Source organism: Myotis yumanensis, unplaced genomic scaffold (assembly GCF_028538775.1).
Source record: "Myotis yumanensis isolate MYYU_CA2020_CCGP unplaced genomic scaffold, mMyoYum1.0.hap1 SCAF_11, whole genome shotgun sequence".
Classification (NCBI taxonomy): domain Eukaryota; kingdom Metazoa; phylum Chordata; class Mammalia; order Chiroptera; family Vespertilionidae; genus Myotis; species Myotis yumanensis.
Genome location: NW_027223762.1, coordinates 54,722,917 through 54,792,634, shown reverse-complemented (window position 1 = coordinate 54,792,634; position 69,718 = coordinate 54,722,917). Strand labels below are relative to the sequence as shown.

Genomic DNA, 69,718 nt, shown 5'->3' with positions numbered 1-69,718 from the left:
CAGCAATAGATGACTAATACACAGGGAAGAGAAGTAAACTCATTTATTTTACTGTGATTGCTATTTTCTCCAATATTTTCATTTTCCTTCTCAAAGTGAATGTTGGCCCCTTTACTTCCTTAAACGTTCTATTTAAAAGTTGATCATATTAAATTTGCCAAATATTCTGTTTCTGCAAGTTTTAGTTCTTCCTTGAATACCTTTGTACCTCCAGCCACGCGTGCCAGGACTGTGACCCCAGTGTTCCCACCTAAACCCTGGGGATGAGAGCAGAGGCCAGGGAGGGGTTCAAATCTGAGCCAGGTGTTGCACCTGCTCCTCACCTGTCTGACCAGCATGGTTTCACTGAGGACTAACAAGGGGTGACCAGGCCAGAGGGTCTGCCTCCTAGACCTTCAGCCACAGCCTCCCAGGCCTCAGTGCTGAGAACATGGCTCCAGGCACCAGGCTATTTCTGTGGATCCAGTTCACATTCTGTGCCCACAGGCCCAGCCATGGTCCCTAACTGTCACCTTTTCTGAGGAGCTTCTGCTGAATTGAGATCCCTGGTCATCTGTTCTGACATTGTCTTACGTGTACCTCTATGTGACCTTCCCCTCATTGTAGTAAGTTGACTTGGGGTCTCTGGTCCCTAATTTGACCTCAAAGTCAAGGCTGCATCAGCTTGTTTCCAAGTACCTTGCATAATCGTTGGCAATTGGAATCCAGTGAGTGGGATGTTGGAAGCCATTTCTTACTCTGGAACATTCTCTTTCCTCCTCCATCTAAATTTCAGCTGCTCCACCCTCAGGGAGCAGCTAAAATTCCTTCATTCCTGAAGCTTCTCCAGCCTGAAATGGCTCTTCTTCATTTGTAGGATGATAAAATTCAAAAGGGATTTAGCAGGGATGAGCATGTAGCAGGGGAATTGCAACCATCCCACCATTCTTTTGACATTGTTTCTGTAAATGCTGACTCTAGTATGTTGCTTGTAGATAAACAGCATGTTTGTATAAGAATCCTAGGAACTAACTTTAGAAGATACAGACTCCAACCTTCAGTTATCCCTGACCTTCAACTGTAAAACCAGGATGCTGCGAAACCAGGTCAGACCATCACTTGAACAAGATCCTTATTGGAATGGACTGTGCTGATCTGCATGTAGAGGACTTTTCAACACCATTTCCTTAATCTCTTTGTTCTCCTTTCCCTCTCCCTCCTTATACAAATGCTGCCTGCCCTGAGATGTTGGGATGGGCTATGGACAAGAGTCCCCCATCTTCTCAGGTGACTAGCACTTGAATAAGCCTCTTTCCTTTTTCACCAGCATCTGTCTCACGAGTTTGGCTTTTGTGGCACCAAATAACCAAACCTTGGTTTTGGTTACAAGCTGACATGTTGATTGAAAAGGAAAGAATGTAAAATGCTAAGTATATGAACCAGGGGCCCTGGCATCATGACATTCAAATGAAACAGGTCTCATGGTTTTAGATTTCTTCCATTTCAGCACAAGCCCCCAGCCTCGGCCAGTATTTACAGCCGTATATACCCATGACATATGTAGTCTGTGCCAGTTGTCATGATTGAGGACAATAGTGTGTCCTGAAGAGCAGAGAGGGTCCCAGACCATGTCTCAGGGAAGCAGCGGAGGTGCTGAGGGCTCATATCCTGAAGAAGCTGTACAGGAAGAGCCCTCCTCAAGCACTCCAAGACCTGTCAGGAGGAGAACACACTCATTCTATGTGATTCCAGAACACACAAGCAGGACCAGTGAGTGGATAGAGCTGTTTTGCCTGTGTGACTTGAAAATTTTAACCATAAGGACCACACACACTGTTAGGGTTTCTCCAAGAGGTTGTGAGGTCTCTGGCCCTGGAGGTATTGAAGTAGAGCCTGCTTAGCTTATTACTCAGGGATGTTGTAGCACCCATTATGTCATGTCTAAGACCCTTAAAATTATACAAATTTGGTTTCTCACTCAAGGAAACTGTTTATTTGTATTGTCTCCCACACAATATGCCCTTGGCCCATAGATTGGAGTCTGGTCTTCTTAATTGTCTTTTCAAGTGTTTATGACTTAGCTCCCCAGCTGGACTGTAAAGTTACTTAACATGGACCATGTAATGAATGTCTGTCACATAGCAGTGAGAATTCACTGATTGCCTGGAATCATACCCCATGCTTTGGCCCTTTACACAGAGGGGCAAGAGATTGAGAGAGTGGGTCAAGAATGACTGCTGGCCTTAGAAAACAGAAATCTGGTCCTGTTCCTGCCCATCTTCTCTTATGTCTCGTTCTGCAGGTATCTGGGTGTTAGACTGACCTCTCCCACTTCCTCCCTGAGCCCTGCATGGAACTTTGCAAATGTCCTGAGATGAAGAAGTACAATAAGGCATTGGTCCCCAGAGAACACTACACCTAAGTTTTCTGCACCTTGTGAGTGTATAGCTATCCAGCCATCAGAGGTCGTTCTGCCCTTAGGCCCCTTGGATTCACTCCTCTTGCCTCTGCCACCTTTAAGCCTGGAATGGAGCCCATGGGTACCAAAGGGAAGGCAATGTGAGGACATCTGACCCCAGCATTGTTTATCTAGTGGCCCAAACCACCAATAACAGTGTCAATGACAGTAGCTATGAGCAGGGGCCCAGCTCTGGGCTTCTGCAAACAAACATTCATTAATACCCCCACCTTCTCATTACCCATACTTGCTGTAGACATTGTGAAATCCCAAGGTTCTTCTTCCCCATCCTGGAGCCAATTTTAAAGATGCTGAAGGCCCAACCCACCAGATCAGACAGTATAAAGCCAGGCAGGTGCCCTGGAGAAGTCAGTTGGTGGTTCCAGGCACCGAGGATCTGCAGGTCAGTGGTGGGCAGGCAGTGTTCTCTCTATTTTCTTCTCCCTTCTATCAACATCCCCAATCTGGCCCCTTCCTTAACTGCTCCTGGCAACTCTCTGGATGACAAGATGTTCTATCCACAGAACACCATGGGATGCTGGGTAAGTCCCAGGGCATATAGAAGGAATTGGAGGAGAAACTATAGGTTAAGTTCAATCAAGATAATGTTATTATTTAGAACTATAGACTTTATAATGTAATGCCAGAGGAATTTTCTAGGCCAGTGGTGTTCAGTAGTGCTTGGTGAGGTTTGGGCTCTTTAGAGATACCCCAGTGCCTACTTTAGTGCTCAAGGGCAATGCTCGCATGTTCTGGTATCTTCATCACACCTTGACTCAGCAAAAGCAGGCCCCCTTTGCCCATTTTACTTTTAAGTTTCTGTGTAAAAATTCAGTGTAAAACTTAGTTTTTAAAAGTACTGCCTGGGCCAGCCTCTCATTCCAATGATAGTAAGTTGGAGGCCCAGGATAAAGGGGACTACCCAAGGTTAAATATGAATGAGTAACAGCACTAGGTCTTGAGCCCACCTTGCCATTTAAATTCGCTGCATGGTTCTGTGTCCTGCCCATGAGCACCATTTGTGTCAGAAGGAGGTTGGAGGGAGCTATAAGCCATGCTTTATGGCTGCAAGATCGTGTTAATTTTTATAAGGGAAACAAATGTCTGTAGCTAGAACAATAAACAATATAGTGAAATTTAATAGGAGTGCAGAGTAGGGTTTGATGGTAAAGGAAAGATTTATTAAACTCTGAGTCACAGCATCATAGTTTGATCTGATTCTTAATAACCACATACTCTAACTTCATGATTTTATAGATGCTGAAACTGAGGGTTGCGGTTAAGTGAACTTGTATGACTTGTTACTCTGAGCTGCCAGTTAATTTGGCAGAACTAGACATTTAGCCTATAGATAATGGTTCCATGTTCAGTGACCCTAATGCCATAGGTCAGGGGTCCTCAAACTATGGCCCGAGGGCCACATGCAAATACAAATATTGTATTTGTTCCCGTTTTGTTTTTTTACTTCAAAATAAGATATGTGCAGTGTGCATAGGAATTTGTTCATAGTTGTTGTTTTTTTTTTTTAACTATAGTCCCACCCTCCAACGGTCTGAGGGACAGTGAACTGGCCCCCTGTTTAAAAAGTTTGAGGACCCCTGCCATAGGTCATAGTGGATGGCAGTGAGGAGGAATGACTTTTGAGGCAGGGGAAGCAAAGACAGCCCTGAGTGTGCCCATTGGGAGGTAGGAAGAAGTCATATGCCTGGAGGGATGGCTCAGTGTCCACGGAGAAGTGACATGCTCATACAAGTAGATCTGGGCCAGAGGGTGGTGAAAGGGCAGCCACCGTGGATCGCAGAGCTGGGTGGGGATGTGTGAGAGCAGTACTTAGAAGATGAGTCCATGTTGGTCTGGATTGAAGGTAGAAAAACCAGGAATACAGGCAAGGTCTAATGGCTGTTAAGAAAACAAGGTTACATTTTAAAAGAATAATCTATCAGGACTTGTTGATAAATCAAACATAGAGTCAGGAGATGTGGGCAAAATGGTCAATGACCCTCAGGTTTTTGAATCTCACTAGTTGGAGGAAGATTGTGTAGGTGGGAGAAATGAAACTGGGAGGGAGAATGGGCTGGGGATGGGTGGGCAGGAGATGATCAATTTGACCTTAGAGTTATTTGGTTGGGTATAATGGCAAGATGTTCAGAAGGGGGTGTCCTGTAGCTGCTGGAGATAAACTGGGGTGTTCCATCTGGACTTGGGGTGTAGACTAAGTGATCATTGCGTTATGGAAATGGGTGAATTGAAACTCTCTGGGAAATGAAAGAGAAGGGCTTAGGACTTTGATGTGTGGTTTCCAGTGTTAGGGACACTCCCGAAGGAAGGGAGAATCTACAACGTCTGAGTAGAGGACACGGAGAGATCTGAAGGGAGGCAGTCAACACCAAGGGTCCCACGGGGCAGTGGCCAACTATCAGAGGATTCAGAAAGCATCTAGATTTGGTGCCACAGAAGCTAATGTGGGTCTTAGAGAACATATTCACGTGTAGGAGACCGAGGAGAAGATAGGATGGGGATGGTGTGCAAATAGCTTGGAGAATGTCTGGGGCTATTTGGTGCTGGTATGTGACCCAGGACAGGAGAACTGATGAGCTCTGTGACAGCCAGAGATGGTGTTCAGGGAGGGGTACAGGACAAAGTCCAGTGAAAGGCCACTTGGGGGCAAAAGAGAAGGAAAGGCTCTGGAGATGGAGTGTGTGGCACACTGGGAGGGACCGCAGCCCCTGGGGTCCCTGATGGACTAGCCACGGATTTCTCCCTCCTCCTCACTCCATCACAGTGTAGCCAGGACCCAGGCAGGGGCTGATGTGGGAGGCCGTACGGGAGACACTGGGATTTGGGGCTATGCCAGGCCTGGAGGCTCCTGGGGCTCCAGGGGATTCAGCTGCCCTGAATTTCTGCCGGTTCTTTGAGCTGATACTGACTGTGGGAATCTTGCTGGTCCAGCTTCACACAGGGCCCTCCACTGGGTCTGCCCCAGCCAGACCATGGCACAGCTACCTGGATGCGCATACTTCTGCTGCCACAACCAAAGAATCCCCCAGAGTTTGGCTAAGAGAGAACACAGCATCAGGTGGGCTTCGTCGAGGCCATGCTGCTGTGGGCCTCTCTAGGCTGGGGAATCATCCGGTGCTTTGCTACTCAAAGTGTGGCCCAGGGACCAGCAGCATTGTCCCTTGGTTGCGAGTTTGAAATGCAGAGTCTTAGGTCTCACCCCAGACCGAGGGAATCAGAATCTGCTTTTAGCAATAGCTGCAAATGAATTACATGTTCACCAGAGAGAGAACTGAGCTAGCCTAGCGGTCCAAGCCTGGCTGATCACTGGGATCACGCCAAGCTCAGGAAAGACTCATCAAGAGACCCCAGGTGACTCAATGGGCAGGCACTTTTGGGAGCCAGTGACTTTATCTGAACGCCTCACTTAAAAAAATTAAAAATGCCTTAGCTGGTTTGGCTCAGTGGGTAGAGCATTGGACTGAAGGATCCCAGGTTAGATTCTGGTCAAGGGCACGTACCTCGGTTGCAGGCTCAATCCCTGGACCCAGGTTGGGGTCCAACCAATCAATGTTTCTGTCTCTCTCTCTGTCTCTTCCCTTCCCTTCCACTCCCTCTAAAAATATCAATGAAAAAATATCCTAGGGTGAGGATTAAAAACAAATTTTAAACTTACTTTATATTAAAACTAAAATTTATATTTATATAGGAAGAATGTTAACATCTTAAAAAAATAAAAACCACTCATGATCCCTGCTACCACAGGTCAGTGCTATAGTGATGTGGGCTCCTTTGCTTCTGTGTTTTTGAATGCCTGCACTTTTCACTTGGTATATTTGGAACATTTTTATGTAATAAAATCTCCTACAATATCATGTTTAATGTACACATACTTTTCTTATTTACTAGATTGCCATAATTTTTAAACCAACAGCCTATTATTGAACACTAGAGGCCTGGTGCATGAAATTCGTGCACAGGAGGGAGGTAAGAGCAGTTAGGGGGATGGGGCCTAAACCGGCAGTTGGACATCCCTCTCGCAATCCGGGACTGCTAGCTCCTAACTGCTCCCCTGCTGGCCTGATCGCCCCTAACTGCCTCCGCCTCAGCCCCTGCCACCTTGGCTTTGTCCAGAAGGAAGTTAGATGTCCAGTCAACCTGGTCTAATTAGCATATTATCCTTTTTTAGTATAGATTTAGAGTATTTCTAACTTCCTGTTATTGTGAAAAGTGATGTAGTGAAGATCTTTGTGATTGCATGTTTAGGCAATCTCTTATGTTTCATTAGAATAAGGGCAATGGATGAACTTACCAAGCACGAAGACTTCTTTAATACTTTGATCACATCACCAGTATCACCCAGAATTGCAGTCCTGCCCAGTGCCCTGTTATCCTTTACTCCCACCAACCCTCACTCTGACTGCAAAGCCCAGAGACAGGAAATGGGCTGTCCAACAGACTGAGGCAGATCCTGCACTAAAGCTGTCTCTGCCCCACCTCCTTCTAACATGCAGGCCTAGGAGCTCGGTGCTGCTTCGGTGGCTGAGCCCGCCATCAGCATCAACCTGTCCTCTCACTTGCCTCCACGCGCTCTCAGTGCCTCCCTCTCCCTCTCTGAGCCTTGCTCCTTTCTCCCGCCTTTCTTCTCCCACCCCCTGTATTTTCTGCTCTCTTACCTTATTTCTTCCCTTTCCCCTTCTTGGTGAGAATCTTACCTGCTCGGTACACCTCAGCCCTAGCCATCCTTGCATTTTGCTTTTCTGGGCTATTTTCCAACTCTTACCACACTCAGGCCCTGATTTGCTCTGGTTCTTTTCAAGCTAGATTCCAGACCAGCCCTTTGGAAGGTCAAGTTAGGACAAAGCTCTGGGGCAGATAACCTGGCTGGAAGGAGAGGCTTTGTGGTCTGGGGTTTATATGGGGACACTGGCTTCAGTTTCGATCACTCATCCTCAAAAACACAAGTGTCTCTACCTCGAGCCTGTCCTGTTTCCACATGGTGTCGTTGCGGAAGCTGGTCAGGGTTTGGATGGTCTCTCATCCACAGTCTGGGCAAGGCGACCAGTCCCTCGGAACCAGCTGTCTCACTCTGCAGGGCGGGGTCCGCACCTCCTGCTCGGTGGGGGAGGGCGGCTGTGGTGACTATGCCCCTGGGAAGTGGGGCAAGCTTCCAGGGAGCCCATCCTCAAGCTGTGAGGCTCCAGCCCTCTCCCCCCGACCCCCCCAGGCTCAGCCGTGGGAAATGCTCCTGGAGAAACCATTTGGGGAGCCTATTCTCTGATTTCGCAGGGCTGGCACCAGGGCACGTTCTCAAGCTCACACCCCAGCCAGCTCGACCTGTTCCAAGATGCCCAATGAGAGGGGCCAGCGCTGCCTGGAGTGTACGGGGCTAGGGAGACCTCGGTGGACTCGGGGGGCCAGTTATGGAACAGCGGCCTGGTGGGACCTTCCACCCTGTGACTGGGGATTTGGGGCACACGGGGTGTCTGCCCCCAGCTCCACTGCCTCCTCTGACAGCCCTTCTCTCTTTTCCCTCAACAAGGACCAGTCACTGGGATTGCAGGAATGTGCTCCCTCCCCATGGCAAGATACTACATGTAAGTCCTCCCTTTCTTCGTCAGGAGCCTGGGGATGACGCAGGAGAGGAAAGAGGCTGAAGCAGAAGGGCAAGCCTCCTTCTTACCCTGGAAACCTCAAATGCCCTGTAATTAAGCGTGATCACCACCCCGATAACAATAGTCTCTTTCCTGAGCATCTGCAAGATGCCACCCATTTACTGCCTTGTCTCCATCCTAAGAAACCGATGAGAGGTTGTTACTAAGCCCATTTTACAGATCGAGAAACAGGCTCAGAAGTTAAACAAATTCCCGGGTGTCACCCAGAACCAGGGCCCAGACTGCACACTCTCTGTGCTGCTCCATCCTCCCTCTGAAAGCTCAGGGACCATTCTACATCTCAGTGACAGCACCGCTCTATGCTGTGGCCTCACTCCTAACCCGGGTTTCTGTATCTTGCTTGCATTTTATCTTGTTCGACATTTGTGTGTTTACTTACAGTTTACTCTTTACTGTCCATGACTTTTTATGTAAATTACCTCCGGCCCTTAGGGAAGGTGATGGGATGTAATGAATAAAATACACTGGCCGCTGGGGTGCCTGTCCTCCGCTCCCGCATGGCCATCCTGTCCCGACATGGGCCAGTCGGGGCCCCAGGAAGTCACAGCGCGGCTGGAAGGCAGGACACATGCACAAAACAGGCAAATGACAAGACAGGTGCCTACCTTGAGGTATCTGGCTTGGGTTCAGGTCTCCAAATAGACTCTTGCCGGCAGGCGCATTGCATACTGCCTTGGAGGACCAGTTGGCAAGCCCAGGATCCTCAGATGCTTATTTTTTATTGTGTAAGTGAACTTGCTTTAAACACAGTCATTAGCTAAGGGTGTTGTGATGAGCTGTTATTGAGAAAGGAAGCTCTGGAGGCAGTAGCGTTGGCCCCGAGCCTCTGCCCTGGAAAGTAAGGAGGCTGCTCAAGCCTGAGAATGGCTGACAATCGTCTCTGAAACCAGCCAGGCGACTGAGCTAATGGCTGCACGACTGTGAGGTTGCACACACTCGCTCAGCACAGTTTCTCAGCCTCAGGCACAGTCACCCGCCCAGGCCCAGCATCGCCACCACGGCCGAGCCCAGTGGCTGTCATCAGGCCGCTCCAGCTTTCTGCTGACCTCCTTACTTGGCCCCCGTATCATGGGTGCCCCAGAGTTCACCTGCTCGGTACAGGGGACCTAATTTATCATCACATAGAAAATTATTTCCCCAATTTATGGATTTTCTTCTATTAAAAAATGTTTAAATATTTGAAAAGCAAATCACACTTCAATATACACTCAATTGATTCCTTCAATAAGAGAATAAACATCTGTGAAAAACTGGGGCAGGCCCAGAAAACCCAGGAGAAGATTCACTGTATCCCAGAGCCATCGCAGCCTCCTGAGGAGATTTCTCCAGAAGGCAGGGGAAAAGGGCTACATCGTCCAGAAACTTCTCTACCCCACCGTGAGATGGCACCCGCTCCCCTCAATGCCCTGAAGGCCTGACAGAGCCCAAGCCTTGTAAAGGGAGGAGGTGCAGCCTCTTATGAGACCCAGAAGGCCTTTCTGCCTTAAGATGACCTAGTCCTTATCTGCCTCTTCTCACCTGTAGGAGGAGAAAAACTACAGATACTTAGTATGTAATCAGATTGTAGGGTTGGGGCTCAGCGGTGCCATCAGCATTGCCATCTGTTCCAGAATTAAGGATGCTGACCAGCAGGCTCTGTACATAAGAGGCGACCAGCTCCTGGTGGGAGACCCTGATGCGGACAACTGCTGTGCAGGTGAGCCCTGAGCCTCCGCTGCTGGGACCCGCTCAGGCTCCGTCTGCCACACGCTCTCCCCTGCCCTCCTGCTTCTGGGGACAGTGAGAAGAGACAGGCAACTGCTGAGACCCCTCCTAGTAAGAGGGCATGACCCTGAAGGCGTCCCCAGTTCATCTTGCTGGGCCCTGGCCCAGTTCCTGCCCTAACGAGGCTCGTCCAGAGCTTGTGATGTGGGTCCCCTCATGCCCTGGCTCTCTCCTCTCTTCCTTCCCAGAGAAGATCTGCATACTTCCCAACAGAGGCCTGGACCGCACCCAACTTCCCATCTTCTTGGGGATCCAGGGAGGCAGGCGCTGCCTGGCCTGTGTGGAGACAGGGGAGGGGCCTGCCCTGAAGCTGGAGGTGAGACGCGTCCTGTTCTAGGGGACCCTGCAGAGCCACCTGTCCTCCAGGGCACTCTGGCATCTCTGCTCCCACCTGTGGGTGCCTTGCCAGGTCCACATGTCCCTCTCCTGCAGGTTTCTGCCATCTCCCTCTGCATCCAAGGCCAAGACCCTTGCCCCCCATAGCCCTCAGGAGGCCGTTCCCAGTAATGACCCTCCCTGCCCAGTCCAGCCCTGGCTAAGCCCCGCGGCCTCCAGGGCTTACAGCCTCCTCTGCAGCCTCACCTTGCAGCCGGCCGCTTTCTCCCCCAGGATGTGAGCATCGAGGACCTGTACAAGGGTGGCGAGCAGGCCACACGCTTCACCTTCTTCCAGAGAAGCCTGGGCTCCGCCTTCAGGCTTGAGGCTGCAGCCTGGCCGGGCTGGTTTCTCTGTGGCCCGGCTGAGCCCCAGCAGCCGGTTCGACTTGCCGAGGAGACTGAACCCTCCGCCCGCACTGAGTTCTACTTTGAACAGAGTCGGTAGGGAGGCAGCAGGCAGAGGTCCAGCCTGGGGCCCCCAAAGCAGGCTCATCTGTTCGGAGCCAGTGGTAGGCAGAGCGATGCCCTTCAGCGATGTCACCTCCTGACCCCCAGCACCTGGGAATATGTTACCTTACAAGGCAAAGGGACTCTGAGTAAGTTAAAGGTCTTGAGATGGGGAGACCATCCTGGATTGTGGGGTGGAGGGAGGGTGGGCAATGTCTCACGGGGTCCTCATAAGAGGGAGGCAGGAGGGCAAAAGTCAGAGAGAGATGGGAAGATGCTGTGCTGCTAACTTTGAAGATGGAAAGGGGCTGTGGCAGGCATGCAGGTGGTCCAGAAGCTGGAGGAGGCAAGGGAACGATTCTCCCCTAAAACCTCCAGAAGGAGACAGCCCTGCGACTACATGATTTCAATCCCATGACGCCATTTCCGGCACCTGCCATCCAGAGCTTCGAAATATTAAATGTGTGCTGTTTTCAGCACCACGTGTACGGTGGTTTGTTACAGCAGCTGCAGGAAACTGATACAGGGCCTCAGGCCCTGGCACTGTGTCCAATGCCAGGGGAAACTTGAGGAGTCCCCGGAAGGCTGGTCACAGCTGCTCCTCTAGTCCCTCTGCTCCAGAGCTTCCAGAACAGCCAAGACGCTTCAGGAAGAACCCAGCTGTCCTCCTCCGTTCACAGACAACACCTTGGGCTGCTAATGGTTTCAGCTTTAGTTCAAGTCTTACAACTTTCCTATGTATCAGTCATTCAACTGATGATCAGTACCTTTACTCGTCTGCTGGTTCTGATGAGTGAGGTGCAAGGAGGGGCAGCGAGGGACAGGCAGTGGATTTCTACTGGACGGGGTCAGTTTAAGGTCCCAGTGGAACCAATATGTTGAGGCGACTTGTTAGAGCTGGGATACAGGCTGGAGCGTTTGCAGCCAGAACTGACACTCATCCTCAGAGCTCGGTTTCTCTCCACTCATAGAGGATGTGTGGTAGGGCACCAGCCAGCCAGAGCCCAGGGAGCCGGGCTCAGAGCAGGTGGGCTACTGGCACCATTCCTCTCTCGTAAAATCACCCCACATCTGTGCAACAGGTGCCATGGGCCAAGGAGTTTCAGAGCACTATGATTTCACCCAGAGCGACCCACGGGGGCGGGGGGGGGGGGGGTTCCTGACCTCCTTCTGACAGGCAAGGAGCCTGTACCGAGAGGAGTGAAATAACGCGCTGCACATGGTGGAGCATCTGATGCCAATGGCCGTCCACAGTGTATTCCACTCTTATTCCAGGAGCTTGGGTAGAATGGGGAACAGAGCCAAGCTCCCTTGGAATTGAGTGTGAGAAACACTAAACAAGCAAACAAACAAACAAACAAACAAGGGCAACTGACCTGATAGAGGGTGGTAACAGCACGGTGGACAGGGAGGTGACTCTGACTTTTTTGAGGAGGTGACACATGACCTGAGACTGAGGGACAGGAAGGAGTGGGCGAGGAGTGATCCTGGGGAGGAGGAGCCAATGCAGAGGCCCTGGGACACAGGGGGCATGGTAGCTGCAGGAAGCGGGGTGGGAGGGCTGCAGCGTGGAGAGCGATTCAGAGGGTCAGGAGGTGAGCAAGACCACAGGGCTGATCAGAGAGCCTCAAAGGCAGAGTAAGAGCTTTGGTTAATTTTCAGATGCAAAGGGAAGCCAGAGGATAGTCATGCCGGGCTCCATGGCTCTGACCCGTCTAGGTTCTTCCCTTGCCTCTCCATGGCCTGGTGTTTCTGGTTGGGACTACCCTGTGCCTTTTGAGGGCTTGTTCTGTTTAAGTTTGGTTCACCAGTGCCCAGAGCAGCTGCTGGTACAGCGGGAGGTGCTGAGCAAATGCAAAATCTCCAACAACTTGGTAGATGATCACTTGGTTCCTGTTGGGTCAGCCTGAGGAGCTGGGGCAGCAAGGGGACAGCGCCGCTGCAGCTGGAGCTGGAGCTGGAGCTGGAGCTGGTGGCGGGGCGGGCAGGCTTTGCGAGGGCAGAGCCTTTAACCTGGGCCTCTGAGAAAATGGACTTTTTCAGACAGCAAGTGTGGGGAGGGGCACTGCAGGCAGAGAGAACGACTCAGGGAGGTGATGACGGAGCGCCCACCTGGTGCACGGAGTCACCTGTGGGCTGGGGCCCAGGGCTTGTGGCTGAGGAGACAGGTGGGGCCTGACTGTGAGCGCCTTGGAGGGAGGTTAGACTTCATGTAGGAGGCCTGGAGGAGTCATCCCAGGATTTCAAGTCAGACCTGGGTCTTAAGCCTAGGCCCTGGAGGTCCACACCAAACCCACCTGCTGCTGCCACTTTAGCTCAGCTGGGTTTCCTGCTCTCCCCTCCGCACCCACAGGCCTTCTGCTGGGCACTGCCCCGGGATCAGTGTGGCACTCTGGCTTGACCCATCTCTGGCCTCAGTCCCTCATCTCCCTCACTCAAGGTAACTCACCTGACCCAACCTGAGCAGAGCCCACACATGGCAGGGGACGTGGCATGCCTGGTGGCTGTGGGCACAGCCCAGAAGAGAAGGGCCAGCCAAGTGAATTGGATCAAGTTCTCTACTCACGTGAAACACCATTTGCACACCTGACGTATGCTGGTCTGTGTTCGTGCTCAGGAGAGCGAGAGGCTCCGTGAGAGTTAGAAGACACAGTGCCAACGGGGGCCTGCAGGGCTCTGGGGAAACAATGGAGGCTGTGGTCCTGGGGGTTTCAGAGGGAGACCTGAAGTGCCTTCTGACAGGTGCAGTTCAGAGGTGCCACCTCCCAAGCTGTCCCTTAAACACCTTCTCCTCCCCGGTGACCACACCAGAGGCTTCATCCCACAAGCAGCAACTCAGCACTATCCTCACGGACATTCCCGGGAGAGGCTCACTGTGGGTCTTACCCACTATTCACGTCTCAGAGTGAACCGGAGGGTCAGAGCCGAGACAGTAAGCTGGTGCTTAGAGCGCATGGTGACCACTCCTGAGGTTCTGGGAGGCGTGAGCAGGGCAGGAGGGTCCCGGCAGAGGAGACGGCCCAAAACAGGCCTGAAGGAGGTGCTGTGTGTGGCTGTGTGTGTGTTAGTGCACACAGGTATGTGTGCACATTGTGTATGGTGTGTGTGTGTGTGTGTATGCATGAACTTACCTGTGTGCATGTGTACTGTGTGTATGCATGAGTGTCTGGGTGTGTGTATGTGCTGTGTATGTGCATGAGTGTCTGGGTGTGGGTATATGCATTCATGAACTTGTGTCCATCTGTGTGCACATGAACTGTGTGTATGCACGAGTGTCTGGGTGTGTGTATGTGCTGTGTGTGTGCATGAGTGTCTGGGTGTGGGTATATGTGTTCATGAACTTGTGTCCATCTGTGTGCACATGAACTGTGTATGTGCATGAGTGCCTGGGTGTGTGTATGTGCTGTGTGTGTGCATGAGTGTCTGGGTGTGGGTATATGTGTTCATGAACTTGTGTCCACCTGTGTGCACATGAACTGTGTGTGTGCATGAGTGTCTGGTGTGTGTGTATGTATTGTGGGTTCCACACATGGGCAGTGGTTGATACATAAAAACCCATGTTTTTTTCCAGGAAGCTCTGGAGCACCGTCATACAGAGGGTGTGTGTTCAGGGTCTCCTGTAACCGGGTGTCACTCCAACATTCCCTTTGAGCACATTTTTATCTCGTGATCCCTCCACCCGTACTGCAGGCCTACAAACAACTGCTCAAAACGTTGGCCACTAAGCCCCACTGTCTGCACAGCTCAGGGCAGCTCCAGGCAGGTCCACACTCAGGTTTAGGGAGAAAGAGTGAAAGTGAGAAAGAAAACTTAATGGGACCCAACTTTTCCTGGGTGCCATTCTGCTAAAACATACAACCATTTCCGAAATGAACGTGACAGAAATGAACGAAATGAGCACCAACAGAGAAGTTTGTCTTGGCCAGAAGCACTGGTGTTTGAGTTACTTGAGCTCACTTCCTGTTGGATTTTACATTTGTGTAACTAAATAAAGGGTTTGCTAGTATTTGACCAAAACAGAGTCTATTTACCCCCAAGCAAATTCCAGTCTCTGCCCCTAAAAGACTATTCTGAGGCCAGGAACCTGCAGCTCCGCGTTCAGTCTGCAGGTGGCGACAAAGATCAACTTCTGCGGCATTTTGGGGAGCAATTTCGATGAAGCCCTCCGTATTTAGTGTCACGGGGGTCAGCCCAGTGCCCCATATCTCCACCTCACTCACAGTAGCCGCATCTATCTCAGACGCTGTGCAGATCCAAATCCCACGACAACTCCTCCCTTCGCACAGCAGCAGATTCCTAGCAACCCCTCACAGGAGGAGCAGACCTCCGAGCCCGGGAGGGAAGAGAAATGTAAGCACACTCTCTTACGTTCCTGCCTGTATGTGGAGGAGCAAACCTGCCTGACCCCTCCTCCTGTGACCCTGAGTCTGCAGTGCGTCCTCTCAGTGAGCCCTCCCACCCTTGTCCCCTCCAATGCGTTTGGGACATGGGTCCAGGGCCTGTGATAGCAGGTGAGGGCAAGGAGGCTGCAGCCCCGAGTCTCAGCCAGGCTCTGCACTGGAACTCTCCCACTACGTTTTCTGGAGCTCCAGAGAGCAGTGCTGGTCACATGACCCATGAGCTCGGAGGACCGCAGACTCGGTTTCTCCTAATCAAGTCCTTCCCACACTCACGTCAGGGAACAGGGTTCCAGGGAATGCTCCTGGGTTAATGGGGAAAATGGGTCATTGTGGTGCTTAATTTTATGCAGCAACTTGACGGCTAAGTGATGCCCAGGTGGCTGCCAGACACTGTCTCTGGGTGTGTCTGTCAGGGCGTCTCCGGAAGAGCTTACACTTGAATCAGTGACTGAGTGAAGCAGACACCTTCCCAGTGTGGGTGGGCACCATCCAATCCACCGAGGGCCCCAACAGAACAAAAAGCCAGAGAAAGAATGAGGTTGGTCTCTTTTCTTGAGCTGGGATGTCCATCTTTTCCCATCCTCAGACTTCAAAGCCCCTGGTTCCAGTGCGTTCAGACTCAGACTGAGTTCTACCACTGCTTTCCTGGCCCTTCAGCTTTCAGACAGCAGACTGTGCGACTTCTGGCTTCCATAACCTTGTAACAGTGAGCAACTTCTTATACTCTATCTATCCATCATCTATCTATCTATCTACCTACCTACTTACCTACCTACCTACCTATCTATATTAGCGCGCACACACGCACGCACACACACCTGTTGCTGATTCTTGGGGGGACCCTCATACCTGTTTACTTTGCTTCAGCCACACCAGGCTCCTAACTTTTCCCCAGAGATTGCAGGCATGGTGCTACCCAAGGCCTTTACATCAGCCTTCTGTCTGGAAGTCTCACTTCCTCCATGAGGCTGCTCTGATCACTTAACATGTCCCACACCCCCCTCTCAGCGTCTCTGCACCCCTGGGTGCCCTATGGCATGATCACGTGCTAACACACTCTGACCGCAGTGTGCGCTGAACTCCACCTCCTCCAGGTCAGCCGACGGCAATGAGAGCCCAGTCAGTGTACATGACGCTGGGATGCCTGTTTCCATGACACAAAGGGAATCACTAAAACAGGAAGCTGACAATCAAAACATAACCCTCCCACAAAAAGCATGTGCTGCAAATGTGACCAGCGTGTCACCCCTGCTGGGCCTGTTAGTCACCGAAGATCATGGAACATCACCCTCATTCACACACCCTGAGGGGGCACAGGGGTCACCGCATGGAAAACCAGGGGCGCCGATTCTTGGAATCCCCTGGAGCAGACTCCAGTGGGCAGGAGGGCTTCTTCGGGGCTGGCTGGTGGGCAGTGAGGGCATGGCGTGGGTGACGTGACCTCTGTCCTGTTCTGGAGGTTGGGTGTCTCTCTACGGTGTTGACCTTGTTGTGGGGGCACTGCCCCGGCTGGCCAGTCACTCAACCAAATGGATGGGAACTCTAAAGGGACCCTGAGGAGAGAACACCGGGTGGCAAAGCCCCCACTCACACGGACTCTGCCAGCAGAGAGGGCGCTGGCCTTTTATCAGCGTCCCGTTCATGGCACTGAGCTGTACGCTATGAGGGGCAGACTGGCTGCTCACACGTGAGCACAGCGCTGCCAGGGTCCACGTGTGAACGTGCAGGTCCCACTGCCAGGTTCTGGGGCCACCACATCTCGATTCAGACTTGAATATGTATTATGGCAACATATGACAGGCAGTTGGCAACAAGGGCCCTGTGCTAACAAACCAGTATGTCTAATGACTTCTAGCCGATGAAAATAAAATTAGTAGCAGAAGCCTTTTGTGATTCACTCTCAGGGGCCACAGGTGGCTGGAGCAAAGCAATCAAGGAAAGGGGATGAGGGAGAGACGTGGCTCCGAGGAAGATTCGTGTGTGTTAGCAGCCTGGTCCTTAGCAGGAGGGCAACGTGGGGACCCTGGGTGATTTCAAGCAGGGCAGTGACAGGTCCAATAAGCCTCATACCAGCGGCACCGGCTGCTGCCCGGAGAAGTCGTGTCAGCACGGCCTCTGGTGGCTCCCTGCTCCTGGTCTGCTCGCCTCCAGCGCAGATGGAACCGAGTGTCTAGTGGCCGCTGAAGGGGAGCTGGGAGAGGCGGGTGGACATGAGGCACAGGACGAAGATAGAGTTGGCAGATTTGGGTGATTATGTGCAGAATGGGGTTGACGACCAGTGTTGGAGTTTTCAGCATTGGGCTTGTGGGGTGGATGAACTGGGGAGACCGAGTTGTTTGAAAGAGCAGATGGCCCAGGGCGGAGAGGTATTTGAGAGTTGGGCAGAGGATGCCGGGCCTTCAGTGGAGGCTGAAAGGCAGGGCCGTAGAAGGACGACCAGCAGACATGGAGTGCGGACATCTAGGGAGGCAAGGGCTTCAAAGTGAGTCAGCGTGCGGACACCACAGTGCCAGTCAGGCCAAGTTCAGCGTGTCCGTGGGATCCAGGAGCTGAGAGGCCCTGAAGCACTTCCAGGAGAGCGGCTGGGCCAGATGAAGGGTGTTCAGGAGTGACTGGAAGGTGAGGACATGGAACACTGAGTGCAGATCATTTTCCAATAAATTTGGTTGTAAGGTCGGGGGAGAGAGATGGGTGTAGCTAGAGGGAGACACAAGGCTAGGGGAGAATTTTTCAACACATGACAGGTTTAAACATGTGTAAAGTTGATGGGAAGGAGGCAGCGGAGGGCAGGTTGGGATAAAGGGGGGGTGCACTAGGGGTCCGAGGTCAAGTGCATGGGCTGTGGAGAAAAGTTATCTGAGCTTTAATTTCCACTCTGCCATTTCTTATCTGAGTAAATAGAATGAAATAGACACACTCTAGTTACCTTTAGAATTTTAGCTGGTTTGGCTCAGTGGATAGAGTGTCAGCCTGCGGACTGAAGGGTCCTGGGTTTATTCTGGTCAAGGGCACATGTCTGGATTGTGGGCTTGACACCCAGTGTGGGGAGTGCAGGAGGCAACCAATCAATGGTTCCCTCTCATCACTGATGTTTCTCTCTCTCTCTCTCTCTCTCTCTCTCTCTTTCTCTCTTTCTCTCCTTTCCTCTCTGAAATCAATTAATACTAATATATATATTTAAAAATTAGCCCAGCCAGCGTGGCTCAGTGGCTGAGCATCAAGAGACTTATGAACCAGGAGGTCATGGTTCCATCATTGATGTTTCTATCTCTCTCTCCTTCTCCCTTCCTCTTTGAAATCAATAATAATTAATAATACTAAAGAATTCTAGATGTAGCAGAGTCTTTAAGCTTTTATCTTTCCATGATGCACCTGGGGAAAAAGAGCCAATGGCCTTCTTTAGACTTAGTGCCAGTACCATGTAAGGATATGAAAATGCTGGCTCAGCATTATTTCCAAGGAAACGGTTTCTTTCATCTGTTATTGTGAAGTAAACCATCCTGAAACCTCTCGGCTTTAAAAAGAAGACTATATTCTGTTTGTGAGTCTGCAGTTGACCGGGGCTCAGTGGGGTCACCTCATCTCTTAGCCACCCGTGTCTCACAGGCCTGCAGGTGACACTGGCTCTGCATGGGACCTCAGGGGGTCTGTCGGTCCCAACACTGTGGCTCGTCCTCTCCAGGAAGCTGGGCTTCCCTGCAGCTCAGGGGCTGGCTTCCCAGAGTGCATATCTGCAGGGAGAGAGCCAGTGGGATTTTGATGATCTGACTTGGGAAGTGATTCAGCATTGCCTTCTCCTCACTCCGTTCATTGGAAGCGCGTCACTAATTCAGTCACCTTCAAAAGGGGCGAAATCAGACTCCACCTCTCAGTGAGAAAGCCTCAAAGAATGTGTGGGCTTGTTTTAAAACCACAATAGCAACATATTGCCAATGTAGACAAAAAAAATTACAATGACAGGCTTTCTCAGGGTGTTCTCCCGAAGCCGTCAGTGTTCTATGACTTTCTTGTTTAAACAATACTTGCAAGGGCATGTTTATTTTATCTAAGAGCAGAAAAGCTGGTGATAGGAATGAATATCCATACAGGTTTTCATAAGGCACAGGGGGGAAAAACGACAGTCTTGTGGCCGTTCTCAATTTACCGCTTCTCAAAACGTCTGTGTGAACTAGTGTCTGATCCAGTGTGTGAGGCAGGCCCGTATCTCTCCCGCTGGAGCAGAGAGGGGAGGGAACGGCTCCTGCATCACCGAGACTGTCCCTCGTTATGAAGACTAGCACGACAGGCAATGGCATTCCTATGATAAGCAAACGGCTGGCCTTTACACGTAATGTTGCCCGCGGGAATGAGAAGAGGATGAAACCACGTTTGATCTCAGGGGAGAGGGTAAGGCGCATAGAGTGTACTTCTCCCATGGGGTGTAAACTCGGGCCAGTGGAGGGGGTGTGCTGACAGCTATCATCACATCACAGCTTTATGGGGAGGACAGAGAAAGCCGAAGCCGGCAGAGCCCTGAGCAGGGCCCAGGCACAAAGGATACTCACTAAGAACTGGGAATGACCCAGGACGTGTGAACCTCAAAGAGGCTGAACAAGGTGGGACCTTGGACAAGTGTGTGCTACTGCTTCTGTTGGGGGAGAGGGAAGAAGGAAAAGGTTCAGGAGGTTTCAGTGTGGGTTGATGGGGACTTGAGGATGTCTCCTTGTACTAGTTACCTTATTTTGCTGTAATTGAAGGGAGAGGGGAGGGGGCAGGAGACTGAACAAAGTTTGGAACATTTGAAATATTTTCTATGAAGATGGGACAGCCAGCAAATCAAAGATACATGGAAGGGCCCAGCCAGTGTGTCTCAGTGGTTGAGCATCAACCTATGAACCCAGGGGTCATGGTTGGATTCCTGGTCAGGGCACATGCCTTGGTTTCGGACTCCATACCCAGTGTGGGGTGTGCAGGAGGCATTGATGTTTCTCTCTCTCTCTCCCTCTCCCTTCCTCTCTGAAATCAATAAAAATATATTTTTAAAAAAGATACATGAAAGGATTGCTAAGCAATATCAAGGCTGGGTAGGACATTGGGAGAGCGGAGGGGCCAGGCAGTGGAATATTGACAAAAGGATGGCCCAAGTGAGGGGATGGAAGGAAGTGAGACAGCAGGAGATGGTAGAGCAAAGTTGACTAAGTCAAAGGACTGGGTCCCTGGTGGTGCAGGACACAGCCACATGGGGAAATGCAGAAAGAGTGAGGAATGGAGGGAGGGAGGAGGGAGGGGGTCCGGGCCATAAAGATGGGCTGTTATGATCAGAGGGTAGGATTTTGAACTTTTAGAAAATGTTTCTTTCAATTCTTACCCGAGGATATACTTATTATTGAATTTTTTTTTTGAGAGAGATACATCCATGTGAGAGAGAAACATGGATCATTTGCCTCCAGCACGTGCCCCAACCTCCTGACCGGGGATGGAACCCACAACCTGGGTATGTTCCCTGACCTGGACTCAAACCCGCCACCTTTTGGTGTATGGGATGCTCCAACCAACTGAGCCACACGGGCTAGGCTAGGATTTTTAACTTTTTAGAGCAAAAAAAGTTCTGAGTGATGACAAAGCACAGGGTGTGGTGTAGGAGTGGATAGAAAAAAGCTGGTAGGAGTGGAATTCCCTGAAGGTGAGAAAGACAAGCGACTGAGAGGTCCTTCGGGGTTTAGGACAAAGAGGAAGGCGTGGTTCCGGGTACCAAATATTCATTCATGGAGGAGGCGACAGGAGGCCGGGAGGTGAAAGCTTCAAAGAGAGGTGTAAGCGTCAAAGGGCCGGGCCTCTGTTGGTTTGTTTTAATGGGCTGTTCATTTTTATGGGGTCATAGTCTGATGCCAGGGGGCAGATGACCCAGTGTTGGTCCCAGCTTCCTGTCCTGAAACGTCTGGGCGGGAGGTCTTTGTCCCTGAGGAAGCTGCAGGGAAAACATGTCCCCAGAGGAGGGCCCAGAGTCAGCCAGGGCAAGAACCCAAGAACCGGGGGGGTGGGAGGGGGGTGGATTTGGGAAAGGGAATGGAAAGATAGATTCATTCATTTATGAAATAACCATTGTGCACTGCTGTGTGTATGATGCTGTTTTGGGTTTTGGGTATATCCTATCTAATAATAGACAAACATGGTAATTGACCATACCTTCGCCATGCTTCCCATTGGCTAATCAGGGCGATATGCAAATTAACTTCCAACAAAGATGGCGGTTAATTTGCATATGTAGGCGCAATGCTGGGAAGTGAAAGGGAAAGGATGGAAGAAGCCGCCTGCTGCTGATGGTGATCAGAAACCCAGGCGGCAGGCAAGAGCTGGGGGGCAGGGCAAAGGCGGCCCTGGGGGCTGCCTTTGCCCTGCCCCTGGCCCGTGATTGGAGAAACAGGGCTGCCTTTGCTTGCCCCCCTGCCGGTGATCAGAGAAGCAGGGCAGAGCAGGGAAGAGGCAGCCGCCAGCAAAAGCCTGTGTGCACTTCCTGGAGAAGAGCCTGGAAGCCAAGAATGCCTGTGTCCTGCTGTCGCAGAGCTGGCTGTTTGAGGAGCCTGAGCTGACCCAGCGCTGCTGGGAGGTCATTGATGTGCAGGTGGAGATGGCCCTGCAGTTCGAGGGCTTCTGAGAGATTGACTGGCAGACCCTGGAGGTCATCGTCACCCGGGAGGCCCTCAACTCCAAGGAGGCAGTGGTCTTCGAGTCCGTGCTCAACTGGGCCGAGGCCGAGTGCAAGTGGCAGGGCCTGCCCCCCCCCCCCCCCGCCTCTGCGCAACAAGAGGCACGCCCTGGGGCCAGTCCTCTACCTGGTCCGCATTCCAACCATGACCCTGGAGGAGTTTGCCAATGGCGCTGCCCAGTCGGACATCCTGATGCTGGAGGAGACCCACAACATCTTCCTGTGGTACACAGCGGCTAACAAGCCCCCGCTTGACTTCCCACTGACCAAGAGGTGAGGCCTGGCCCCACAGAAGTGCCACCGCTTCCAGTCCTCGGCCCACTGCAGCAACCAGTGGCGCTACCGGGGGCACTGCGACAGCATCCAGTTTGCGGTGGACAGGAGGGTTTTTGTGGTGGGGCTGGGCCTGTACAGGTCCAGCTCCAGGAAAGCCGAGTACAGTGTGAAGATCAAGCTCACGCGCCTGGAGGTGGTCCTCGCCCAGAACCTGACCAGGTTCATGTCCAACGGCTCCAGCACCGGGTTCGAGCACCCGGTGCAGGTGGAGCAGGACACCTTCTACATAGCCAGTGCCATGCTGGACAGCAGCAAGCTCAGCTACTTCGGGCAGGAGGGTCTGATGGAGGTGCAGTGCAGGAAGGTGACCTTCCAGTTCCAGTGCTCCTCCGACAGCACCAACGGCACCGGGGTGCAGGGCGGGCAGATCCCCGAGCTCATCTTCAATGCCTGAGGCTGTGGGCGTGCGGGCGCTGGGGGGATGGAGGGCAGCACCCTTTCTCCTCGGCAGGACAGGCTTCAGGACTCCTAACCTTTTGGGCGGAGCTGGCTGCAGCCAGAGGTATAAATGAGACGTTTCTACACGGCCAGAGCCCGGTTCTGAATACAGGGGGCTGGGCCTCATCACATCTCCTGCACATTGGGGTGCACACTCAGGTGGAGAGCGGATTTGGGGGCGGAGGGCAGTCCGGACCCCACCAGAGGTGCCCACACCACCTGCTTTGTGGGCTTGGCCGTCCCTCCCACCCTCCTAGATTTTGTTCTGAGTTGTTCTAAGCTTAAGACCTTCCCTCCAAATCTAAAACCTGGGAAAAGTCATTTTAAAAAATGTCAAGAAATTATTAAAAATACAGGTACTTTGAAAAAAAATACAGGTACTTCTTCAAACACCGGCCGGGGGGTGGGGGGGAGAGGGGAGAGGCGGCGGGCAGGGGAGAGGCGGCAGTCTCTTCCCTGCCCCCTTCCCCCCCCCCCCCCCGGGCCGGTGTTCAGAGAAGTACCTGTATTTTTTTTTCTGTATTTTTAATAATTTCTTGACATGGTAAAAGAATTTTACATTATGATCCAAGGGTGGTGGGGTGAGGAGAAGGATCAGCAGAACAATCCAACAAACAAAAAGGGAAACAGAAATGCATGGTGGAAGGGATTTGAAGGGTGCGTAGGGGCATTGCCCAACTAAAATGCAATTGGTTTGTTACTGAGTACTATTCATGGGAAGACAGCATCCTGACTCCTTCTCTATACAGCATATTGGGAGTAAAAATGATGCATCCAGGTGGAAATATGATTAGGGTTGGAAGACAGACAGGGAAAGAAGAAGTCAGAAATAGACACTGAGAGAGTCACTGGCTGGCTGGCTGCAAATAGTGACTCTCCAGTAGTGATAGAATAAAAAAGTGGGGGATATCTCTGGAAGATTCAAGAGATAGGGGGCAACTCTTCTATGGTTTTGACTTGCCCAGCAGATTTCCACATACACACCTGTACACGCCTATGTTTGCATGCATACACATATACACATAACTGACTGCCCTCTCTGGAAGCACAGAAGAAGAAGAAGCCGCTCACCTTTGGTCCAGGTACCAGCGCCTGCAGCTGGCTGCAGCCCAGGAGATGGACAAGCCACCCGCCCGAGGTCCCAGGCTGCAGCCACCCAGAGAAGCTGCCAGCCCTGTGGTCCAGGGCGCCAGTGCCTGTGGCCAGGGAAATAGGTTCCCTCTTCTCCTACTGCAGCCATTACATCAATATTCTCCTTCTGAATGTCTCTCCTGTGCTGTAACCCAACTCCACTTTTCATCGGAAGGATACGGAACAGAGAGAGCAGTGTTAAAAGCTTACATTTTTAAACTGGTAAGGTTGGTACTTAAACATATAAATGGAAAACTAGAGTCCTTAAGGTAACAAAGGCTACAAAGGACAGGTACAGCACATGACCTATTATATCCAGCAATCCATATGGGGACTGAAAACTTTGCAATGATGACAATTAGTGAAGATATGAATCAACTAAAATAGTTGACAGGGGCAATTCTTCCATCTTTGAAAATATCTACATCAAATCTGTTTAAATAGATTTTCATCTGCATAGTATAACACATTCTGACAAGACCACCACCACCACCAATGTGGTCAGTGTTGTGCCGATAAATGTTTAATAATTGAGGGACACCCCCCCCCCCCCCGCCAAGTGCACAAATTTTTGTGCACCTGGCTACTAGTTTGTAAATAAGAGTAAAGGAATTGATATTCTGGTGCAAGAGACATGCTGGGGTCCAATCCCAGCGGGTCCAGGGGTCCCCAAAGGTGTGGACGGAGTCGGCGAAGAAGGAATGACACGAAGACAGCCTTCAGTTGATCAGCAGCCTAGTCAGGACCTCTAGCCAGGATCTCCAGCCAAAGTTCTGGTCGGAGTTCTGGTTAGGAACTGATCAGGATCTGATGTTTATTGTCTTGTTACATCCATATTTATACCAGCCGATTTTAATCCTGTCAATTTCTATTACAAAGGTTAGGGTGTTTCTTATCTCCATTCCAGGGAGTAAAGATTATGTAGCTTAACTACCCGCCTGGCACTTAATTAAGGGGTTGTATCCCCTCCCTAACCTCAGGGAAAGATCCCCGCCAGGGGAAACAACCTTTCTCGGAGAGGTGACCTTGGTTAAAACACATGGCGCTAAAGAGAGCAAACGTATTAAGAACAATATGCTATATATGCCAGGTCCCTTGAAACATATGCTGTGCAGATGTTTCTTTCCTGCAGCGACTGTGTCAAGCAGCAAGGATGGACCGGCTCCCGGCAAATTCCCCCTTTTTTATTTTTTAAATGATAGCGCATGCAAATCAGCGGCCACCTCTCAGATTGGGCTGTTTAAGACTCGGAAGAAGACTGGCAAGCAATGACAACAAGCATAGCTATAAACAAAATGGATGGAGTGCACAAGGAGCCCCGTTCCTTAGGAGGTTGCCGGCCTCTTCAGTCAAGAGATTTCAGCTGTCCTCAAGTTGTTGGTTTGGTTGTCCTTGTTGGTCTGGCTAGTGGGCGGCATCACTGGCGACGGGCTTCCCGACGTGTCAGCGAGTTGAAGGGCTGCATCAAAGGGTCCATCAGGGCCGTGCTTGATGGTGGTGTCAGTGTCCAAGGAGGAGTAAGCTGTGTCCTCTGGGTCAGCTGTTATGGAGGATGGAGGATAGTAGAGAGAAAAAGAAGAGAAAGCAAAAGAACTACAAGGCATGGAAGTGTTTAGAAAAAAGAGGAAGAAGAAAGGGAAGAAGGCAGCATCCTGCTCCAGCCCTTTCTTTCAGCTGCCCCTTTCCCTGTGGTCCAAGGTAGAAATGGGAAACAAGTCCTGTTGCAGTGAAAGGGAAGCTGCTGTCAGCCAGGTCTCTTGTCTAGGTACTGATCTCAGCTGGACCAAGTCTCTTTCTGTTCCCGATCTGAGCTGGGCCAAGTCTCTATTCGTTATCTGGGTCCCTATCTGGGCTGGACATGGGAAGCGAGAAGCAGCCATGGGGGAAGGAGACCTTCCTCAGAAGGGGCGAGTGTTCAAGCCCCTGCACCATTGCGGGGGTGAGGATCTGTGCCCCACCTCTGTTGAACCCCAAGTTCTCTCCTACTGGCCCCTCTGTGACTGTGCCTGTCTTAGGTTGTTCCTCCCTGAGGAATCTTACCCGTCTTTGACTAACCAGCCAAGCTCCGGGGCCAAGCAGGGTAATGTGAGGTTCAGTTCTGTCTCCTTGGTAGTCTATGTCCCTCTGGCCTCCATGCCCAGCAACTGCCTTTGGATCCCCTCACCTGCTGGCAGGGTCCCGGCATTGATCACATATCTTGGGGAACCCAGGTTTCTTCTCCAGAGAGAACCCAGCTCACTCCATTGGGCGAGAGACAGATCCATGGTACCAGCCACCGTGACCTCAGCATTAACAGAGAACTCAGGCAACAGCTGTGGGCAATTGGATTGTGAGAAGAGGGTCCCTCTTGACACAAGGGTCAGAGGGGCCAATACAGGACAAAGGAGAGTCCTGGGACAGGGCTTTCTCAGCCCAGGATGTCAGGTTCTTGGCACAAGACAACTCCATGTATGGGACATATACCAAACATCCATAGTCACGGCATAAAAGGGAGGTGCCCTTCCTGGAACAGTAGGGTAGGGAGATTCTAGAAAAGGCTGTGTTCAGGAGAGAAGGAGAAAGGCCAAAGAACCAGCAAACAAGTAGTTAGATTTAAAAAAAGGAAAAAGGAAAGGAGATGTGGGGCAAAGCTGGAACATAAGGACAGACAAAAAGGAGGCACATGTGATCCTTCCAATGGACAGGTGGTTCCAGCTCAGGGCTGCACATCTGCTGCAGACGGGCACTGGTCAGGTGTGCTAGGTTGAGGCAGAGATGGAGGGCAGTGAGACATAAGGTCGGACTAGACGGTCTGGAATCCACACAGGTGAGTCTGCGTCCTGTGGAAATATACAAGCATATCCTCTCCCCCGGGTTAAAAGTACATCAGGTCCCTTCCAGGCTCCTGTAAGCAAGTCTCTCCATTTGACGAGGACTTTAGGTTTAGTTAGATCAGGGTTCCAATGCCTGTACATTGGGGAATTTCCCTCAGAATCTACATTTAGTATATTAATTACAAATAGAGTATGTTGTAGAACATGATGAGGAGAGGAATATTTAAACTCATTTTCTTGTAATTTTTTAATTTGTGTTTTTAAAGTTTGGTGAGCCCTTTCTACTATTGCTTGGCCTTGAGGATTGTAAGGTATTCCTGTAGTATGTGCGATGCCGAATGTAGAGCATAAGTTTTTAAAAGCTCTAGAGGTATAGGCAGGCCCATTGTCTGTTTTAAGTGCCCTTGGTATTCCTAGGTAGGAAAAACGTTGGAATAAATGTTGACTTACATCTTTAAAGGCTTCTCCTGTACGTGCAGAAGCAAGGATAACATGAGAAAAGGTATCAATACAAACATGCACATAGCAAAGTTTACCAAAAGATGGGACATGAGTAATATCCATCTGCCATTTAAAAAATAAAAAAGGGGAAATTTGCCGGGAGCCGGTCCATCCTTGCTGTTTCAAGGGACCTGGCATATATGGCATACTGTTCTTAATATGTTTGCTCACCTTCTTGGCGCTATGTGTTTTAACCAAGGTCACCTCTCCAAGAAAGGTGGTTTTCCCAGGTAGGGATTTTCCCCTGAAGTTAGGGAGGGGATAAAACTCCTTAACTAAGTGCCAGGCGGGTAGTTAATCACTTTAACTACAAACAATCATGCTTGAGCTACATAATCTTTACTCCCTGGAACGGAGATAAGAAACGCCCTAACCTTTGTAATAGAAATTGACAGGATTAAAATCCGCTGGTATAAATATAGATGTAACAAGACAATAAACATCAGATCCACATCAGAACCTCATCAGCTCCTCATCAGATCCCCATCAGATCCTCATCAGATCCTCATCAGATCCTAACCAGAACTTCGCTGGAGATCCTGGAGGGAGAACCTCGCTATGCTGATGAACTGAAACCAGTTTCCATGTCATTCATTCTTCGCCGACTCCGTCCACACCTTTGGGGATCCCTGGACCCGTTGGGGTTGGACCCCAACAGAGACAGAGCATAAACACCCAGGTAAATACACACACAACATGATTTCGGATAATGATACAGACTGGGAAGGAAAAGCAATGGGGCTCTCAGATGGAGAGCGATGGGTGTGAGGGGGAAGTGAGGATTCGTTTGTCACAAAGGGTGTCCCCACAGGAGCGGGGGTGCAGTGGGAGGAAAGCATGTTGGGGGTTGCGAACCATCGCAGTGCGACAGGTGAATTTTGCAAAGTAACGGCCAGGGTTTTTACAGCAGCTCTTGCCCAGCGTGGGCCCCAGGGAAGCTGCCTGTGCATGACCCTGCTTGACCTCAAGGGCAGTGACAGATGTTTGCCATCCCAGCCACTACCGTCCCACACTGGAAAGCAGAGGAGATGCTGCTGCCTCGCGTGGGCAGCTCGCATGCAGCGCAGGAAGCAGTGGTTCTCGAAGTTGAGCAAAGGGAAGTGGCTAGCACTTCAGACATGACACTCCTTGAGGCTTAGAGGAGACCTTTTTAGGGCAAAGAAAAGGAAGTTTTACTTTACCAGAGGTTGGTAAGCATAGGAACTTTACTTTCTTAGTAGAACCTTAGTAGCTAAGGTTAGTGAGAGACCAGCAACAATACTGGGGACAGAGCTGTAACTGTCTGGTAATGAGAACTGGGGATTTTGGAGGGGTCCTCACCTTGCGTGACCCTGACAGTAGCAGCTTGGGCTCCTGTGATGCTGCCTGGTGCTGTGATGGCCAGGGCATCAGAGATGCCACTAGGGCAGGACCCATGACCCTAGCCCAATCCTCCTGCATCTTGCATCCTGCAGTCCTATTCCCTCATTCTCTCCTCACCTGTGCTACTCCCAGAGATCATGAGGAAGATACAGTTTTTTGGCTGCAGTGAAAGCCCTTTCCTTTTAAATGACTAAACTAATTCATTATTGATTGATTTACTCCAACTTTCTGAGCTCTCACCTTTATTCATGATACTGTTGTAGAAAATAAACTCAAAGATTAATATGTGATAGTTCATAGTCCAGCGGGGAGAACTGATGGTTTTTATAAATGACACTGGAGGCCCGGTGCACAAAATTTATGCACTTGTGGGGGAAGTCTCTCAGCCCAGCCTGTGCCATCTCACAGTCTGGGAGCCCTCGGGAGATGGCCGACTGATGGCTTATACTGGTTCTGCCACCACCACTATACTCACCAGCCGTGAGCCTGGCTCGGGGCTTCTGGTTGAGCGGCGCTCCCCCTGTGGGAGCGCACTGACCACCAAGGGCCAGCTTCTGCATTGAGCATCTGCCCCTGGTGGTCAGTGCATGTCATAGCTACTGGTCTTTCTGCCAATTTGCATATCAGCCTTTTATTATATAGGATTACAAAACAGCACAAACTAAAATGTCACCCGTGCCCTCTCTCCCGCAGGCTTCACCCATCACATACAGAGCTTTCATCTTCTGCACTATGTTCTCTTCTAGATTCCAGGTGTGTAGGTTCAGCAGCCACCTGGACTGGGTATCCCATCCACACCTCAAATAACACATGACTTGAATTGAATGAACTGTCTTCCTCCACTGCCCTCAGAGCAACCTCATCCTTCTGTGTCTTCTTTCTCAATAAATGCTGCCGTCCCTCATTTATCTAAGCCATAAACAAGAATACCCTTAATCTCTGCCTTCAGTCCTCACTAAGTCCTGTTGAATTTACCTCCTAAATACTTCTAGGGCCTCCTGTCCATCCTGATGGTCATCTCCTTTTCTTCTCATCTGTGGGTTACCTAGGCAACCCCCAACTAGCCTCCTTACCGTATTTGCCTTGTTCAAAACCTTGGTCCACTGCTATCAGGGCGGTCCTCTACCTTTTCTTCTTCAATGGTTCCCACTTGCTTTTGGCAGACAAGATCTTTCATATTCTCAACCCCGTGGCTCCCTGTACCCACAACATGCCACAGTCACAGCCAGTCTCCTGCAGGTGCCCCAGGATGCTGTGCTCTCGCCCAAGCTCAGTGATGGCATGCGCTGCTCCTGGCGAGAAATCACTCTTCTGGGCTCAGCTCAGGACTCAGCCCCTCAGGGAAACAACATGTGTCTAATTTTCACAGGAAAGTCACCCAGGTAAGTGGCCAGGGGTTAGGAGATGTGCTCAAGCTTACTCAGCTAGCAACAGACAGAAGCGAGGTTCACATCTCCTCCAATCTGGTTTTAGACTGTGATTTTTTATCATTTCATGATGTTTTGTTCCACTGCAGTTCTGAGGAAGGAAGTCAACGCAGTTCCTGACAGATGTCCTGATTCTTCTCAGTAACACAGATGAGGTCCCTCTGACAAAGTTAATGTCAGGGTTAAGGGGTCACTTCGAGAAGTTAGAGGTGAGTAAAGCTCAGAGCAATGGCCGTAGGAGAGGAGACTAATCTTTGGTAATCCGGAGGAAATGCTTCTCAGAAGAAAAGTTTCTTCATGTTATGAGGTCATAGGCTCCCAGACCAGTGGGTGTCACAGTGATGATAGCAGTGACTCACCCACCTTCTGCTGTTCCAGAAGAGGGAGGGAGTGGGAGGCTGTGCAGTGGTTAGGGGACCTGACTCCTGCCCCTGCAGGGATCTATTCCTGGGCTTCCTCAACGTGGGCACAGGAGGAAGTGTGTGAAGGGGTTTCCCCAACATCTGAGGGCTCCAAGGGGACAGGAGAAACAATTGCTAATTTCCAGACTCAGAGTTGGACACTTGTTGTCAGGGAGCTGGGGTGTCTGTGTTCATACACCTCCCCCAACACACTTGGTGTGGCACTGAGCTGGGAGCAAAGAACCTGGTCTTGGTCCTCTCCCCTGGCCCATAGCCTGCGCGCATAGCTAACATTTATTGGGCACTTAGCATATGCTAATAGCTTTATGAAACAGGTTTTCTTTGACCTTTCTTGAACTAATAAAGAAACAGAAGTTCAAGGAAGCACAATAACTTGCCCAACGTCACAAAGAGAGTCAGTGGTGTGGCCCAAATTAAACCAACAACAACAACAAAACAAACCAGGTTTATCCAACTTGAGATCTCATATTTGATCAATTTTTCTATGGATTAAAGAAGGTTCTGATTTCAAGAAACTCGAAGTAGCCATGAGGAAACAGATGAAGCTCAAATGTATCCTAGCACATTCAGCCACGTGGGAAGAAAGGGAAGAGCATGGAAGCCCTGGGGAAGCTCTAACACTGATGGGGGATGTGTGGGCATAACTCTCAGAGGAATTGGCCTTAGAGTTCATGTTGAATGAGTTTCTGGCCGGAAATAAGATCTTCTGAGTAAGGAGAAATGGGCAAAGGCATGAAGATAGTGGACGTGTTTGGGAAGAGTGAGTAGATTAGTGACCATCATGATGAGTCAAGAACTCGTGACTTCAGGGGACACTATTGGCATGATGATGACTGAAGATCCTGTGAAAAGAAAACCTTTAACTCTTTCAGATGAGCCCTCCTCAGAACCAAGAAGGCGAACATTTGGGGATTCTGCTTCGTGATCACTATGTTGTAGCATTTTTGGTGGGATTTGTTTGCCCAGAACTGTAAAGTCTATGCGTGTAGCCACAGGCTTCTTGGTTTGTTACTCATACAATGTCAGTGATGAGGCACAACCATTTGCTCATAGTTTTTAAGCGGAGGAAAATTTGCATCCTCATTCCATCTCCTCTGAGAACTGTGCACCTCAGCAACCTCCTTCTCCTTCTGAGCCCCAGAGGATGACATGGCACAGTGCGTAATAAGCACTTCTCAAGTGGGCTACCCAGTCTTCACAATTAAACATTTTAAATACCTGCCTAGTTTTCTAATACAACATTATTAATGAATATTCCTTTTCTTGAATGCAGAGGTTTCTCTTGGTCTTTTGTTGTTTTCATCTTTGCTGAAACAATGGTGTGCCTTTTATACTTTGTGTTATCTTCTGTTGAAAGGTTCTCTGCAGTGGGATGATTGGGTCAAAGATTCACCATATTTTTATGGGTTTGGATACATGTCACACAATCACCTGCTGAAAAGCTGGAACCGTAGCCTGTCACTGGCACCAACTTTCACTGCAGCCTCACCAATGTTGGGAAATGTGCTTTTCCTCATTTTTGTTAACTTATTAGGTGTAAATGCCTATTCTAACTGTGATTTCCTTGTTAATTACAGAAGTTAAGCATTTTCTGTATTTGTTTGCCATCTGATTTCAACTTTTGGCAAATTTCCCTTTGCTCACTGATCTAATAGAATTTTAATATTTTTCTTTTCAAATTGTATGAGTTCAAAATCCCATGTGGGAAAATAGGCAAAAGGCCCTCATAGAAGCTACATAAAGATGGACCAGGAGCCAGAACAGCAAAGGGGTAGTGAGGAAACATACTAAGTAAGAGCTTAGAGTTTATCTTCATTTTTGAAGTAGCTCCAGAGTAGTGATTCTTAACCTTTAATGAGTCTACACATCCTTTTGAGATATGGCTCCTTATCCCCAAAATGAACCTAACCTAGTGCATAGAATTTAAGTGAGTTCATGGAACACACCCCGCCCCTTCACCCTGAGGCCTGTCACAGATCCCTTTCAGTCAAGGTCCTTTGTTCTATAATAACTGCTTTAACTAAAATGTTCATTTAATTATGCTTATTTTTTTAAAAAATATTTTTATTGATTTCAGAGAGGAAGGGAGAGAAAGAGAGAGATAGAAACATCAATGATGAGAGAGAACATTGATCAGCTGCCTCCTGCAAGCCGCCAACTGGGGATCAAGCCTACAACCCAGGCATGTGCCCTGACTGGGAATGGAACCGTGACCTCCTGGTTCATGAGTTGATGCTCAACCACTGAGCCACACTGGCCAGGTTAATTATGCTTATTTTTTACAAGTCTGAGCAAAGATCTTAGTTGTTATGTTTTGTTAGAAGGTTAATGCTATAAATAATTCAATGTAGTCTTTATTTCTTTATATATGTGTACACACACACACATATGTGGTTGTGTGTGTGTTTTTTAATTTCAGAGAGGAAGGGAGAGGAAGAGAGAAATAGAAACATCAATGATGAGAATCATTGATTGGCTGCTTTCTGCAGGCCCCACACTAGGGGTTGAACCCAAAAGCCGGGAATGTACCCTTGACCGGAATCAAACCCGGAACCCTTTAGTCTACAGGCCCACGCTCTATCCACTGAACAAAACTGGCTAGGGCTAGTCTTTATTTCTTTTTCCTTTTTCTTTTTTTTATTATTTTTTTCTGAGAGTTTTGAGGTTATTTCTGGGTGGACTTCAATGTCCCAGATGGGAACTTGGCCTCACCATTCAGACCTCCAACTCCAGGTGTGACAAAGTCTCAATGATGTGGAATCCAAGTCCCTCCAACTCTTGTTGTGACAAGGGCTCAGTGATATGGGAACCTCTGAGTCTGAAACAAAAATAACAGATTGAGGCCCCAAAGACCTAAGATTTACCAGATTCAAAATTTTAAATTACTGTGTTTGAAAAACTTAAAGTGGAAAAAAAAAGAATCAAAAAGTAAGCAAGAGAAAAGTATAACAATTGAGCGGGCAGTTTTGAGGAAGAATTAAACTGAACTTTTAGAAATAATAAATACAGTTTTTGAAATAAAAAGCTCAGTGGATGGATTTCAACAGCAGAAGGAATGCATTGCTATAAAAGGAATTATTGCCCTGGGAGAGTCCAAAAACATTACTCAGCATGAAGAACAAAGAAACAGGGCAAGTCAGTGTGGCACAGACGTGTTAAGACACTGTGAGGACAGAGTGAGAAGGTCTAGCATAATCTAGTCACAGCCTCTTTAGCGGGAAGAAGAGAGCAGAGGGAAAACAATGTTCGAAGAGTTAGCATCTTAGAATATTCCAGAACTGGTAAATAAATGAATCCACAGCTCCAAGAAAAGTAGTTCATCCCCAGAAAGATAAAGAGAAATCTGTGCACAGATGGACTGCAATGAATGTGTAAGTGAAGTTGAAGAGATTATTTTGGAAGTGACTGATGTCATGATAGAAATGGAAGCCACCTTCAAAGTGCTGAGAAAATTAACTGTTGATAAAGAGTTGTGTACCTACCAAAACTATCTGTCAAGAGAAGGGACATAATAAAGATGTTTTCAGATAAATAATAAGTGACTTTGCTATCAACAAGCCCTCTTTAAAAGAATGTCTAAAGGGTTTTTTTAAAAGAAGAAAATTACCCTAGAATGAAAGTATATTCCTTTTTCTTTTTAGGTGCTATAACACATTGCCACAAACTTAGTGGGTCAGAACAAGACAAAATTATCATCTTTCCGTTCTGCAGGTCTGATTCTGACACAAGGCTCACAGGCTGGAATGGGTGTCAACAGGGCTGCTGGGGGCTCTGAGGAGAAGCTTTTTCTACCATCTGGCGGCTTCCTCCTGTCATCGCTGGGCCTTCCTCCTTCTTCAGAGTCAGCAGCTGGGGTAGGTCTTCCTCCCCGCACATCACTCTGACTCCTCTCCTGTCCTCCTCCACTTTGAAGGGTCCTGTGATTCCACTGGGCCCATCTGATGACACAGAACAACACCGCTGTTTTAAGTCATCTGATTAGCAAAGTCATTCCATCTGTAACCTTAATTCCCCCTTTCCCATGTAACCTGACACATTCACCGGTCTGGGGATTAGGAAGTAGACGGGTTTGGGGGCTATTCTTCGGCCTATCACACACGATCTGGGATGAAAGCAAGAACGGTGAGCCAAGAAATCAGTAAACATGTAGGAAAATCTAAACAAACCCCGTAAAAAAAATCTAAATGTGGAATCAGAAAAAGGACAGACCTAAAATGCCATCAATAATGCCTTACAGGTTAAGCGGGAGATGATTGAGGTTAAAAATGCAAATAGATCCATGAATTTTGGGGGAAAGAAGTTAAATATTTATTACCTTTAGTAATATGAAAAGTAAAATATTCCTGGTAAAATTTCAATAGTAACCACTAAAAAAGCAGAAACAGATTATGTAACTTCTAAACCAGTAGGGGAAATAAAAAGGCAATAACACCTGCCCCCCTCCCCACCAAATAAGGCAAGAAAGGAGAAATAGAAACATCCAAAAGGGTTATAAAATGTAAGTAGTAAAGCAAGTCCAAATATAGTAAAGATTATAACAGGTGGACATGAACTAAGCTTCCTACTTAGGGGTCAGAGTATCAGGTTGGATTTTAAAATCCGACTCAATGCTGTTTACAAGAGACATGCCCAAAATATTAAACAGGAAAGTTGCAAGTGTAAGGATGAAAGAACACAGTCAGGCACTAATTAGCAGGGGGTGGGACCTATCCATTCATTCAGAGCAGAATTTCTTTGAGAACAGGAAGGAGATGGCCACCTCGTAGTGACCAAGTCTTTAACTCACCATAATAGATGACACTGAACTTGTACGACTATGAACAAAACAAAACATCCCAAAAACTTCAACATATATAGACTTTGGAAGAGCCATAGCCACCAGGGGGCACGTGCTTATTATGTTCACGTGACTCTACTAAAAGCTTTGCGGGTTCATCAAACTGCTAGCATCATTCCTACTTTACAGATGGGAAGCATTCCCCACAGAGGACGAGGCTAGACCTGGGCCACAGTTTCTTCTGGGCTCTGCTCCCTCCTCCCTGAGCCCACAGCTCCCTTGAAGAACTTGGCACCGTCCATAGGGCCGCAGTCACCATGGAACAGGTTTAGATAGATCTGGGTGGACCTTCCCTGGTTGCAAATGAATAAAGAGGCCCCGGGGTACATCTACCCAGGTCAGTCACGGCATGCACACGGTACACGCACACGGGCACACACAGCCCTCTCCAGGCCTGACGGTGGTCCTCCTCGGAATCTCTTTAAGGAACCACTGCCATGCTGGGGCCGTAGGAAAGCCTCTTCTCTGTGCTCTTGCCCTGGCCCACAACTTTCTTCCTGAGCGCAGGGGCTCCAGTCCTCACCTCAGCAGCCTGCTACTTGCTCTGATCACCCACATCAGGCCCCTGCATATTAGCTCCAGAACGGGCCTCACACCAATCCCCAAACAGGTCTTCCTGCAAGAGCTGAAGGCTCTCCCTCTCTCCCACAGCTTGAGCTTGTATAGAAACAGCTCACATGCTGGCCAGCCCACGAAGCTCCCAATATCCCCTCCACTGCAGCACTGAAGCCAGCGTTTCGCCTGTCAGGTGGCAGCCAGGGGTGCTGCAGAAGGCCAAGGTCCTGCCCTTTCCCGGCTCTGGGCTCTTAGTAAGTCACCTCCACGTCCAAACCTCTGATTTGCTGGTCCACAGTGCCTTTGGCTGTTGAAGAGAGGCAAACATCACACCCATAAAGCACCTGGTAGGGTGCTGAGCACAGGTAGGCATCAACAAAGGCTGCCTCCTTCCCACCGTGCTCAGGAGGTCCTCGTGCTCTGGGATGGGCTAGCCCTTATTTCCGTAGTGGCTTCGGAGCCATAGCAAGGCCATGTTGGACATGGAATCTGGAAACGGATTCTTAGCCTAAGTTCTGTCCACAGGCTTCCCTGTCACTTGCCTCCATGTCTCCATTTGCCAAGTGGAAGCATTTGCATTTGGCCTCTGCCACTTGGCGTTTCCAAAAGGTCTAAGCCCAGGGCCATCCTCAGAGGTCTGGGATGGGCTTATGCTGCCACCTCTTAGGTCACATGTTACCCTTCTTGTGGAATAAGAATTCCATCCTGTACGTGTATAGGGTTAGCCATTCACCAAGCACTCCCACCTCATGGCCCTGTTTTAATTGGTCCTGGCAATGATGCTGTAAGGGAGATAAAAGGCAGGTGAGGTGTTCTGTTCCCCATTTCAGAGCTTGGGGGGCTGAAAGTCAGAGAGGAATAAGGGCTTTTCTGAGACACCGTCGGTGGGTAACTGGAAAAGCTAAGCATCCTGACTGCTAGCGCTTCATTCTGAAGGAGGCGTCATGGTGGTGACAAGGGCTCTGAGTCAAACAGCCCCGTGCCTTGGTTTCCCCAACTGTAAAAGGGAGATAATAAAAATACATCTGAAGATTGTTGTGAGATTCAGTGAGTGTGTGCATGACAGCTGCTGTGGTCATTGTTACTGTGGATGCCGAGCGTGCCGCCCGGACCTCCTCCCTGCGTGGGCACGGGCCACTGCTGGGAGGTCACAGCGCGCCTCCAAGGGAAGCCTGCGTCCAATGACCAGTCAGTGTGGGGATGGAAAGGCCTGACCCCCTCGCCAGGGCCACCCTCCCTCCAGATGGGCGGAGGCCTATGTCTGGGCTGCATCGCAGCTCAACCTCACTTTCTGCTCCGTCCTTCCTTCTTCACATCCCCAAATAGCTCCCAGGTAAGTGCCCCGCATGCTAATCTCCACAGCATGGTAGGCTTGTGCGCCTATTGAAAGCATCCTCTGCCGGTCAGGCAGGAACCACAAAGCGGGTGAGTTTGCATGGAACCATCACACAGAGTCCTGTCCGGTGAAAAGCATCTATGTTCTTGCAACAGACCCAGATGGGAAGGCCCTCCCCCGTCTAACTCCATGACCCGGCACCGCGCTGGGACCCAGCAGCTGGGGCAGCCTCCTGGCCTGGGCAAGCCCGACCCCGGGCTGTTCTGTTCCGGACACAGCCTCCTATCCCCAGTGATGCAACCCTGCCACCCAGCACAGAGTGTTCCTGTCACCCAGCACAGACAGGCTTGCAGTTAGCCATCTGCACAGGAATCTGAAGCACCGCAAGACCCTGTGGTGGGAACGTTTCAACGTTCCCCTTGAAAGCCCCTGGCCTCAGAAAAGGAAGCATTCCCAGGTGACCGACATCTGGGGCAGGGCTTCCCACATGCATCCCCCTGTGACACGAAACAACCAACAGAGACACCTGATGGCTCTAGTTGCTCTTTGGGGGATAAGACACCATAATCATGACCAGCTCCCAGAGAAGCGTACGACGTAAGCAGGAAAACGCAAACTGAAGAGCTGCTAAACTTGTTCCCACACCTTCCCTGTGGGAAGTCCCGGCGCCCCTATTCTGTCCCAAGTCCAGGGCTCTTGAAGGGGTAACTGGATAAGGGTGAGCAGGCCAGGCCCCTCACCCTGTGGGCTCCTCGAGTTGCCTTCAGCCCTGACCACTGCCCTTGGTGCTGAGGACTCAGGCCTGCCTGAACCCCAGACATGCTTCCTCTCACTTCCTCTTGCCAGGCTTGTCCCATCTCCCTCTGAGACCCCACCCCAAGCCCTGTAGGTTGGGGGTTCCTGCTCTGTGCGCCCTGTATCCACGTCCACCTCACCCTGTGATGCAGTGTCTGGAGGTGTGAACCCTGAGTCCCAGAGGACAAGGACACGCCCACCATGCTCACCTCTGTCCCCTTAGGGTCTCAGGTCACACCTGGCAGGTGCGTGGGGACCAGCGCACATCGGTTTTGTGGTGACTGCTGCTTATCCTTCTGCTGACAGCTCTGCCATCGGCTGCTGCGAAAGCCAGAGGCACCACACCTTTTCCTTCAGCCGCAGCTCCCAGGACACCAGGAGGGTCGATTGCTCTGACCTCGCTCTGCGTTCTGTTCTGCACTGTCTGGGGATGGGGGGGCAGAGGGAATGAGAAAAGGAGGAGCAGGTCTCCAGTGCAAGGCAGGTGCAGGCAGACCGATGGGGTCCTGCGGGGAGCTGGGGGTGGCCTGTGCACTCAGATGCGGGAGCTGCTGTGCCTGCCCGGAGCCCATCCTCTGCATTTTCATTTTCTTTTTTAGGGCTGAAACATTGATTTATTGGTGGGTGTAAGGTGGAGGCAGCACCGAGACTCTCACAAGTGCAGGGCTCGCCATTTGTCCAGGGGACCACGATTAGGGATGTATTTGACCCCACAGCCATCTGGGATGAGGCGCTTCTCGGCCACCATGTCTTCAAACTCATCCGCATCAAACTTAGTAAAGCCCCACTTCTTGGAGATGTGGCTCTTCTGGCGGCCATGGAACTTGAACTTGGCTCTGCGTAGGGCCTCAATCACTTGCTCCTTGTTCTGCAGCTTGGTGCGGATGGACATGATGACTTGGCCAATGTGGCCTCTGGCCACTGTGCCTTGGGGCTTCCCAAAGGCACCCTGCATGCCTGTCTGGAGTCCGTCAGCCCCAGCACAGGACAACATCTTGTTGATGCGGATGACGTGGAAGGGGTGGAGCCGCACTCGGATGTGAAAGCCATCTTTGCCACAACTTTTCACCATGTACTTATTGGCACAAATACGGGCAGCCTCCAGGGCTTCGGAGGAGAGCTGCTCGTATTCGTCTGACACCATGTGGCCACAGAGTGGGAACTCATCCACTTTCGCCTTTTTCCGCCCCAGGTCAAAGATTCGGATCTTGGCATCAGGGACACCTCGGCAGAAGCGAGACTTTGGGTACGGCTTGTTCTTACAATACAGGTAACACCCGGCGGGGCGGCGACTCATGGCGACATCAGGATCTTCAGTGGCACGCCGCAGGGAAAGAGATGCATTTTCATTTTCATTTACCAGACATCTCAGTCCCGCTTGCATCACTCGTTGGCTTTTACAGGATTATCTCATGCATGGCTCTGGTTGCAGGAAACAGACTTGCTTGAGCTTCTACTGTAAAGAGGAGTTTATGAAACAGGACATGGTGACAGGAAGCACAGCGGATTTCAGGAGAGACTGTAACTGGGAACAGGAAGGTCACAGGCCACAAAGCAGCCATGATGGTCTGTCCACCGCCCCCTCATGTCTGCGTCTGGGTTTCATTCTGGACCACGTCTGTGTGACCCTGAGGACATCTGTGAAACGGGGCTCAGACAGCGCCCACCTCGTGGGGTGGCTTAGGACTGAGATGGCCAATGGGCGGTGCTTGGAAGACAGGAGGCATTAAGTGTGAACCTCTGGGCGCCAGACCCGCCTCCCGGAGTGGCCCTCCCGACTGATGACAGATACAGACACCACGGTGTCTCGCTGGCAGGTGCCCTGGCTGCCCCGATGCCCAACTTTCCAGGTTTACAAAATCTAGTTCCTGATTGGAACAGGCGTTTCTCTACAGAAACTGCCTCAGAAGTCCCCGGCCTGGCTCAGAGGCCTGCGTGTTGCTGTGAGCCCCGCTGAAGAGCAGGAAGTGAAGGCGTGGGAAGTCCCTGCGGTCGGTCAGAGCACCCAGGTCGGGGTTCCACCCGCTCCCTGCACCTCCCAGCCAGACCTCAGGCCTGTGGGCTGAGCACAGGGACTCTGGGCTCGAGTCCAGGCCCCAGAGACAGGGTTAGGGGACTGAGAAGGGCTCAGCAGACCCCTCCGGACATGTTTAAAGATAAGGAGTGAGCGCGTCCATCATTCCCCACAGGAGAGACAGGCTTGATGGCCGCCTTTGAAGGCAGCACCAGGCGCCTGCCTCTCCCCTAGCTTCCCTATGCCCTAAGGCAGTGCCCACGCATTTTACAGCTTGCCCGTCATTCCTTGTTGGCCTGCCTCTAATCTAAGGTGGGGCAGGGAGTGTCGGCCGTTTTACAGCTATTGGACTGAGGCCTAGAGAGCAGAGGGAATGTGTCCAGAGTGCAGATCTGGGGACAACAGCCAGGACTTCCATTCTCTCAAAAGAGCCCTGGCCTCTATTTCCCCAGGTGTCAACCCAGATGGCTTTAAGGATTCTGGGTTGTCTTCCCCTGATGGCAGGGTCCAGGGGCATGAAGCCAGAGAGCAGGTTCTGAACGGCCAAGAGGAGAAGGTTCAGAACACAGGGTCTTCCTGCGGAGGTGGGGACAGTATCTGGCCTTGAGGACAGCGTTGCTCAGGCTCCGGGGTGCGGAGCCTGAGGTAACTGGAAAAAGCATGGATGCCCTTTGCTCCCTAAGCCATGCCCAACCATGTGACCCTCAGACCATGAAGAACCGCACGCACCCAGGAGCCTTCGAGATTGCTGTTTCCTCCACCTGGAACACGTTCCTCTTCTTCACCTCACTCAGGTCTCAGCTCCACGTCACCTTCTCTGAGAGGCCTCCCCTGGCCACTTTCTCTACAACACGCACCCACCTGGGTGTCCCTCAGAAACATCGTGTTTTGATTTCCTCCATAGCACTTACCGTCATATAACGTTGGTTTATTTATTTACTTCTTTCTTGTCTGCCTTCCTCCATTAGAATATCAGAGGACTTGCCCAGCTAGCATAGCTCAGAGGTGGAGCATCCACCTATGAACCAGGAGGTCATGGTTTGATTCCTGGTCAGGGCACATACTTGGGTTACGGACTCAATCCCCAGTAGAGGGCATGCAGGAGGCCGCCGATCTCATCATTGATGTTTCTATCTCTCTCTCCCTCTCCTTCTTCTCTGAAATCAATAAAAATATATTAAAATGTAAAAATTTTTTTGAAAAAAAGAATATCAGAGACCTTGGCTGGCTGTTCCCATGTCTGGAGGAGTGACAGGCACACAGGATCAAGTCAGTCCGTATTGTCTGTGTGTATGGACCCACGCATGAACTGGTGGCAGTCGGGTGGGGTGGGCACACAGGGCCAGCCCCACTGGTCCAGCTGAGGTCCCCACATGACCTCCCGTCTTACGCAGATAAGAACCAGTTTGGCTTCTGCTAGGCTGAGTCACCGCTCTGGCAGCAGGGGCTGGCCAGCCTGCGTGGGTGTCTGGAAGGCAGCTGCTCTTCTGCCTCTCCCCAGGTCTCAGGAGGAAGAGACAGCTCCCAGGAGGTGCACAGGTACCACCCTGCGTCCTTTCTGCACTGCAGCCCAGGCTGGAGCCAGCGGCTGGAAGACCTCAGAAGACCTCTTATTCTCTCAGGTCCTCCCATGGCCTCAGGTAAGCTCCTTCCACTCTTGTATTTTTCATCTGAAAAATGGGGAGGAAAATGTCCACCATCGGTGTTTGCCAAATGCTTTCAGCCTCTGAGAAGCAAGCTTCCAGGGAAATGTCAGGGGCGTGGAGCTCCAGGCCTGCCTGGGCGACCTGGCCACTGCGGAGGCCACAGCGCCACGGGGAGACCACGCGGTCGTGGTGCCGCCAGCAGGTGGACAGGAGGCTGGCCCGATGGGAGGAACACCTTGGCGCTCTGAGAGTCTATTGCTCATTTCCCCCTGTTGATGGAGACATGGGAACTGGGGAGGCATTTCTGTAAAATGAGAGGAAGGACAAGGGTAAGCTTAGAAGAACAAGGAGAGAAGCTGGGATTGGCCACAAGATCTGAGGGGTAGCAGAGAGGATGGCAGCTGTCACTAGTTAATTCCAGCAGATCTTGTCCCCTGAGTATTAGGGCCCAGGTAGACAGAACTTCTTATTTTTCAAGAGTCAGAGATCTTGATTTTGGTATGTGTAGTATTTTGATTAAATAAAGTGATCAAATAAAATAGTCTATGGGCTACCGGTTTGCAAGCTCCGGTTAAGATCTGTGTGGGAAAAGAAGTGCTGACTTCAAACTGAACTATGGGTGGCAGAAACGAAACCACTTACTATTTGTTTTATATTAGAATAAATATTGATTAAATTGTGGGTTTCTTAAAAGCAAGTATTATAGGTTCATGCATTTCATTTTACTTCCGTTGTTTCTCTGTCATGTTAGTCTTTTAAGCTATTTATCCTGTTAACGATAACTCATGAGCTAGAAGAACAATAATAAAACAGCTAAAATATATTTTTAAAAAATATCTGTGTGGGGCACAGAAAATATCTTAGGATTGGTGGTCTGAGGACACAGGTTCCAATTCTAAGTTGGCCTCTAATGGGTAAACTCTTTTTCCTTCTGGTTCTCACTTGCCTCAATGTCAAGAGGAGGTCGGCCAACCCTCAGGGTTTCACGAACACAGTGCAGGTGTAGCTCGGTGTATGGTGCATCACTTTGTTGCACTTGGCAGATACTGTATTTTTTACAAATCGAAGGTTTGTGGCAACCCTGAATCCAGTCCACCGAAAGAAGCCAGTCTGTCGGTGCCATTTTCCCAACAGCTTTGCTTGCTTCATGCCTCCGTGTCACATTTTGGCGTTGCAATAATTCAGACTCTTTATTTTCATGTGTGTTATGGTGATCTGTGACCAACGATGTTTGATGTCACCATGGTCATTGCTTTTGGCACCACATATAAGACTTAACATTGACAAATGTTGTGAGTGTTCCCACTGCTCCATCAACCGCCTGTTCCCCTATCTCTCTCCCTCTCCTTGGGCCTTTCTAGTCCCTGAGACACAATAATATTGTAATCAGGCCAATTAATAACCTTACAAGTGCCTCCAAGTTCAAGTGGAAGGAAGAGTCGCACACCTCCCCCTGGTGACGATGCTGTGAAGATTGTTGAAATGACAACAAAGGATTTAGAATATCACATATGCTCGGTTGGCAAATCGGCAGCAGGGTCTGAAGGACTAACTCCAATCCTGAAAGAAGCTCTGCTGTGGGTACCATGCTATCAGCTCTGCATGCTCCCGAGAAGCTTTTGTGAAAGGAGGAGTCGGTCGAAGTGGCAAACCTCACTGTTGTCTTATTTTAAGAAACTGGACAGCCACCCACCTTCAGCAACCACCACTGATCTGTCAGCGGCCATCAACATCAAAGCAAGACTCCACCTGCAAAAAAACTTTGACTTGCTGAAGACTCAGATGATGGTTAGCGTTTTTAGCAGTAAAGTGTTTTTAATGGAGGTGTGTACAGTATTTTTTAGAGATAATGCGATTGCACCCTTAATAGACTATAGTAGATACATAACGTTCATATGCACAAAAGAAGAGAAAAGTTTGTGTGTCTCACTTTATTGTGGTGTGCGCTTTATCACCGTGGTCTGGGACCAAACCTGCAAGATCTTTGAGGTGTGTCTGTTGTAGCAAAAGTTTCCACTGGGCTCCCTGCAAACCAGGGGCTCTGCTGAGCTCCTCACATGGTTTATCTTATTTAATCCTGATAACAACCGTGTGGGAAGGACGATCATTGTTCACATTCCATAAGAGGAAACTGGGGCATAGAGAGGTGAAGCAATTTGCTCAAGACCAGGCCTGGCTGTAAGGGAAGAGTCTGGCCTGACTGCAGACAGTTTGTTTCCCCACTGTGTGTAAACCACAAGGGACTATTCCACAGGAAGCAAGTCCCCACCTTCCCCCAGGGGGTGGAACAGTATCTAGAACAGTGGTTCTCAACCTCCTGGCCCTTTAAATACAGTTCCTCATGTTGTGACCCAACCATAAAATTATTTTCGTTGCTACTTCATAACTGTAATGTTGCTACTGTTATGAATCATAATGTAAATATCTGATATGCAGGATGGTCTTAGGCGACCACCAAAGGGGTCGCGACCCACAGGTTGAGAACCGCTGCTCTAGAGCGATGTGTTACTATGTTAGGCCATGGGCCTGTGCATTTTTCCAACGTGTAAAGGAAGATGCTGGAACCACTCCCAGACTGAAAAATCACTATACTGTGAAAAAATCACTGCACCTAAAAATGGTTCCTTCCAAAATATTTTAAACATAGATGCTAACTAAATGTATTTGCACTTGATCTGAATCGAATTCAGGAGACAGTGCATGTAAGCCCAGTGAGAACACCATTTCCTGGGAGGAGGAATCCCTTCTCCATCTAAGGCCAGGGGCCTGGGTGACGCCTCTGTGGCCACGCAGAGGACAGGGCTCTGAGGAGAGAGAACATGGAGAGATGCTTGGTTTGACTAAAGAGCCGGGAGAGCGAGGACAGAGGAGCAGGATGTAGATGGGCCACCCAGTGCACAACTGGGGCAAGTCACCCACCTTACTGCGCCTCCGGGCCTCCCTGTACCCTGACCCGCGGTAAGTCCTTTAGAGGACCCAAGTTTGAAAACAATGTTAAGCTGCTAGATGTTGACTATATAGTGATTACATAGTTGGAGGCAATTAGATATGAATTGATAAATTAAAAATTAATTGATCACTACTGTATCTACTATGGTCTCTGGAAAATTTAAATTTGGGGGACACTCTTATGTGCTTTATCCATATGTCTATTTATCTAGTAAAATGGACCACATCTCTGCTGCTCAAAACACGCTAAACAGCCCTAGCCAGTGTGGCTCAGTGGTTGGAGTGTTGTTCAGTGCACCAAAGGGTTGCAGGTTCAATTCCTGATCAGGGCACATACCCAGGTTGGGGGTCTGATTCCCAGTCAGGTGCATAAGGGAGAAAACTAATCTATGTTTCTCTCTCACATCAATGTTTCTCTCTCTTCCTCTCCCTTCCTCTCTCTATAAAAAATCAATAAAAACATATCCCCTGGTGAGGATTAAAACAAAAACAAAGCAAATAAGAAACCCACGCTGAACAGGCAAGATACAATGCTTGTGAATTGTACCTACAATTTGGGGCATCAGCCACCAGATGGCGATAGCACTTTTTAAGGGCTCCTGTAATATGGTGACCATATCAGTTTTCCAAGGACTGAGGAGTTCCCAAGATGTGGGACTTTCAGTACCAATACTGGGGAAGTCCTGGAAAGACCAGGGCAAGTGGCCACCCTAGTCTGTAAGCAGATAAAGAGCTTTCTCTTTAGCACATGTAAGGTTTTAGAACCATCCTTTCCTTACCAAAAAAAAACACTAAAATTTCAAAGTAATTATGGAATAAACTGTTGGTCTGTAAGATATGAGTTGAAACTGAAAGGAACACCGGAAAAACAAATGTAATTCTTGCTTCTGTGAACTGTGATATGAAGCAGAGAAGAAAAGCCAGCTGCCACACTGGCAGGACAGTGGTGTCCGGGTGAGTATAGGAACTGGGTTCAAATCCTGCCTCTGCCAGGACCTGGGCAAGTGATTTAATCTTTATGAGCATTGATTTCTTATTTTTTCTTTTTTAAAAATATATTTTATTGATTTTTTACAGAGAAGAAGGGAGAGGGATAGAGCGTTAGAAACATCCATGAGAGAGAAACATCGATCAGCTGCCTCCTGCATACCACCTACTGGGGATGTGCCCTCAACCAAGGTACATGCCCTTGACCGGAATCGAACCTGGGACCTCACAGTCCTCAGGCCGATACTCTATCCACTGAGCAAACTGGTCAGGGCTGAGCGTTGATTTCTTATCCTACAGAGTGAGTGTATGTATTTGCCACTCTCAAAGGTGTGTGTAAACTTGCCTGCCTTGCACAGCCCGTTGTTGTCATGTTGTGAGGACCGCATGAGATCTGTATGAGAAAGGAGCCTGAGCACAGCAGGCAGGGATGGCTCTCCTGCCCCAAGTGCCCATCCCTCTCCTTCTGCCTGAGAGAAGCTGCCTCATAAAGCTTCTCATCGGAGCCAAGACGGCAAGAGCAAACATGTCCCTCTGGAAAGCCGAGATAACTGGGCTTAACAAAGAACAGCTTGCAGTGCAGATCCACATCAAACCCAGAAGCTGCTGGATCAAACCCATCATGGAAGAAGCTGAGCAAGGACTCCCTGTGGGTTGAGCACTTAGACCTGGAAGGGGAAAGGGTTCCTATAGCAGCGATTGTAACAGTCGGCTTCACACACACACGCTCCCGATTGCCCTTCACCGGCTGGACAGCAGATATGGCCACCCTGACGCTGTAGCTTGGGGGGCAGAGATGCCCAGGAGAATCTCACCAGCTACTGTTGGGAGCTTCCAACAAGCTGCTGATTTGGTTAAAATGGACTTGGCTACACGGCAGGGTTGGGGTGTTGAGGACTGATGGAGGGACACCTCTCCCACCTGGCAACTGTCAAAATGTTCTCTGTATCTATGTCTGTTTCTGCTTGTTTATTTGTTCTTATTTTTCAGATTCAATTGTCAATAGATATGCATTTATTGCCCTTTTATTGTTCATCTTTTTTATCTTTTCTTATTATCATTTTTAAAGAAGACCCTTTAATAGTTCATGTAATATTAGTTTGGTGGTGATGAACCAACTACTTTAGCTATTTCCTGTCTGGAAAATTCTTTATCTGCCCTTAGATTCTAAATGATAGCTTTGCTGTGTGGAGTAATCTTGGGTGTAGATCCATGCTTTTCATCATTTTGAATAATTTCTTTCCAATCCCTTCTGGTCTGCAAGATTTCTGCTGATAGTTTTATGGGAGCTCTCTCGTAGATCAGCGGTTGCCAACCTTTCGGACTTCACGGACCAACAGTGGTCCCTAGACCACCGGTTGGCGGCTGCTGTCGTAGATAGCTGTCTTTCTCTTGCTGCTTTTAAGATTCTCTCTTTGGCATCAGCCCTCACACTGAAGGGTCTTGGGTTAGATTCCCAGTTATGGGCACACACCTGGGTTGCAGGTTTGATCCCTGGCCCCTATCGGGGTGTGTGCAGAAAGCAACAAATTGATATGTCTCTCTCACATTGATGTTTCTCTCTCTCTCTCTCCCTCTCTCTCTCTCTCTCTCTCTCTCTTCCCCTCCTTCCCTCTCACTACGTTTCTTAATGTTCTCACTAAGTTCCTTGAGCATCCTTATAGCCATTGTTTCGTACTCTGTATCTGGTGGTTTGTTTGCCTCCATTTCACTTAGTTCTTTTTCTAGAGATTTCTCCTATTCTTTCATTTGGGACCTGTTTCTTTGTCTCCGCATTTTGTCTACTTCCCAATGTTTGTTTCTATGCATTAGGTAGAGCTGCTACGTCTCCCCGATTTGGTAGAGTGGCCTTGTAAGGTAGGTGTCCTGTAAGGCCCAGTGGCACAGCCTTCCCAGTCACCTGAGCTGGGTGCTCCAGGTGTGTCTCTGTGTGAGCGGTGTGCACTGTCCTGTTGTACTTGAGCCTTGATTGCTGTTTGAGACACTGGGAGGGATTGACCCCCAGGCCAACTGTCTGCAAGGATCAGCTGCGACAATAATGGAGTTGCCGCTGTGCAGGAGTTGGCTGTATGAAGCAGGACTTGCTTCAGTGGGACTTTGGTGCCCTCTAAGTGTACCCCTTGATGAGCCACTCATGGAGGTGATAGGATTATAATCCAGTGTGTTCAGAATTTGTCCACTAGGCACACTGGCTTTGGGGCTTCCTGGGAGGTGCAAGGTCAGCCATCACTTGTGCACTACCCAGGCCACCCAACACCAGCTACAGAGCAATCTGTAAATGGCTACCATTTATGCTGGGCTTGAAGGTACCCAGACAGGCCAAGTTACGAACCAAGGCTACTACTGCTGGTGCCAGGCCAGGGGCTGCTTAGTGAGAGGTACGGGGCATGCCAAGGCCAGATGCTGCTTGTTAGAAAGATGTTAGGAGAGTCCAAAGCATCAGGTGGAAGAGGCCATTTGCATGGAAAGCCACTGGAAACAGCGTCGGTGGCCCCACAGGTTAGGTGGGGCAAACAGTCTGAGCCAGGTAGGTGAAACTCAGATATTGTGCCTGCCTGTTGGTCTGGGGTGGTGGTGGGGGCCAGAAAAGGAGAAATGGCCTCTTCCAGCACTTTTGTCTGGCAGAAAACTGACCCTCCTCCCCCCAACTTTCACTCCGATGCCAGACAACTCAGTTTCTCCTGTATGTCCCTAGTTCAGTTCAAATTGCTGCCCCAGTGCTGGAGCTCAGAGGGAGTGGGTCCAAGTAAATCCATATGTGGGCCCTTTGAGAGGAACTGCCTGGTACTCCAGCAGCCTCCATCTCAGCCACAATCCCCACTGGTTTTTACAGCCAGAAGTTATGTGGACTTCTCTTCCTGGCTCTGGAACCCTGGGCTGGTAGGCCTGGTGTGAGGTTGGGACCTCTCACTTCTCAGGAGGTACCTTCACAGCCAAGACATGGCTTCCTTTTTATTTTTCTCTTTTATTTAAAAAAATTTCTTTTTATTGATTTCAGAGAGGAAGGAAGAGAGAGAGAGAGAGAGAAGCATCAATGATGAGAGAGAATCATTATCAGCTGCCTCCTGCATGCCCCACACTGGGGATTGAGCCCACAACTCAGGCTTGTGCTCTGATCAGGAATTGAACTGTGACCTCCTGGTTCATAGTTCGACATTCGACCAATGAGCCATACCGGCCAGGCTGTGGCTTCTCCTTTAAATCCCTAGTTGTAGGACATCTATTCAGCTAGATTTCAGGCAGTTCTGAATGATGGTTGTTCTGTAGTGTAGTTGTAATTCTGATGTGGTTGTGGGAGGATTGGAGGACTGCATTCACCTACACCACCATCTTGACTGGAAATGTTCTGGCCAAGGCTTTGAGGAACTGCAAAGGCCCAGCGAGCTGGAGCTCGGCATCGGGGCCTTCACCAGTTTACTGCACTGAATGCATCTGCTGGTTTCAAAAGCTGTGGCTGGTTTTTGAACAAACTCGTGGGGCTTGGGGATGAGGAAGATAACATTTGCCTTTATCTCCCACTGAGGAGGAGGGGCCTGGATAAACGTTTGGGTTGGGACCCTGGGGGATGAGGAGTGGGTGGAAGTGGAGCAGTCTGCACAGCGACTGCGTCATCTCCAGCCCTGCCTGGGGGAAGGGCACCTGGGCTGCAGCGCCCTGGCCTCACCGCCCAGTGGAACCAAAGTGAATCGTCTCTGGATAAAGACAACTTCATCCAGAGCCTCATTGATCCCAACAGCGTTTGCTATATGGTGTCCAGCAGTCAGCAGCCTGTTGTCAGGCACAGACAAGGCAACCGGCGCAGGAATGAAACAGACAATAAGAGTAGGCCCAGTGGAGCTCCAACAAGGGAGTTATCAGGAGCAGCCTTTACACGAACCACAAATAAAATGTTGAAAATGTAAAAGACAAGATGGAAACTTTGGGCAGAGAACTAGAAACTACAAGAAAGGAACCAAATGTAAACTGTAGAATGGAAAGACGCAATGAACTGAAACTGAGAAAGAGATGGCGTCCATGTGAATGTCGCCGTGCTGAACGCTGTATGGGCATCGACACCCAGGGCTCACCCTGGAGACCTGCCTACTGCCACTCCTGGGACGTGGACAGCCTGGTGTTCCTGTCTCTCTGTAAGTGGGACTTGGTCAGTTCTGCTGTCACAAGTGTCCAGTCGGGAAGGGCTCAGCATGGAAGACACTCGACATACCTGTGATGCCTGCAGCTCAGAGAGAGGGACGAGAGGCAGCTGGGAGGGCCAAGTCCACTGTGTGATGTGGTCATTGATCTTAATTCAGGAAGCAGCGTGAGGGACTGAGCACTAGAACTGAGAATAAGTTTAGTCAGAGGTTTCCTGTGGGCAGAAATCGTAGGGACATCAACTGCCTTAAGACGGAACCAAGAGTGGAACTGTGGCCAGAAGCGTGAGTAGAGGAGGGAGCTGCCCCTCCCCGCCCCCCAACTTCCTCCCACACCAGGGAGTGAGGGCCAGCGTGCAGGGCAGTGTAGGCGGTCAGGGGCACTGTGATTGCCCTCACCCACTTTACCTGGGATGAAAAGCGCACTCAATAACAATTCATTGTTTGAGTGTTTCCTCCGTGACCAGGTCAGGGCTAAGTACACCACGTGCAGCACCTCAGTCCACATAGCGACCCATGACAAGGCGTCTGTTAGTAGCCCAGCTAATGGATAATGAAACTTGGACCAAGAGAGCTTGGGCACATACTTGTCCCGGCGGCCCAGCTCAGGAATGACGAAGGAGGACACAGCCCAGGTTGCCTGACTTTAAGCCGGGCCCAAGGAATACCCACCCAGACCCAGAAAGGCCTGTGGGCCACTTCTCGGGTGCAGTGGGCAAAGGGCACATACATGGGAAAGGTGGGAACCCAGGCTTCAGAGATCTGTCTCTGAATTTGGGTTGGGGGCCGAGGAACATACCCAGGAACCAAACTGTGGGCAGGACCTTGACTGTGGGCTCATGCACAGCACCTCCTTCAAGCAGCCCTCCCTGAAACTAACAAAAACCAATTGCCCCTGACCCTCAGAGGCAGATACCATTTCTCAAACGTGCTGCGGAGAACCAACGACTCCCACCAACTCAAAGGCTGTGGCAACAGAGCAGGGCAGGTCCGAGCCATCTGCCTCCCCAAGCAAACGCTCAGGGAGGTGACACAGTTTTCTCAGTAATATTCCATTTGTTCTCATGAGGAGCTCTTTAAAGATTTAGGACATTCTTTTGTAGCCTTCCTCTTTGTTTTTTTTATTGATAAGTAATTGACATATTATACTGATTTCGAGTGTAGGACACAATGATTTGCCTGCCACCACACATGGTTTTACTACATAACTTTTTTCTTGTGATAAGAACTTTTAAGATTTATTCTCTTAGCAACTTTCAAATATACGGAGTGACCTCCCCTTTGAAGGGTTTACCCTCATTTGGACATAGACTCTGATTTGTTGATTAAAAATAAAGTCAGACCCATCACATAGACGGCTGCAGGAGGATGGCCCTGGCTGGGAGTCCTGCCTGTGCCATTGACGAGCTGTGTGACTTGGGCAGGTCCCCTTCCTTCCTGGGCCTTCTGGGTCTTCTTCCAAACAGTAGCCGGGAGATGGGGGGACTGCCGCGCTCCCCCCAGTCCTGAGACGCTGAGACCTGTTTCTGCACAGACATGTACTCCCATCACTCAGGCCACGGAGAACCCTTCCTGCCTTTGTTCTTTCCATAAACACCAGTGTGCAGTGTGCTTGCCTTTCCCCTATGTCTCTAGAATGCAAGAATGCAATAAGGAAGGGAATTTATGCCTATTACTGCCCACTCTGGACCGGAACTCTCCCTTCCCTACTGCCTTCCCTCCCCTCTCCTCCCAACCCCTCCCCTCCCTTCCTTTTGCTTCCTTCCTTCCCTCCCTCCTCACACTGTGGGGAAGACATGATAGGCCTCGTTCTGAATGTGAGGAGGCAGAGGCTGAAATCAGTGAAGTGACTTGTTCAAGGCCACACATGTGGCTGCGGGCGAGGGGCAGGGGGAATTTGGATCCACTTCTGACCCGGGGCTGAGTTCACCCAGTGTCCCAGGACCATAACCTCAGGGAGTGGACGGCAGGAGCAGAGCTGGTGTCAAAGCCCCTCCCAGGCAGCTGGCTCTGGAGCAGGAGTGGCAGCCTGCAGGCAAAGCCACCACGCGTTTCTATAAATAAAGTCACACGGAGCTCACCCAGCCTGTTCAATTACCGACTGTTTACTGCCTTTGAACTACAACTCCGAGTTGAGGAATCGCAAGACTGTGTGGCCCACAAACCCTAAAATGTTTGCTATTTGGTCCTTTTTACAGGACGTTCACAGCCTTGGTCCAGAGTCCAGCTAGGTCGTCCCTCCTTCTGTGGACACCACGTGACAGGAGACTGTCCCTGTGCTCAGCCCTGGCACTCAGCATTAGGAAAGGGGACATTTTTACTTGGATTCATGGATTTTTAAAAATTGAATTTATTGGGGTGACGTTGGGGTGAAACCTATACAGGTTTCAAGTGTACAAGTCAACGAAACCTCCTCTGCACACTGCATCCTGCACACATCCCCCCAAGCAATGTCTCTTTTCCTCCCCAACCCACCCCTTTGCCCCCCTCCTCCCAGCCTCCAACCCCCCTTCCCTCTGGCCATCACCACACTGTTGTGTGTGTCCTTGGGCTGTGCATATATGCTCTTTGGCTAATTCCCATCACCTTCCTTCATTCAGTCCCGCCCCCTCTCCTCTGACAGCTGCCTGTCAGTCTCCCATGCAGCCATGCCTCAGGTTCTTCACATTTGCTTTAGGTTGGCCAACAGTCCCTGGCCACCTGTCAGGCAGATGACGGTGTTTGGTGATGGTTGTGCTTTTCTTCCCAGGAACTCAGTGAAGGGAAATGGAGATCTCCATTTTGGGGAAATTACACGGGGGAAAAGGGGAGGGATGGTTACAACACTGTGTTGCGACACCCAGCAGGCCTGACCGTGACAACAGCAAGGTTTCTCTTTTTGGAAATGTGAGGGCATTTCCGTTTTTTGCTGGTGTGGTGAGTGGCTACCTTCTTTATAAGCAGCTCCTCCGGCCCAGAATGGCAGTCCTTGTTGCACGAGGCGCCCCGGGATGGCAATCTGCAGGTGCCCCCTCAGTCACCTAATCTCTCTCCTCCTCTTCCTGTTCCCTTCAGAGACAGCCTGCCGCCCCTCAGACAGGAGGCCCAACAAGATGCAAGCCTTCAGGTAAGGTCGGCGGAGGAGGCGGGGGACGGGCTGGAAAAGGACGTCCATTATTGCACAAAGCGGCTGCCACGTGCGAAGCCTGCAGGACTTGTGTTTCAAAATGTCCCAGATGTGCAAGCATGGCTGGCTCTGAGGCCTGCCTGGCTTTCCCAGACACCCTGGCAACTCAGCAGGTGACAGACACGTGCCCAAGAGCCTGGCTGGGGTGTGGGCTGGGTGTGCTGGGCAAAGAAGCAGAGAGGGCGCCTGGGCAGGGTGGTCCTCGGTTCTAGATGGTGGTTAGCAGTGTCTGTCTGTGCTCACAGTGGCAGATCCTGACCCTCCGGGCCTCAGTTTCCCCACCTGTGACAGGCGGTTTCCAGCGACGCCTGCCTGCCTGACAGAGAGGTTGTGAAGGTCACAGTGTGACTGTGCTCTGTGAACTATACCGTGCCCCCAAGGTGTTGTGATCTTTAGCGATTGGGTCAGGAGCTTTGTGAGGCATCACCATCACTGCTGTGAAGATGGCAGGCTGCAATGCGTCTGCACACGCCCTTTGCCCTGCTACCCAGGACTGAGCTGGGCTGGGTGACTTCACCCCCAGCGCTGGGTGTCCCTGACGGGGGCTGCAGTTCAGACTGTGTGCATGCATCCAGAGGGGGAGATTGGCTCTGCCTCCTCCTGTGGCGGGGAGCTCCAGGAGATGCCCCCGGAGGCTCCAGTCGGGGCTGTTAGTCCCTTCAGATGGTCAGTCCTCCAGAACTAGAATAATCACAAAAGGTCAAATGCATCCACGTGCAAAGAACTTTTGTTTGCCTGACCACCCACCCAGCGCGTGGCAACAGCAAGGTTTCTGGGGAGGTGGGGGTGTCAGCTGCCTTTCGTAGGACAGGAGACAAGGCACAGGCCACAGTCGGGCTGGTGGGCAGCAGGGAGTGGAAGGCCCTCCTGTGGATGGGCCCTTCGCCAAAAAGAAAGGACCAGGAGCCAGAAACAGGCACCTGGGTGAGCTGGATGGGAAGCTGACCCCTTCCAGTGACGCTGCCCCTGCCAGAGGCGGCATGGGCCCTGGTGGTGGAGGACAGGCTCTGGGACAGACCCCCGTGGTTGCTACAAGGTCCTCTGTGCCTTGAAATGCAGCATTCTGCGGTGGCCACTGGTCTCAGATGACTCTAAGTGTACATTTAAATGAATAGTTAATAAAAATGAATTAATAAAAGTAAAATCAAACTTAAAAATGCAGATCTTCAGGCACACCACCTTCCAGGAGCTCAGTAGCCATGGTGGCTGGTGCCCATGTGGGGCAGTGGACAGACTCTGTGCCCTGATGGTCCTACTGGCTGAGGTCCAGGTGCTGGTCCCAGGAACCCGCGGAGGGGAGCAGGACGAGGAGCGGGCCTGTCTCCTGTCCGGGGCCACCTCAGTTGCCTCCTCATGCCCTGGGTGTGGGAAACACCACTCCATGGCAGAAAGTTGGGTGCAGACTCAGCGAGCCCCGGGAGACACAAGAAGGGGCTGAGCCCAGGGCCGGGCACAACCTTGTCCAGTACAGCAGGCCCTTTTGCTTTTCAGAATCTGGGATGTTAACCAGAAGACCTTCTACCTGAGGAACAACCAACTAGTTGCCGGATACTTGCAAGGACCAAATACGAAACTAGAAGGTGAGTGGCTGCCAGGAACGCCGATGTGCGGACACTGGGTCACGGCCTGGGTCTGCGACGCTGTGCCCTCTGTGACATCCTGATCGCGCTGGCGAGGCCGGGCCACTGGAGGGCACAGTTGAGGGCAGGGAGGGGGAGATATAGCTGGGGAGCCTCCATCTTCAGGCACTGTGGTCCCAGGGCCACAGCTCCGGGGGAAGGGGTCATGGGGCAGAAGGCTAGGTCGAGCCTTGCCTTCCTCCTGTGCCCAGTCAACCCCCGCGTCCCTGAGGTTTAAATTCTCACTCACTCCCACAGTGAACACAGCACACAGGCTGGGCTGTGTCCCTTCCTTGTGCACACATCAGCAAGCTCCGGGCCAGGTCCTAAATAAGCAGCTGCCCCAGTCTATTCCTCAGTTTCCCTTTAGTACGATGAGGGCAGGAGGATGACGTGGTGGGAGAGCTTCACCGCTGGCCTTCTGGGAAGCTCCCACATCCTGTCGGCCGGCTTGGCATCCCCTCCATCTCCTCACCCTGCCTCCCCTGCTCTCCATGCTCCTTACCGCCACCCCACCCCCACCCCCAGGGCAAGACCCGCCTTTCCAGTCCTGGTATTGCTCCTAATAAACACGCCGAAGCAGAAAGGCTTGGCTTTTACTGCGACATGGCCCATGAGCAGCACACCGTTGACCTGGCATGCAGGTCTCCGGGGATCCAGGGAAGATAGAAATCAGGTAGAGCAGAACCCAGGCGACTTGGCCTGAGGAGCAGCGAGGTGGCTGCTCTTGGTTGGATCTTCTGCTTGGATGCAGACCAGAACAATGGGGCCCCACTGTCCTTAGGACCTTGGGTTTAGTCAGGAGGACAGAGGAGCCCCGGGAAGCATCCAGGCTCTTCTCCATCGGCGCCTGCTCTTCTCTACAAGCTGACCTTGCCCTCTGCTCTTCCCCAGAGAAGATAGACGTGGTGCCCGTCGAGCCCCACGCTGTGCTCCTGGGCATCCACGGCGGGAAGCTGTGCCTGGCCTGCGTCAAGGCTGGCGATGAGATCAGGCTCCAGCTGGAGGTAAGCACCTGCCTGGTAACAGCCCCCCCAACCAGGGCCTTCACGCCACTGCATGTGCTCTTCCTGTGGGCTGTCTGGGGTCCCCCGGGCTGTTCTGTTTCACGTGGGCTGGCTGGGCCGGTCCTGCAGGTGCATCCAGCAGGGAGCTCGGCTGCTGGCTTCTCACAGGGATTATTCCAAAATCACAGCACTTACTAAATGTCTGCTTGCATCACACTGCTCGTCCCCTTGGCCAAAGCCCGTCAGTGGCTGAGTCTGCCTCAGTGGGGGAGGGAGCTACACAGGGGTGGGCACCAGGAGGAGGCTCATTTGGGGACCTCGACCTCTGGGTGCTGCTCTCTTGTTCAAGAGCCTCCAACCCAAAGAGACTTGGCCTCTTTTAGTAAAGCCCCATCCAGCCTTTCTCTCCCAGTCCTGGTCCACTCAGACGCACAGGCTAACATGCCACCTGGGCCCTGCACGCCTTAGTTCCCTGCAGTGTTCATGGGCTGCCCTCAGAAAAGATGGCGCTGTCTCGGGAGAGTGCTGGGACACATCTTAGCCCAGTGTAACCTTAGCCCAGTGGCTGTAACCGTGGCACTGTCCCATCGCTCCACGAGTGGCAGGGCGACTGCCTGCTGTGTGGAGTAGGGATGGCGGCATCGAATGGACTATGATGCTCTGCCCACCTTCTGCACTGCCCCCTCCTTGGAGGCACAGACCCAACTGAGCTCAGCCTCTACAGGCCTGGGCCCCTGCTGATGGGTCATGTGTTCATTAAACTCTCTGAGCCCTGGCCAGAGCGGCCAGATTTTCCCAAGCCAAGGTATGACCATGGGCCATCTGGTCTCCCGCAGGCGCTGCAGTCAGCATCCCCCTGGAACGTCCTGGGAGGCCCGGGGCCCCTGTGGTGGGTGGAGGGGCAGGCAGCACAAAAGCTCTCACCTGCTCACCTCTTGGCTTCCAGGAGGTCAACATCACTGACCTGAGCAAGACCACGAAGCAGAACAATCGCTTCACCTTCATCCGCTCGGACAGCGGCCCCACCACCACCTTCGAGTCAGCCGCCTGCCCCGGCTGGTTCCTCTGCACAGCCCTGGAGGCCGACCAGCCCGTCACCCTCACCAATGAGCCCCAGGAGGCAGTCAGGGTCACCAAGTTCTACTTCCAGCAGGACTAGTGGTGCTGTCACTCCGCTCTAGGCCAGCACATCCAGGCTCCAGACGCCCCTCTGCCCTGCCCGGGGTCCCAGGCTGGGGGGGTCCAGGGAGCAGCAGTGGCAGGTGGGCCCCCCGAAGGAACTGAGGAGCCTGGTGTCCAATTCCGTCTCCAGCCCCTTAGCTGCCGCAACCCTCATGCCGCCCCGAGTGGTCTCTCTGAAGGGCAACTGGGACCACGATGTGGCTTCACGCCCTTCCTGCAGCATCACCTGTGCCTTCTGGATAGCAGCCGGGCCACCTGCCAGGCTGGACACCCTCTGCTGCCCCCTCCCAACTCCCTGCCTGCCCACTGTCCATGCCCGGATCCCAGAAGCCACTCACTCACCTCCCACCAAGTGGCTCTCAAACCTTGTTTGCAAACCTTGGGATAGCAGCGCTTTTAGGGTCTGTGGCCAAATGAAAAATAAGGATTTCACGGTATTTTAAAGGACCACTGTATCCAATTATAAGATGCTTTAGTTGGGGATTGTGCCCTTCCTGGAAGGGGGTGGGAGAGCAAAACATCCATGTGTTTGTGAAAAACTATGATGAAAGCAAGTCTCCTTTTTTTTTTTTTTTTTTTTTTTTTTTTGTTCTTATTGTTGTAATGCCCTAACCGGTAAAATGAGAAGTTAATGTACCAGGGTGCCTAATTTTTTTCTTTCTGAAACTTTCCTGTAAGTCTGGACCCCACTGCCCGGGCCCGAGCACCATCTGTACTCCAGGCCTCCCCCAGCGGCTGGCAGTGCTCCCAGCACAGCAGGCCCCAGTCCTCCTCCCTCCAAGATGAGAGGCTCCTGATCATCTCAGCACTTCCACGCGGACGCTGGTCTGAGAAGCCTGGTGTCTGGGTGCCGCCAGCCTGGAGCAGGGACAGGGACTTGAGTATGTCAGCTCCTGGCAGGGCTGAGTGTGTGGCGGCCCTTATGTGCTGTCTGTGTCCAGTGGAAAGTTCCCTGTTCCCTGCCACTTAAGCTCTGTTTTACAATAAAACCTTAAAAACTCGTATACTTTGCTGGCTGTGTCCATGGCCGCTGGCTCAGGGCAGAGGGTGCTGGGAAACAGGATCTCCCAGGGGAACACTGCATTGGGCTCAGGAGGTGGGTGCGCCAGACCCTAGGAAGGACTGCTCATCAGATGTCCCTCAGCTAATAGTCAGGCGAGCAGGGAGTGCGTCCCGCTCCTGCCAGGAGTCCTGGACTCAGGCCCCAGCGGGGCCTGGCTGCTTGCTTGGTCCAGGAGAGTGGTGGCTCTGATCCGGCTCCAAAGAGGGCTACTTGGGTCCCTCTCCCAGGTGCCTGGGAAGGAGCCCCACCTCACCCTGCTCATAAACCCGACTTCCTGCCCAGCTTTATTTGAGGAGGAGCTCTCATTGCTAAGAGCAAACTGCATTCAGCAGGTTGAAGGGCCACCAATTGGAGAAAATCGTCACGATATTATCTAGGTCTCAGATCCTGTGTGTGACGACAATGAGGCCGAGGAGGTTGGCCATCTCAGTTTCTCTTCCTTGTGTGAAAGGGGGACTATACACGGGTGAACTGAGATGATGTGGGTGAAATGCCGTGTGTGATAAAAGGGCGTGGGAGGTTGATATGTCTGCAGTCCTGATGAAAGGAGGAAGTTCAAGGCAGAAACCCTTCAAGGCTGAGCGGTCACAGCAGCAGCGAACACGTGACTCTGCAGCCATCCTGCCCTTCAGAGGCTTATGTGGTGAGGGTAGTTCAAGGCAAGACAGGGCACAGCCACGCACGCAAGCCCTGGGACTCTGGAGCCATTTGCTGTCTGCATGTGTGCCCTGGATGAGAGAAGGTCTTGGAGCCTCAGTTTCCTCATTGCCAAAAGCAGATCATCTAGCGAATGCAAAGGGCTGCATTACCTCATTTCACCTTTGCAAACACCTTCTGTGGTAGGCACTAACATGATGTTTACTAGTATTGATGCTGGAAGAGTCAGCTCTCAAAGCAATCTGCTTTAAAACCTTGTTTCTCAAAGTGTGGTCCTGAGACCACCAGCAACAGCAGCAGCAGCAGCAGCAGCAGCAGCATTCAGGGAGCTAAAATGCAGCACCCCACACCTCACACCAGACTCACCGACAGGATCTAATCCTAACCAGTCTCCAGGTGATTCTAGGTGGGTTAAAGTGTGAGAAGCTCAGCTCTAAAGCGCAGCACCTCCCACCAGCTCACTGCTGACACCAAGACCTCCCCCTTAGCACCTCCTGGCCCCGGCGCAGTGTTCTCACGGCAGGAGAAGCTGTGAGCTGTTGTCATCCTCAGACATCCGTCCACACAGGCAGGGGTTTCCATGTTTTCTTCTGTGATGCATCTTAAGTCCCCAGATCAGTATGCGGTACGGCCTGGGTGCTCCGTAAATATTTGGTGAATAAATGAATTGGCCACTGATAAGTCCATAGAAATGAATGTATTACTTGGGTCAGAAAATTTGAGAAGACTGGGGACTTGGGCTAGCAGTTTTGAAGGAAGACTGGAAAAAGGGCGAAGCCCAGATGAAGGAGGTTCCCGGGACTTGGGGCCGTCAAGGAATGAAGTGTGAGCATAGGGGGCAGTGGCACACTCCAGCTTACTGGGTGATGCTTTCACAGGCTACTTTGGGGGGCCTCACAGTAGGAATCTGGCCACTCAGTGGTGGTTGCTGCTTAGAGGAGAGGAGGGCACAGGGCTGGGGAGAGCGATGGGAAAGGGGGCTCGTGTGTCTGGGTGATGCACTTAGCTGCACAGCGGGAATCTCGGGGACACGGGGTGCCAAAGGACAGCAGAGCTTGGGGGCTTTGTGGCCTGGGGTATCCTTGGCTGGCAGATGTTGGGTACAGTTTCGTGGGGAATGTAAAACCGGTAGGCTCTAAATGGCTAAAAATCTGCTTGTTTGGATGATGTTTAAAACAACTGCATGTGGACAGATTTGTGTTTGGCACCGGGTAGGCTACTGAGCCTGAATTAACCACCCACGGCTGGTACGCAGAGGCATCTCTATGCTCATTGGCATGACTCAGGGCCTGGGATATGGCCGGGATCCCAGGCCTAGGGGGCCGGGGGGCATGCTACAGCAGGGCTTCTGTACAATTAGGAGGGGGTGTGCCAAGGTGACAGGAGGTGGGGGTCTCAGGTGGGAGAGAAAGCACAGAGAGGGAAGGCAGACAAGCATCTCAGAGGAAGATGGCCCTCCTGTCACTTCTAGGCCTGACCACACAATAAGGCCACAGAATCAGAGAACAGCCCAAACGACAGTTTGAAACTGGATACACAGCACTCCAGTTTTCAAGGCGTTCCAGCCCAGTCAGGCTTCCCCACTAACCAGTGAGATGACCTTGGTCAGGCCACCTCCTCTGTCTAGACCTCTACTGTCCCACTCAAAAAGTAGGGGATTCAACTAGATCTGTGTGCTATTAAGCTCACCTGCAGAGTTTTAAAAATGATGCCAGTGCCCAGGCCCCCACCCCAGGACTGGCTTGTGGGTGTCTGGGGGATAAAGCCAGGATGTCAGCATGCCAGGGCCCATACCCCTAGACCAGGTGGCTCCGGACTCAAGGACCCTGAGGTTAAGTCCTCCCAGCTGCTCCCTCAGGGCCCCGCCTGGAGCTTCTGCAAATGCAAAGGAGGGAGACGGCCCTTCACTACATAGAAAGGTTCCGCCGACTCACGGTGTATTCTGACTACCCTTCAATTTGGGCTGAAGGCAGAAGATTTTCCACTTTCTCAGTCACAAGGCAGGTTCAGACGTACTTCGAGCTTCACTTTTTCTTTTTTGGCATAAATTGTGCTATAATAACAGGTATTTAAGTTGTGGTTAAAATCTTGGGAAAACCAAATAATTTTGTGTTTTCTCTTCACATAACAATGAGATTTCTAAGTCCTGGTGGCAAATCGCAGCATGCTTGATAATAAGCCCAGTGCTCAGAAAAGACGGGAGAGAGAGTGAAAGACGTCTGGGGGTTTTTTAGCCTCAAACTGAAAAAGCTTGACTAGAAGGATGGTCAACTTCCAGAGGAATGTGTGGCCTCTGGGTCTTCTGCAGCATCATGTGTGGGGGTAAAAGGCAGTTCAAGAATTGGCCAGAGTGGGCCAGATGGCAGCAGAGCAGGTGAAGTTACACTTGCCTCCTCTCCGGGCCAACCAACCTGAGTAACTATCTGAAGACTAGTTGAACAAAGGCCTTATAAGTAAGGATCTACAGAGGAACCTACATGGAGACTGGCCCTGCACCCATAGGCAGCAGTGAGAATCCAGAGGGCTATCTCACCGGAAGAGGATTCTGCTGAAGGAGCGAAGGGCCTCAGCCCCATGCCAGGGTCCCTAATGGAGAGCACTAGAGCTGGGAAGAGGAGCCCACACAACATCTGGCTGTGAAAATCCGAGGCGAGTCCACCAGTCCTGGTGAGAAGGGGGTGGCTCTCTTGAAGAGCCAGTGCACAGAATCTCAGTTGAGACACTCACCCTGGGGATGGCCACTCAGAGTGAACTGGTGTCATAAAGAGAGAAGTTGAGGCTTTGGTAGTGCACAGTGGTTAGAGCGTCAGCCTGTGTACCAAAGGGTGTCAGGTTTGACTCCTAGTCAAGGGCACATACCTAGGTTGCAGGTTCGATTCTCAGCCCCTGATTGGGGCACCTGTGGGAGGCAACTAATCGATGTGTTGCTCTTACATTGATGTTTTTTTCTCTTTCTCTATTTCCCTCTCTCCCTCTCTTCCACTGTTTCTAAAAAAAAAGAAGAAGAAGAAGAAAGAAGGAAAAGAACAAGAAAAAAAATAATTGAGTGAGGATTAACCAAAAAAACAAAAACAAAAAAATGGAGAAGTGAGTGGTGTGGCTGTGGGGAGAGGGCTGGTGTGACAGCAGCAAGTGTCCCTGTGCGGGGTCTCTCTCCCACACCACCCACAGATGTCATCTTTCCTGGGTCAAGCATCCCCTCCATACAACATCAGCCTGGGGAGTAGCAATAGCACCTCCCTGCTGACTCCTGGAGGATCTACCTTGTAGGGATCACTCCCAGGGGAGAGGTCTTTGGAGGACTCCAGCATGAGCCACATGCAGACCTTGTTGAGGAACTCTTGAGGAGGATTGGGCAGGCTTAACAGTGCCAGAATCACATGAAAAGAGGTTGAAGGTGGGGTGAGGGCCATTTTTTTCACTGTGCCTAAGCAGTGCCTTCATTCCTGTAAGAAGCTCTGGTCTATTTTAGCCTGTTGAACTCTGCTGGCCTGATCCTGATGACTCCCTGAGACCCTGCCCCATCACAAAGGTCCGCAGGTCCCAGGTGGGAGGGGGCTGACTTTGGTGTACCCTGAGTCTTTTGCTGAGTGGCCTCAGACACAGCACTGGCACTGAGTTTGAATCTTTATCAACCTGATGAACACAACTCACCCACACCTGATGACTCACACTCACTGAGAACCTGTCTCATGTAACTCACACACCATCAGAGGCTCTTCCAGTGACTGAGCCTAACAGGCAGCAGACAGGCAAAGGCAGATCTCTGGGTGCCTTGAGCCTTTTGCTGACCTGTTCTTTAGCTTGGAGCTGGTGGAAACCAGCCTTGGTATGCAGCTTGGTCCCTCCCACGTGCACCCAGCCCCAGCAGAGACAGCCACAAACTGTGGATTGTTTGAGAGCTCCAGACGGGTAGCCCCAAGGCAGGTTACAGGCAGTATCTGTCATTGACCTGCACTGGAGTCCCTTTCAAGAGGCCCCAGAACCAACATACAGAGTGGTGAACTTCAGACCACACTAGACTCACTAAGCTCCACAAGTGGCACAGCCAAAGGGAGAGCTTGGCATGCATCAAACTCTACTGGGGCAAATTCTGCCTCATAGGGTCAGCCCCACACAGCAGCTCATACACTATGGTTGGGATCAATTCTCATAGTCAGCCAGCCTGAGGGTCAACCCCATCCATAGACAGAGCAACAGTAATCAATACTCATCTACAACAGCAGGGCTCACATAACCTACAAGAGACTTTCCTGGAGCACTTAGCTCAGGTGATCAGGGAGATTGCACCACCAAGCCCCACAAGACACCTACTACGTAAAGCCACCATGCAAAGGCTGGGAGACATAGCAGATCTACCTAGTACATAGAAACAAATACAGAATGGCAGCCAAAATGGGGAGATAAAGAAACATGCCTCAAATGAAAAAAAAAAAAAACAGGAGAAATTCACAGAAAAAGAACTAAATGAAATGGAGGCAAGCAAGCTACCAAATATAGAGTTCAAAACAATGGTTATAAAGATGCTCAAGTAATTTAGGGGAAGAATAGATTAAATCAGTGAGAACTTAAAGAGATAGTAAACATAAAAAAGGACATAGAAACCATAAAAAAATAACCAGTCAGAAGTGAAGAATACATTAACTGAGATGAAAAATACACCAGAAGGAATCAATAGCAGGTTAGACAAAGTAGAGGATTAAATCAGCAATTTGGAAGACAAGGTAGCAGAAAATACCTACACAGAGCAGCAAAAAGAAAAAAGAGTTTTAAAAAATAAGTATGCTAATCCTGTCCAGGTAGTTGGTTTGAGAGTAATCCCAATATGCCAAGGTTGTGGGTTCTATCCATGGGTCAGGGTGCATACAAGAATCAACTAATGAATAAATAAATAAATGGAACAATAAATCAATGTTTCTCTCTCTCTCATATCAATCAATCAATCAATTTAAAAAATGAGGATACTCTAAGGAACCTCTGGGATAACATCAAGCATAACAACATCTGCATCATAGGGGTACCAGAAGGAGAAGAGAGGTAGCAAGGGACTGAAAACCTATTTGAAGAAATAATGACTGAAAACTTCCCTAACCTGGACACATAAGTCCAGGAAGTGCAGACAGTCCCAAACAAGATGAACTCAAAAGGTCCACATTGAGACACATCACAATTAAAATGGCAAAGGTTAAAGACAAAGAGAATTTTAAAAACCACAAGAGAAAGACAGTTAGTAATCTACAATGGAGCTTCTGTAGGACTGTCATCTGATTTCTCAAAAGAACCTTTTCAGGCCAGAAACAATTGGCATGAAATATTCACAGTGATGAAAAGCATGGACCTTCAACCAAGGCTATCATTTAAAATTGGAAAAGAAATAAAGAGCTTTCCAGACAAGAAAAGTTAAAGGAGTTCATCACCAACAAGCTAGTATTGCAAGAAATGTAAAAGGGACTTCTAAAAGGAGAAAAAGGGGGAAAAAAAGAGGAACATAATTATAAAGAATAAAGTGGCAATAAATATGTACCTATCAACAGTCACTTTAAATGTAAACAGCTTAAATGCTCCAATAAAAGACATAGGTTAGCTGAATGGATAAGAAAACAAGATCCATATATATGTTGTCTATAAGAGACCCACCATGGAATGAAAGATACATACAGACTGAAAGTAAAGGGATGGAAAAAGATATTCCATGCAAGTAGAAATTAAAAATAAAAGCTGGAGTAGTAATATTAATATCAGTCAAAATAGACTTTTTAAAAAAGGCTATAACAAGAGAAAAAGAAGGTCATTACACAATGATAAAGGGAGCAAACCAACAACAGGATATAATCCTTATAAACATTTATGCACCCAACATATGAGCACCTAAATATATAAAGCAAATATTGATGGACATAAAGGGAGATATCAACAGTAATATAGTCATAGTAGGGGACTTTAATACCCATTACATTTTTGATCTTCCAGACAAAAAGACAAACAAACACACACACACAAACACACACACACACACACACACAACAAGAAAACAGGGGCTTTAAATGACACATTACACCAAATGGATTTAATTAATGTTTTCACAGCATTATACCCCAGAATTGCAGGAAATACATTTTTTCAAGTGCACATAGAGCATTTTCCAGGATAGACCACAAGTTAAGTCATAAGGCAAGCCTCAATAAATTAAAGAAAACTGAAACCATTTCATGCATCTTCTCCAACCACAATGGTATAAAACTAGAAATCAATCACAAGAAAAAAAAACTGAAAAACACACAAACACATGCAAGCTAAATCACATGCTACTAAATAATCAATGGATTAACAATGAGATCAAGGAAGAAATCAAAGGCTACCTTGAAACAAATGAAAATGAAAACATAACAACCCCAAATCTATGGAACACAGCAAAAGCAGACCTACAAGGAAAATTCATAACAATATAGGCCTACCTCAAGAAATTTAAAAAATGTCAAATTAACAATCTATCCATATACTTAAAGGAACTAGAAAAACAAACAAACAAAAAAAACAATCAAAGCCCAAAGTGAGTACAAGGAAGGAATAAGATCAGAGCAGAAAGAAAAGAAACTGAATCTAAGAAAACAATACAAAAAAAATAATAAATGAAACTAAAAGCTGGCTCTTTGAAAACAAAACAAAAGATTGATAAAATTTTAATCAGACTAATCAACAAAAAGAGAGGGCCAAATAAATAAAATTTAAAATGAAAGAGAAGTAACTGGCACCAAAGAAATATAAAGAATTATAAGAAAATATAAGATGTCCAAATTGGAAAGTAAGAGGTAAAACTGTCATTATTTGCTAATGACATGATATTACATATAGAGAACCCTGAAGAGTCCACCACAAAACCACAACTAGAACTGATCACTGAATTCAGGAAAGTATCAAGATACAAAATAAATATTCAGAAATCAGCTGCATTTTTATACACCAATAATGAACCATTGGAAAGAGAAACTAAGAAAACAATTACATTTTCTTTTTCTTTCTTTCTTTTTTTTTTTTTTTGCAAAGTTACAAATTTATTGGTCTGGAAATAAATACAAATATCTCGTTAAGAAACTCCTCTGGAGAGACGTGTACACAGCAGTTTTCTGTCTGGATCCAGCCACTCCTGCCCTGACCCCTGAACCTCTGCTCGAGGTCAGGGGACACCTCCCATAGAAAGTGGCTGAAAGGGCAAGGGTTATGCCCTCCATCTTGCCCCGTATCCTCCATGTTGAGGCAGCAGCCATGTGCTCAGACCTTCTTCCCAGAAGCCCAGGCCTCTGCTGGCCACGCCCGGGATTTCTTTAAACTAACCAATGACAGTCGAGGGACGCCATAGAAATTACCGCATCCTGTGTAACAAGACCCGGCTTGCGCCTGGCCAATCAGCAGGGCCCACAGTCAGCTCTCCTCCCCTCACTCCACCCCCTATTAAAAACCCTGTTTTTTCCCACGGTGGTCTCTCTCGTCTCGCTGTTGCGTCGGCAGAGGCTGGGAGCCAGACCTGGGTCTGTAATAATAATAAAAGACTCTTTGCTTTTGCATCGGACTTGGCTGGCTCCCTGTTGTTCTGTTGGGGATCTTGAAATCTGGGCATAACAGTGGCAGGTGGATGGACTCATTCATGACCCCTCACGCTGCCTGCAAGGCCTGATTACTCCCTTCCACCAACTCCAGGGTCCCGGAGACCACGCGGTCCCAGCGGCCGATTCACAACGTCCCATTCCCTCTGATCAAACTCCCTAGCAGATGCATGGTTAGCCGGGATGAAAATCGAAAGGCAGTAGTATGGGAACGTGACCCAAACATGTCAGTGGTGCCACCCCATTCAGAGAGAGGAGGTTAGGGGTGCAGGGAGGAGCGGGAGGCAGGAGAGGGAAGGAGATCCCAGAGGATACACATTCCAGAACCCTTACATCTGCTCCCCTGCCCCCCCGGAGTCCCCACCCCATACAAAAGCCAGCAGGTCTATCTGAAGATCCAGGAATGTAGCCGGGTCAGAAAGGTCGGGTTGTCAAGCTCAGATTCAACCATGATTGAACTCAATCACAGAAGGTCTTGAAACCAAGAGGAGATCCACAGAAATCACAATTACCCTGGATTCCATCCCAACCACAGAGTCTGTTATTTACATCTGGTGCCTAAACCCCACCCCCACCTCCACCCCCGCCCCCGCCCCGCCCCGCCCCGCCCCGCAGCATGGACATTCCTGGCAGCGGGCACAGCTGTTGGGAATGTCCCCTCCATCTCCAGGAAAGCACCCCCATATTTAGAGGCTCTTCCCCGTGAAGGAAATAACCATTCGCTCATGTCTTTGGGGTGGGAAGCAGGGGCTGAGGGGGAGGAGGAGAGAGCAGAGCCAAAGCCTTAAATCCATGATGCCAAGCACTTGCCGATGGGTTTTATTGTTGTTGCAGCAAAGCCAGGAGGATCTGTCTCCGCCTTTGTGTTCATGAAAAACAAATGTCAGGGAAGCAGGCCTGCGTGCGTGCGTCGGCATTGCAAAGTGTATGCGCGAACTTTAAAAATCGATTTCAGGTGAGCTACATAGATTTGCTTTTCCAAACTCTCTGAGCCTCCCAGTAAGCTCCGCCTCTTTTCCCGCTGCCTGTTCTGCCTACACCAGCCCAACCTCCCTGGGCTCGCTGCTCCCTCCTCCCCAAACCAGAGGAGGGTTTTGTTTCCAGAAACTGAGTGGGTTTGTCTTTAGCGGGAGAGGAAACAGAAGCAGGTGGGCTGACTTCCCCTAAAGGCCCCTGAGAGCCCGGATGCCCGGGTTGGCCTAGGCCTGGATTAGGACCTGTTTCCTGCTGTGTTTCTTGTTTGGGGCGGTTTGGCATCTCGGAGAGAGGGGAAGCCAGTGGCCACCAGGCCACTCTTCAATGCACAGGGGACACTAAGATGTTTACGTTCCTTTGGTCCACCCCGCCCGGCCCTGGAGGGGGCGCCCTGGACAAATCCCATCTAAAGTCATGGCCAGAGCTCCCTCCTACAAAACTAGCTTGGGGTTAATACCGAGTTGCATGCGGTATGGCGGGCAGGGGCTGGGGAGGGCGGGAGGAGGGGGCAGCTACTATGGTCCCAGAGTCCAGGGGGCGGCGGTGCGCGCAGGCCGCCTAGCAGGACACCTCCATGGACTTGGGCCCGGCGTTGTTCCCGGTGGAGCAGGAGTTGGGGGTGATGTCCAGGCGGGCGCCCTTGCTGGTGTGGGAGCGGCTGCGGGACCCCTCCGGGGAGGTGACACTGGAGCCCGAGGCCGTGCGGGACCGCATCAGGCGGGTCATGCTGGCAGAGGGCATGCATCCCATGCCCTGCACGGAGTCCTTGAAAGCCTCCACGAGCTTGGCTGGCTGGGAGGACTGCAGGAGGCCGCCGCAGCCCCCCATCTGGAGGAGGGTGGTCTTGGTTGGGTCCAGTTTTGAGTTGCACGCCACCATAGCATCCACGGCGGGAGAACTGTCCCCAACCACCGGCAACACAGGACACTGCAGGGTGACCCTGTGCACTCCCGGCATTGGCCGCTCGATCTCCAGGTCCCGCCGGCTGTTGTAGGCGTTGGTGAACAGGTGCAGGTTGCCCGGTTCATGTCGTTAAGGATGTGCTGGCGGTAGGTGTGCACCACCTCCACGTTGTTCTGCATTTCCTCCTTCCCAAAAGAGGTGGGACACCACCATGTCCGGAAGGGCCTGGGTCCATCCAGAGATCTTGGAGGCCGCCCAGTCCATCCAGCCCTCGGCACAGGGGTTCACGTTGATGAGCACCAGGCCCTCCACCATCTCGGGGTTGTTCAGAGCAAATCGAGTGAGGATGTAGGCACCAGCCCCAGTCCCCATGCCAATGACGCTCTTCACGCCAAACTGGTGGAGGACTCCTGGCAGCATCTTGGCCAGCTGGTCCATGGACGGGTACATGTACCTTGGGAGACGCCACACAGAGAAGTTAGCGAGAGCCCAAGGAAATTAACAATGTCCAAACAATCCCATTTTCAATTACATAAAAAACCCCAAGAAATAAATTTAACCAAGGAGGTAAAAGACCTGTACTCAAAAAATTATAACACATTGAAGAAAGAAATCAAAGAAGATACTAATAATTGGAAGCATTACTATGCTCATAGAAAGAATGAATACCATTAAAATGTCCATACTACCCAAAGCAATCTATAGATTCAACACAATTCCTATCAAAAATACCAGTGGCATTTTTCATAGAACTAGAAAAAATACCCCAAATTTATATGGAAACACAAAAGACCTCAATAGCGACAGCAATCTTTAAAAAGATCAAAGCAGGAAGTGTCAAACTACATGATAATAAACTATACTATAAGGCTACAGTAATCAAAACTGGTACTGGCATAAAAACAGACACATAGATCAGTAGAACAGAATAGAAAGCCCAGCCTTAGCCGCTTTGGCTCAGTGGATGGAGTGTCGGCCTATGGACTGAAGGGTCCCGGGTTTGATTCCAGTCACAGGCATAAGCCTGAGGTTGCAGGCTCGATCCCCAGTAGGGGGCATGTAGGAGACAGCCGATCAATGATTCTCTCTCATCATTGATGTTTCTATCTCTCTCTCCCTCTCCCTTCCTATCTGAAATCAATAAAAATACATTTCTTAAAAAAATAATAGAAAGCCCAGAAGTAAGCCCACACCTATATGGTCAATTAATGTATGACAAAGGAGGCAAGAACATACAAAGGGGTTAAGATAGTCTATTCAAGAAATGATGTTGGGAAAATTGGACAGATACATGCAAAGAAATGAAACTAGACCACCTCCTTACACCTTCTACAAGAATAAACTCAAAAAGGATTAAAGACTTGAATGCAAGAACTGAAACCATAAAACTTCTAGAAGAAAATATAGTCAGTAAAATCTCAGACATTTCTCATATCAATATTTTCTCTAAAATATCTCCTCAGTCGAGGGAAACAAAAGAAAAAATAAACTAATGGACTACATCAAATGAAAAGATTCTGCACAGCAAGGAAAACCATCAACAAAAGGAAAAGACAAACTACTAAATGGGAGAACATATTCACCAATGATACATTCGATAGGGGGTTAATATCTAAAATTGATAAAGAAATCTGAAAACTCAGCACCAGAAAAACAAACAATCCAATTAAAAAGTGGGCAGAAGACCTGAGTAGACACTTCTCCAAAGAGGACATACAGCTTGCCAACAGACATATGAAAAGATGCTGAATATCACTAATCATAAGAAAAATGCAAATCAAAACCACAATGAGATACCACCTCACACCTGTCAGAGAAACTGTCACTAATAAATCAACACACAACAAGTGTTGGTGAGGATGTGGAGAAAAGGGAGTCCTGGTGCATTGTTGATGGGAACGGCGACTGGTGCGGCCACTATGGAATAAAGTGTGGAGGTTCCGCAAAAAATTAAAAATAGAACTACCATAGAAATTCCTACTTCTGGGTGTATATCTGAAAAAAACCTAAAACAGTAATTCAAAATTATATAAATAATTTTAACCTTATTTACAATAGCCAAGATTTGGAGAGAGGAAGGG

General features: G+C 50.1%; 3 protein-coding genes and 2 pseudogenes across 4 annotated transcripts; 3 read left to right on the top strand and 2 right to left on the bottom strand.

Annotated features, from left to right (window-relative positions):
- The first annotated feature begins 7,999 nt into the window (after positions 1-7,999).
- On the top strand, positions 8,000-10,695 carry IL1F10 (interleukin 1 family member 10). Its single transcript, XM_070428507.1, has 4 exons — positions 8,000-8,031; positions 9,720-9,805; positions 10,062-10,189; positions 10,483-10,695. The coding sequence occupies exons 1-4, from the start codon at positions 8,000-8,002 to the stop codon at positions 10,693-10,695; spliced, it is 459 nt and encodes a 152-aa protein (XP_070284608.1).
- Positions 10,696-15,183: 4,488 nt separating this feature from the next.
- LOC139019254 (BTB/POZ domain-containing protein 6-like) lies at positions 15,184-22,512 on the top strand (annotated as a pseudogene).
- Positions 22,513-38,327: 15,815 nt separating this feature from the next.
- LOC139019499 (large ribosomal subunit protein uL16-like) lies at positions 38,328-39,040 on the bottom strand. The gene has a single exon (XM_070428506.1). The coding sequence runs from the start codon at positions 39,030-39,032 to the stop codon at positions 38,388-38,390; it is 645 nt and encodes a 214-aa protein (XP_070284607.1). The 5' UTR covers positions 39,033-39,040; the 3' UTR covers positions 38,328-38,387.
- A 2,231-nt stretch (positions 39,041-41,271) lies between these two features.
- On the top strand, positions 41,272-57,442 carry IL1RN (interleukin 1 receptor antagonist). 2 transcript variants are annotated; one of them, XM_070428505.1, is made up of 5 exons: positions 41,272-41,389; positions 52,519-52,570; positions 54,122-54,210; positions 55,144-55,256; positions 56,203-57,442. In XM_070428505.1, exons 1-5 carry the CDS (start codon positions 41,380-41,382, stop codon positions 56,413-56,415), a joined length of 477 nt encoding a protein of 158 aa, XP_070284606.1. In that variant the 5' UTR covers positions 41,272-41,379; the 3' UTR covers positions 56,416-57,442. The 2 variants fall into 2 exon arrangements, with proteins under 2 accessions (XP_070284606.1, XP_070284605.1); XM_070428504.1 differs by lacking the exon at positions 41,272-41,389 and having other exon boundaries at positions 52,441-52,570.
- A 9,765-nt stretch (positions 57,443-67,207) lies between these two features.
- LOC139019497 (protein NDRG1 pseudogene) lies at positions 67,208-68,087 on the bottom strand (annotated as a pseudogene).
- Positions 68,088-69,718: the final 1,631 nt, after the last annotated feature.

What these genes read in the sequence shown, in the direction of transcription:
- IL1F10 (XM_070428507.1), top strand. Translation starts at nt 8,000, where the DNA reads ATGTGCTCCCTCCCCATGGCAAGATACTACAT. An exon ending in CCCATGGCAAGATACTACAT is followed by an intron (nt 8,032 to 9,719) that starts GTAAGTCCTCCC and finishes CATCTGTTCCAG; the next exon opens with AATTAAGGATGCTGACCAGC. An exon ending in TGCGGACAACTGCTGTGCAG is followed by an intron (nt 9,806 to 10,061) that starts GTGAGCCCTGAG and finishes CTTCCTTCCCAG; the next exon opens with AGAAGATCTGCATACTTCCC.
- LOC139019499 (XM_070428506.1), bottom strand. Translation starts at nt 39,032, where the DNA reads ATGAGTCGCCGCCCCGCCGGGTGTTACCTGTATTGTAAGAACAAGCCG.
- IL1RN (XM_070428504.1), top strand. Translation starts at nt 52,455, where the DNA reads ATGGCAATCTGCAGGTGCCCCCTCAGTCACCTAATCTCTCTCCTCCTC. An exon ending in AACAAGATGCAAGCCTTCAG is followed by an intron (nt 52,571 to 54,121) that starts GTAAGGTCGGCG and finishes TTTGCTTTTCAG; the next exon opens with AATCTGGGATGTTAACCAGA. An exon ending in ACCAAATACGAAACTAGAAG is followed by an intron (nt 54,211 to 55,143) that starts GTGAGTGGCTGC and finishes GCTCTTCCCCAG; the next exon opens with AGAAGATAGACGTGGTGCCC.